Source organism: Dryobates pubescens, chromosome 19 (genome assembly GCF_014839835.1).
Source record: "Dryobates pubescens isolate bDryPub1 chromosome 19, bDryPub1.pri, whole genome shotgun sequence".
NCBI classification, from domain to species: domain Eukaryota; kingdom Metazoa; phylum Chordata; class Aves; order Piciformes; family Picidae; genus Dryobates; species Dryobates pubescens.
Genome location: NC_071630.1, coordinates 337,298 through 402,687, shown reverse-complemented (window position 1 = coordinate 402,687; position 65,390 = coordinate 337,298). Strand labels below are relative to the sequence as shown.

At 50.8% G+C, this 65,390-nt stretch overlaps 2 protein-coding genes across 2 annotated transcripts; both read right to left on the bottom strand.

The window, feature by feature from the left end:
• Positions 1–12,636: 12,636 nt before the first annotated feature.
• LOC128898177 (olfactory receptor 14J1-like) lies at positions 12,637–47,873 on the bottom strand (the record flags this gene model as incomplete). Its single annotated transcript, XM_054170269.1, has 2 exons — positions 12,637–12,882; positions 47,412–47,873. Coding segments are annotated over 2 exons (708 nt in total), but the record flags the coding sequence as incomplete, so codon positions are not given.
• Positions 47,874–61,437: 13,564 nt separating this feature from the next.
• LOC128898176 (olfactory receptor 14A16-like) lies at positions 61,438–62,418 on the bottom strand. Its single transcript, XM_054170268.1, has one exon. It carries the CDS (start codon positions 62,368–62,370, stop codon positions 61,438–61,440), a length of 933 nt encoding a protein of 310 aa, XP_054026243.1. The 5' UTR covers positions 62,371–62,418.
• Between the last annotated feature and the right edge of the window lie 2,972 nt (positions 62,419–65,390).

Below are 65,390 nucleotides of genomic sequence, written 5' to 3'. Positions count from 1 at the left end.
TTGGTGCCAGGTAAACCTCAGGGAATGAGAGGAAGCTGATGAAACCTCTCCAGAAGTCAAAGTTACAGTCAAACTATGAAGTTTATTGTAGTGCTAATTGGTTCAAAGTCAGATTCAAACTCTGAAGTTTCTTCTACTGTTAATGGGTCCCAGTGAAGCATACTGGGAAAGGGTCCCCAGGGTCTGGTTAGAACAGGAGGGCACAGAGGGTTCAAGGGAAGCACTAGTGGAGGCACTGAAGCATCTCCAGGCTGTGGTGAGAGCAGAGAACTAAGGCAGTGCTACCAGGTCAGGACAAGCAGCTCAAGGTGTCTCTGCTGCTGAATAAAGCTGGAGGGGTTTCATTGATCAAAATGGTCAAGGCCTGACCCCCATGCCCTGGCATGGCAGATCCTGTCCCTCACCTGGGGCTCAGGGCTGTGATTCACCCAGTGAAATAATTTTTATCTGATGCTTTGTACAATAAAAACCTCTCCAATTAACTGCAGGAATTAGAGGAAAAGTTGTGTCTCAGCAGTATTTAATGAGCCCTATGGAGTATTTGGGGCTGATTACATCATCCTTAGGGACTGCCAGGAGACTCTGCCAAGGTAGTGCCAAGATGCCTCTCAAGAAGTCCAAGGTAGAAGCAAACTCCAGAGTACCTTGAAGCACACTGATTGGCCTCACTGAGGCTTGTTACTGACAAAGGCTCCCCAGGGACTCGTTAGAGCAGCTTGTTAGAGGCCAGGATTGCAGGGAGACAAAGGCAAAGTACAGGGCAGAAAAACTTGCCTTTGGTCTAGGAAGCAGAAAGGCCAAGCCCTGACCACTGCCCTTGCAATAGAAGAACCTCAAAGCCTCAATGCGAAGTTTCTCCTCCCAGGCCTTGGTGGCAGAGGCAACTGCCAGAACCAAGGGGACAGAGACCTTGGTCCTGTTGGGCCTATCAGCCTTGCCAGAGCCCTTGACCATCCCTACTGCAGCCTCTCCTACACTGTCCCATGCCTGCAGCTCTTTCCCTTCAGGCTGCTGACACCAATCTTGCTTCCTCACCCAGCTCTCCCCCTGTCATTTCCATCCCTTCCCTGAGCTGTCTCAGCTCTCCCTGCCATTTCCTGACACCTCTGGATGGCCTCATGCATAGCAGCTCTGCCCTTTCAGGGACATTTCTTTGGCCTCATCTCCACTCTGAACCTTCCAAGCTGCACTTTGTGGAGTTTTTGGTCTATCCCTGCTCCCCAGGAGAGCTCCATCCTCTCTGAAATCACCCTTCAGCCATGTGCACAGTGCTGTGGCAGTGCCCTGAGCCTTCATTCAGCAGGCTGAAGCAGCCCAGGTCCCTCAGCCTCTCCACAGAGATGTCAACTCCCATCCTGGCAGATCTCTTCTGCAGTCTCTGCAGTTCCTCTCCATTCCTTCAGACTGTACATTCCCAAAGCCAGACACCAAGCATCCAGATGTGGCCACAGCAGTGCAGAGCCCGGGGGAGGACAAGTCCTGTGTCTGGGTGGCCACACTCCTCCTGCCACAGCCCAGCTGCAGTTGGCCTTCTTCACTGTATGGAGGGATTGCTGCATCCCAGGGTATTTGGAATGGCTCCTCCCAGACCCTGTGCTTCCTTTCTGCCTGGGGCTGGGACACACCAGAACCTCCAGTTCCAAACCAACAGGGAAACAGTTTGCACTGGGATGGGGCCCAGTATGTCAGGGAGTCGGTAAGGAGATATAGGTTGTACTGGGAGGAGTCCTAGATGAGTGGTTGGAGGGATTCAGGTGGTGTAGCCTTTCCTGGGAGTAGGCACAATCTCTGCTGGGAAGGAGTCCTGTCCTCTGGTTCACACTTGGAGGGCTGCATTTGGAACTGGGAGGGGCCAAAGCTCTGACTTTGCTCTAGGACAAAACCATTTCTGTGCTGGGAGGATATCAGGGGATGCAGCTTGCACTGGGATAATCTCTTGTCTATCCTTGGTGATGCCATTGAAACCAGTTTATTCTGGGACAGGTCTCAAATTGTACTGGAATGGGATCAGGAGAAGCAGTTTATACTGGGACAAGGTCAAGTTTTACTTGGAGGTGTTTAAGGCACCCTGCTTGGAGTGGAATGGGACCCAGTCTATACTGGGATGGGATCAGGGACCCCAGTGAGTATTTGGATGGGGCCTGGTTTGTACCGGGAGGGACTCAGGGTATACAGTTTGTACTGGGATGTGGCCCAGTCTGTGCTGAGATGGCATCAGAGTGTCCAGTTCACAGGTGGAGGGAGGCAGTAGGTACTGGGAGGGGACCAGGGAATGCACTTTGTGCTGGAAAGAGACCCATCCCCTGGGGTGGAGCAAGATGGTCCAGTTTGTGCTGGAATGAGGCTGTTTCTATTCTGGGAGGGCACCACGGGGTGCTCTTTTTGCTGGGACAAAGCCCAGAATGTACTGGGAGGGCTCAAAGAGATTCAGTTTGTGTAGAGAGGACAGCCCAGTGTGAACTGGGATGGCATCAGGGAGTCCTGTGTGCACTGGAATGGGGCCTAGGCTCTACTGGAATGGAATCAGAGATTCTGGGGGATGCACTTGGCACAGGGATGAGAACCAGACTGCACTGGGGGATGCTGAGATGACGTTGCTGGTACTGGGTCGAGACCACATCTTTGCTGGGAAGTTCAGGAGATCCAGGTCGTACTGACAGGTGGCTCAGGCTGTGGTGAGAGGAGTCACAAAGTTCAAGTGTGTGCTGGGTGGGGCCCAGGTTGTATTGGAATGGTACCAGGGAATTCAACTTGTACTGGAACAGGGTCCAGTGTGTACTGGGAGGGGCCCAGGGATTGAGTTTATCATCAGCCAGGCCCAGTTTGACCGGGAGGGGTAAGGAGCTGCTGCAATCGAATCACTCCTTGGGCACCACTGAGCACAAGCAGCAGCATCTCTGTGTTCTTAGCACTGGGCACACTGGGGATGGCTCCAGAACACAGGAGCCCCAGGGAAGGGTTCTTGTGGCTGTTTGGAGCTGAGCTGTGACCAACTCACCCCTCCTTCATGCAATTATTCCTCCTCCCTATTACATCTTCATGGGGCATGGTTCAGTGACAGATTTGTGTGTCTCTGCCTGAACAAATATTCTGGGGTCTCCCATGCCTAGCATGCAGCAAAACCTTCCCTGGGTAATCTATCAGTGCCATTTGCAACTCAGGGCTGTGTGCCATACACCAGTCCAGATATTCTGACATTATAGGGGCAATGTCAGAGTGGCAGGGTCTGGACCTAAGAGTTGAACACACCGTTGCCTGGCTTTGTGTGGTAGGTTGAGAGAGGGCTTAGCTCTCCCTCCTCCACAGAGTAAGAAACCACAGCTAACTCAGTCGAAGAGCAAAAGCAATATATTTACAAGCATATATGGAAAGCAGGTTATATATAACACAATATATACAGGTATTTACAATATATACACAGAAATACACAGCAAAGACAAATAACACAACAAAAATCCCTCCCTCAGGGAGGGATCCCCTCTTTGGAACCCCCTCTCTCCCCCCCTTACCTCCCTTTTTCCCCAAAAAGGGGTTAGAGAGAGAGAAAGGCAAGTTACTGAGGAAAAGAGTTGTTAGCAAGCTTCAAAAGCCCATGCAGGATTAGTGTTTGCTTATCTGAAGGCCAAGTCCAGCAGTTCGCAGAAGAAGCAGGCAGGGAGAACAGGCTGAAACACCAAACTCCCCCAACTCCCAAACCGAACTGAACTGAGGAAAAAAAAAAAATTTCCAACCGCTTCACAATCTAAAGCTGCATTTTTGTTTATCAACCAATGAAATTCGTTTAGAATATCAGAATGTTTTGGTTCTAGTACCAAAAACATTAGCCAGTGTGTTCCAGCAGTGTTTGTTCTTAAAGGCACAGCCTCAAACGACCACACTTTGCACACAACCCCAGCAACCATTTGAGTGCTCACTGTTTGAAAATGCCCATTCCAGAAAATGCAAAGGATGTGGCCAGTGCTCATCCCATTGTGCTGTGAGAGCTAGAGGGTGACCTTGGGAGATAAGCACATAAATGCTGACAGGTGCTGCTTCTGCTACCTGATGGGCTTGTTCCCATGGCAATGGTGAGCTCCACTTGCTTCAGTGCAGGTTGTGCTTTTGCAGTCAAGCATCGAGGAGATAAAAGGTCAGGGTCTCCCTTCAGTAAGTCAAATAAGGGAACTAGCAGGGTTGTGCTAAGACCTAGCAAAGGTCTTACCCAGTTTATGGTTCCCAGTAATTTCTGCAAATCATGAAGGGTGGTCACAGATTGCTGAATTTGTATCACTTGTGGCTGCATTGCTTGATCTAAGATTTTTAGTCCCAAATATTTCCAAGGTGCTTGGTGCTGCACCTTCTCTGGGGCTACTTCTAATCCATATTTCCTCAATGCTTCTGTCACATCAGGCACAACTGCACTCAGAAAGTCCCCTGTCCATGTAGCAATTAGCACATCATCCATATAGTGGTAGCAATAACTAGTGGGATATTTTTCCTGTCCTTACTTGAGATACCGCCTGTGCCACATACCATTGACAAACAGCAGGGCTGTTTTTCATGCCCTAGGGCAACACAGTCCACTGATACCTTGTCCTGAAGGGACAAAAATCCTCAAAAATGCTCTGAAGCAGACAATAGGCCAGGAGCCAGTAGGTCTGGTTTTGCAGGAAATTGCCCACGTTGCCCAGGCTTGTCTGAACATGTCCTGGGGTCCAAGTGGACCAGGTGTGTGTGCCTGTGGCCATGTTTGGAGAGAACTCATTGTACAGGTTAAAGTGTCAGGTTTTTATCTCCCAATCATTGTCTTGGAAAATCTATGAACAGCAGCCCCAAAGAGCCAGTGCCTTGCCTTGCAATTGTCCAAGCTCTGGGAGAAGTCACAAGCCTTGCTTGGAATCCGAGCTGTGCTTCAGGTTACCCAGACAAGACAGCAAGCTCCCTGGCTGTATAGCATTGTAAAGCCCAGGAGCAGGGCAGATGTGTCTCGCTGGGCCGAGAGACAAACCCTGGAGGAGCCGAGAGTCCCCAAGACGGTTTTGTTCTATTGGCACAAGCAAGGAGCACTGCTGCAGAGATTGCAGCTGAAGAACTTCTCCAAAGAGGCAAAGCTACCAAGCTGACAGCCCTGCAAGCCTCGGCAGGCAACCTCTTTGCTACAAAGCTGCAACACATCCAAGTGCCGGATTCTGCACATTGGCCACAACAACCCCAGGCAGTGCTACAGGCTGGGGTCAGAGTGGCTGGAGAGCGGCCAGGCAGAGAGGGACCTAGCGGTACTGGTTGACAGTAGGCTGAACATGAGCCTGCAGTGTGACCAGGCATCCAAGAAGGCCAATGGCATCCTGGCCTTCATGTCTTTGTGAGGCCCTGGAGGTGATGAGATGTGCAAGCAAACCATGTGAGAAAGGATGGGAGTGAAAAAGAACCAAGTGCTGCATCCCTGAAGCAGATGGGAAAGGCAAGGGGGGAGAAGAGCCCCTGTTCAAATCAAGATGCAACAGTGAGCTGAGTGGGGATAGGCTGTGGGAAAGGGGAGTTGTAACATTCACCTACGCCTGAAGAAGGAGCCACAGGCTCTGCAGGTCTGGGCCCCTTGGCTCCCCTTGCAGCCCTGGTGCTGCTCTCAACTGCTCTGTTAGTTTCTATCTCAGCTCATGGTGCTGGAACCAGCTGGGCCTGCACCACAGTATTTGTCACAGTTCTGGAACACCACTGACGAGAATGGAGACAGGGATGACAGCACTCAGTGTGAGTGATAATAATCATCCAACTTTATTGTTCCACACTTCATTAGTTATAGTCTTATACATAGTTAATTCTAATTTAACACATGCTATTGGTTACTTTCTAAAAGGTTACATCATTGTTTTCACTACTCTGTGGAATTTCCTAATTGCTCTTTTTCCCAGATCTTCACTTACTTCTTATCTTGTTTGCCTTCCTTCTCAAGGGCAGCTTGACTTCAGCATGCCAAGCATCAGAACTTTTCCACAACTCCTACTCCATTGCTATATTAATAACAGAAAATTCTTCAAGGCTTAATTTGCTCAGGTGTTCCTGGGACTCATGTCCCCTCCTGCTCAAACCAGTCTCCAACAATTCCCCTGTTTTCCTTTTGTGCAAGTAACACCTTGGAGGTTATTCTTTGAACACTCTGCATAATACAATTATAAACAAGCTTAACAATAATCAAAATTAGTACAATAATACCTAAAACCCTTAAAATTTCTTTTATCAATTGTATAACCCACTGTGACACATTCCCAAGTATTGATCTTAACCAATCATCTAAGGGACTTTTTACAACTGTAACAGCACGCATATGATTTTTCAGCCACCTAATCTCAGCATGCATCGACACTCCATGATCAGACAAGTTAAAACAACACATTCCTTCAAAATCTTCGCATCCATGCCCTTGGGCCAGCAACAAAAAAATCTATTGCAGCACGATTCTGCAGTAATGCGTGCTTCAATGATTTTTGATCTAACAATAACTCCTCCAACACCTGAGTGGTAATATTTGTGTTTTTTACTGACCAACATGCTAATTTTTCTACTGTACTCAAGGCTTTTCCTGCAGCGGCACCTGGCACAACTATACTTACGAAGGCTCTTATTGCATATCCCCACAATTCCACTTGGTCATTACAATTTGATGGTAAATGTACAATTGTGTGCTTCTTCTGCGACTGTTGTATTTGCTTTAAAAGTTTTAGCCACTGAGTCTGAGATGGTGCTATTATGGATAAGGGCCCTAAATAACAGGGACCCCCAACTGGGTTAGCTGGAATTCCCTGCCAGGCATGACCTCCACAAATTAAAAATATACCTGGTGGCAATGCTTTTGCTATATAATTATTCCATAAAAGGGGTATATTTCCATCCCGAATTGTCGAAGGTCCTGCACTGAGATCTTGAGCCCCATATGCACCCCACAGTTTTGGCACGGTTAGACCTTTTATTGTTGCTTTGTCATTCCATCCACAATAGTCACCATACACATTATATGGTCTCTTGGGGCAAACATCAGTCCATCCTTGTGAGCTGCTTTGTATCTCAACCGGCACTTTTCCCCAACTCTTTAACACTTGCTCAAAACCTTGCTGCCCTTTAAACATACCTCCAAACACAATACAGGTTCGAGTCCAGTTTTTTGATGCATTGCCAACCTGCTGAGAGACCAATAATCGCAGTTCTTCAGGATCATACGGCAACCGCTGAGTCAGTCCCTTAATCAATAATGCACTACAATTTGCCACTTCACTCTCATTATTACAATTATTACTACTATAATTAGCAAACATATTTACATCAAATCTGGGTATCCCTATTAAACACGTCTGAAAAGGTTCACCCACAGTCTGCAAGCTCAAGAAAAATTCGTTATTGCCTGTCATATTGGCCCATGTTACCTATAAATTTTCCCTGGGATTAATCTTCGTGATGATTGAGAGGCTGGTCATGATCCCCATTAGGAACATCAGCAGCATTATTTGTGGCTGGTTTAGTCCACCTCGCAGGGATCCACAATGGACCTGAGGGAGTAATGACAGACATATAACCTCTCCCCATATATTGTACCTCAGCAGGTCCCATCCACATCCCAGTTTTTGGATCTCTGTACATCACCCACATTTGCGGCGAATTGTGTACCTGTGGATTCCAATGACGGACTGCTGCTGGTTGATCTTTGTCCCCAAAAATACACAAATGATTTAGCACAAACAAAGCTTTACTGGTACATTCTTTAGGATCTTTTTCTTCCTTAAACTTTTTTTGATATTGTTTTAATGTCTGATGGGCCCTTTCAATTATTGCTTGTCCAGTTGGGACATTAGCAATTCCCGTACTGTGTTTAATACCCCATGTCAACATGAATTGTCTTATGGTTTGACTCGTATAGGCTGGTCCATTATCTGTCTTTATTGCCTGAGGCACCCCCATAACTGCAAAACTCGCTAACAAATGTTTCCTTACATTGATTGCTTTTTCTCCTGTCTGTGGTGTTGCCCAGATGAATCCACTAAAAGTATCAATTGACACATGCACATATTTCAGTCTTGCAAACTCTCCTACATGAGTCACATCCATCTGCCAAAGTTCTAGTGGTCCTGCCCCCCTGGGATTAACCCCTACACCTAGTCCTGGTCTATAATGACTACATACAGGACAGGAAGCAACTATACCTTTGGCATCAGACAATGATATTCCAAGTCGATATAAACCTTTAGCATTTTGGTGAAACATAGAGTGTGACTCTCTTGCCATTACAAACTGATTCTGAGGTACTATCAATGATACCAGTTTATCTGCTCTTTGGTTTCCTTCCCCCAAACCTTTGTTCCACTTATGACTATGAATGTGCATGACACAATAGGGCTCCCGTCACAGTCTGATGGCTCCTTTTAATTGCCTAAAAAGATCATTCAGCCTTTCATTTTTAATCTCCTTTATGATGGCCTCCTCAATCCTATGCACTACACCCACTACATATAATGAATCTGATACCAAATTTAATGGTTGGTTCCACCAATTCAAAAATGACCATACCACTGCCAGCAATTCTAACACTTGTAATGAATCTCCACTCATTCCCTCCAGCAGCTGTTTTTTCCAAGTACCCTTTTCCTGCCATGTAGCAACTGCCTTCTTAGACTTTCTTCCAGCATCTGTATATACTGTAACAGCTTCTTGTATAGGCTTGCTTTGACCCTTTGGTATTGTCACCCAATGCTGATTAGTTGCCCACTGCAATGTCTTTGATTGTGTGGGTGCAGTTTGAATGAGAGTGGTATCATTAAGCAATGCCATTTGTAATGCTACACTATTATTCATAGCCCAGTCCAAGGCATCCTTTTTCATTGGCACCATAATACAATGAGGATGCTCACCAGAGATTTCCAACAACCGTTTTCGACCTTTGCAGATGATATTTGCTATAGCCTCCATTCGTGTTAAAATGGATGTTTTTGGCTGCATTGCTTGAAAGATCCACTCCAGCACCCAAGGCTCCCCTATTTTGTCTTTGCACTGAACAAATGCACCAAAGACAGTTACATCTAGGCCTAATACTGCAATTGAAATAGGCAACTCAGGATCTCTACGATGGACTTCACGTTCCATAACTTGCATTGCAATTTCTTGAATTACTGCTTTTTGCTTGGATGTAAGTGTTACAGGCAAGGATGGATTAGTACCTTTTAGCAATGGTCTCAATTTCTCTAAAGCATCTGGTGAGATGCCAACTACAGGACGTAACCACTGCATCTCTCCCATAAATGTCTGCATATCATGCAGTGTTTTGATCTCGGTACGCAGATTCAGCTTTTGTGGCATAATATGACTCTCAGTGATGTTCCACCCTAAATATTTAATAGGAGATATACGTTGTACCTTTTCTGGAGCCACGACCAGGCCACGGTGTTTTAATGTTACCTCTAATTGATGTTCTTGTTTTTGTGTAATAGGCTCTGATTGTGCAATTAAGATGTCATCCATATAGTGATAAATAAGTGTCCCTGGCCATGCTATTCTAAGTGATGAGAGTGCATCATCAACATAAAGCTGACACAAAGTAGGGCTGTTTTTCATTCCTTGAGGCAACACTACCCATTCGAATCGCATAGCAGGTGCTTGCCTATTAATAGAGGGTACAGTAAAAGCAAATCTCTTACAGTCATCAGGGTGCAACCTAATGGTAAAGAAACAATCCTTTAAATCTACAACCAACTGATGCCAATCCTTTGGAATCATGGCAGGCGAGGGTAAGCCCGGTTGTAAGGCTCCCATATCTTCCATCTGAGCATTGACTTCCCTTAAATCATGTAAGAAATGATATTTGCCTGACTTCTTTGGAATCACAAAAATGGGTGTATTCCAGGGACTTGTTGACGGTCTTATATGTCCTGCAGCCAACTGCTCATTTACCAGGATGTGAGCTTGTTGCAGTCTTTCTGTTGAAAGCAGTCATTGCTCGACCCATCTAGGTTGATTATCATGCCACTGTAACTTTATGGGGAAAGACTGCCTCCCAATGGCCGCAATTAAAACTGTTTTTCTGAAGTTAAGACCACACCCAATTGCATAACTGTAACTGTGATTAAAGCTTGTTTCCCTTCAATTTTCACTACAAGTTTGTGACTACTTTGCATTACTGCTTGCGCTCCTCCAACACCCTCTACCTCTTCTACTGCTGGTGTTAAAGGCCAATGTTCTGGTCAGTGTGTATTACTCATGATTGTGATGTCAGCACCAGTATCTAGCAGACAGGTTCATTTCACATGCTGAGACCCATACCAAAATTCTACACTAGGGACTGGTCGTCTTCCCATAGGTATAGTCAAGAGAGCAAGTCCCCCTGTGGATCCAAAGCCCTTGTCACCTCGTACAGGCTGATCGTACGCCATTTCTGCAACTAAATTTGGAATGGGTACCAATTGAGCTACACGGCTGCCTTGCTGTACAAAAATTGGAGGATACATAGTCCACATCACAACACAAATAACACCACTGTAATCCGCATCAATTACCCCTGGCAATATCATTACCCCTTTAACACCCATAGATGATCGACCCATCAACAATGCTCCTACAGGCTGACCAGTGATGTATATAGGCCCCTTTACATTTGTTTCCACTTTAATAGGCCGATTGTCTATTAAGGTGACATCTACTGCTGTTGCCACGTCCAAGCCGATGCTCCCTCTGGTTGCTGGTTGCAAGGCTGAGGTGCTGTTATTGTTCCTGCGTCCTGTTGGTAATACACTGGAGCTGCCACTTGTGTCCCGGCGTGGTGGCTCTTCGCGCTGCTCCGGCCGTTTCCCGAGTTTTGACATGCATTGGTGGAATGAAAATTATTCTTACAATTATCACACCATACAAATTTCACTCTACATTGTGATCGAATATGACGCTCTTTACCACACTTAAAACATCTTATTTTCCTTCGAGAAACATCCCCTTGTTGTCCCCTTGTATTAGCCTTTAAAGGAGCTAAGGCTGCCAATATTTGGGTTTGTGACTCCGCAGCCTCTTCCAATTTCAGTGATCGTTCAGCCAATTTATGCATACTATCTATGAGAAAAGCCTGCGGACCAGCAGGTATGTTAGCTGCCCTTTCCAGCATCTCCTCAATTGTGGCCCCCTGTGGTAAATTCGCCAATACTGACTTTGTTTTTGCATTAGCTCCTTCAAAAGCTACATTTTTTAACATATAACCCTTTAAATAGTCAGGAACATCCGAATTACTCATTGCCTCACATACACGATCTACAAACTCAGCAAACGGCTCTTCTGGCTTTTGTCTTAAGGACATATAATGTGGCATTTTAGGGTCTGCTTGTACTTTTTTTAATGCCTTTTGAGCACACTCCATCGACTCCTGAAAGACCGCAGGATCACTTCGAACTTGCCGTTCAGCACCAAACCATTGTCCTGTTCCCATTAATTGTTGCGCTGTGACTCCAGCCAAAGGATCACCCTGCTGCTGTTGTGTATTCTCTGAGAGTTGACAAAATTGACACCAAAAACTTATCAAACATAATCATTTGAGAAGGAGTCAAGATCATTCTCATCAGTGTCTTAATATCCTCTGGAATCAGCAAATCATTACCCCAAATATACTGTAACATTTGCCGGGTAGGCTCGCTATGTAGCCCACTCTCAGCTACCGTTGCTCTCAATTGCTGCAAAATCTTCCAGTCCAAAACCTGGTAGTGGCCTTGATTATTATCATAATCATACATTACAGGAAAACACAGTACATCAGACAACTCAGCAGCCACATCATAACGTCCAGTTTTTACAGCCTCCTGCGCAATTGCTTTCCAGTTAATTCGCACAGCTGCTTTCGAGCTCGTTTTTTCCTCCATTTTACCCCCTTTATCTTCTGATGGCATTTCTCTTCCCTGGGAACTTTCTAAAATCAGTTTTAGACACATACGCTCCACTAACTTTTCTAGCTGATCCGGAGAAATAGATAACGGTGCCTCCCTCTGATTCACTGTCTCAGTTTGCAATTCTGCGTTGTTGCTCAGTTCAGCCAAAGCTCCCGCTCCCTTAGCCAAGCAGGCTGCACCTGGGGCTAGGTCATTAGGCGCCTCACTGAATTCCGTTGGTGGGGGTGGAGGTGGAAACTCAGGTTTTGCAGGGCACGTAGTGGTATTGTGTGCTGTGCCGGAGGTGGCCCTGGGCAATATTTTCAAACACGTCATCCGGCTGTAATTCAGATACAACTGGCGCTGCATCTCGCTCTGACAAATTCGCTGTAACTGCAGCAGCCATTCGCTGTTCTAACTTATATTTTTTAATACAGTTTATGCATTCTCTCCACGGCTTTTGTAATGTTAATAGCAGTTTTATCACCATCTATCACCAAGTCCCACAAGTTGTTTCCATATTCTCTCCAACAAGTTTCATCAAAATAACTATCTCCGCTAGGGAATACCCTAAAGCGGATTCATGGGCCACAAGCCCAGGAATTACTTTGGGCGATATCTGCGCCTTGCGCTTTTCTAATAAGCATTGCAATAAGGAGAGTGCTGCCTCTGGTTCCATATTCACCGACGGTTGCGAACTTCACTGCCACGATCCGTTACCCACTGGTGTCCGCTGCTCCTTTCCTCAGGCCCGCCACTGACGGCCCGCCCAAGTTTACCACCGGCCCGCCAAGTCTAGCCCGCCAATCCTTTTCCTCAGGTCCGCCGATACTGGCCCACCCAAGCTGCCATCGGCCCGCCGATTCTGCCTGCCGACGCTTTTCCCAGGTCTGCTAATATCGGCCCGCAAAGGCTGGCCCACCCGAGCCTTCCTCCGCGGTCGGCTCACCCGTAATTCCCGGGTGCGGTCTCCACTGTCGTCCCCGTCGACACGGCTCAGAGTACCCGCAGAATCGGGTCCCTGTTCAAGGCACCATTTGACAAGAATGGAGACAGGGACGACAGCACTCAGTGTGAGTGATAATAATCATCCAACTTTATTGTTCCACACTTCATTAGTTATAGTCTTACCTTATACAGAGTTAATTCTATTCTAATTTAACACATGCTATTGGTTACTTTCTAAAAGGTTACATCATTGTTTCCACTACTCTGTGAAATTTCCTAATTGCTCTTTTTCCCAGATCTTCACCTACTTCTTATCTTGTTTGCCTTCCTTCTCAAGGGCAGCTTGACTTCAGCATGCCAAGCATCAGAACTTTTCCACGACTCCTACTCCATTGCTATATTAATAACAGAAAATTCTTCAAGGCTTAATTTGCACAGGTGTTTCCTGGGACCCATGTCCCCTTCCTGCTCAAACCACTCTCCAACACACCACCACAGCAATCAGTTCAGTTTCTGTCCTGTGTAATGTCTCTGTAATCCACTGGCTGTAATTGGAAATTCTCTGTACCAATAACTCCTCCGCAGGATGTGTCTTTGCTCTCGTGTTGTATGGTTAGCTACAACCTACACCCATTGGACAGAATTTCACTGCAAACCCAACATCTCCTCCAGCACCCTGATTTCATCAGCTTGCTACAACAACCAGGAGGAGCAGACAAAAGACTTCTCACAGTCCACCATGACACTGAAGAAATCCGTTTGAATCCTCAAAAGTGATCAAGAGGGATGGAGAACACTGCTGGTGGGAATCCTGTTTGGATGGTGTCCAGCAGCAGCTGGGACGCTGCCCCTGGTGTCAAAGGTTTCTGTCTTGCACTGAACCCAGCCAGCTCTGTCCCTGTGTCTGTGTGCTTGGTGCTTCTCTCCAGGCACAGCCACAGAAATAGATTTGAATTCAGGATCCCTTGCAGTCACTCGTCCACTCTGTCCTTATCCACTCTGTCATTCAGAGGCTCTTGGATTAGAACACATTCTGCTGAATCACCTTGTAAGCCCAAGGTGGGCAGTGACAGCAATGGGGAGGTTGGGGAGGGTAAGGAGCAAAGTTGTCCATTCAATGTCAGACCTGAAGGGACAGATGTTCCTGCAAGTGCAGATTCCTGCTGAGACAGCTTGGGTCAGTGTCACTTGGGGAATTATCATCTCTGCTCTGAACTGAAATGGAGTAAAATATTTTATCTTTGACTTACAAAATTGAGCTTTGTGAGGTGCACTTTGAAATCCTGAAGAAGAGTGCAGAGACACAAACATCTCCTTAGGACACTTGGGACTCATTGCAGGAACCTCAGGTACTGAGAGAAGACTGAAGAAACTTCTTCAGAAGTCAGAAGGACAACACAAAGTACCTTAAAGCACTGATTGGCCCCACTGAGGCTCATTGCCAACAAAGCCTCCCAAGGGCTCCTTAGAGTAGCTCAGTGGAGGCCATGATTTGCAGGCAGACAAAGGCAAAGTGCAGGAGAGCAAACTCTGGGTTTGGTTTATGGAGCAGAAAGGCCAAACCCTGAGCACAGTGCCTGGGCAGGCAGATCCTGTCCCTCAATGTATGGGTCAGGGCTCCTCAGGTGCTGTGGGCTGTGGGGTTTGTGATGTGAGGGAAGGACAAGGGGATGACAGTCCCCAGCCTTCCTGGGGGGTGTTTTAAGGAAGCACTGAGGACCCCCTGGTGCCTTAGGAAGACTTCTCACAGCCCTTGGTGGAGGATGATTGCCATAGCCAAGAAGGCAAAGCCTTGGGTTCTCCTGATGACTTCCAGCCTTGCCAGTGCCCATTGCCATCCCCACCACAGGTTGTCCTCCACTGTCCCCCACACTGGATTTGGTTTCTGCAGCAGAAAGGCCAAATCCTGACCACAGAGCCTGGGCAGGTCAGATCCAGAGAGGCTCAAGCTAAAGTTTCCTCTCCCTGGCCTTGGTGCAGAGGCAACTGCCTTAGACAGGAGGAGAAAGTCCTCAGTGCTGTTGAGCTTTCACCCTTGCAGGTGGTGCTACACTGCCCCATGCCTGCAGCTCTTTCCCTTCATGCTTTTGACACCCATCTTGCTTTCCTAGCAGCTCTCACCATGACATTTCTGTACCCTCCCTGCTCTGTCTCTACTCTCCATGGCCATTTTTTGAAACACATAGCCAGGACCTCTTGGACCACAAGGATCACCTTTGAGTGACTTTTCTTTGTCCTCACCTCCTGTACACTCTCAGGAGCAAGAGAGGATCTGCCTGGCCTCAAACCAGGACACCTCCACTCTGAACCCTAAAATTTGCACTGTATGGAAGTTGTCTTCCTGTCCCACAACCACCAGAAGCTGTAGCATCCCCAGATTTCAACCAGGTGCACACTACATCTGTAGTGCCCTGGGCTTGGACTTCCCCAGGTTAGAGAAGCCCCAGCCCCTCAGGGTCTCCACCCCAGTCCTTGTAGATATCCTCTGAAGCTTCTCAGGCTCTTCAAAACTCCCTCAGAGCAGAAGTCTCAAAGCCAGAGACTAAGAATCCAGATGCGGCCACAGCAGTGCTGAGTGCAGGGGAGGACAACCTCTGTGTCTGGGTGGCCACATTACTCCTCCCACAGCCCAGCTGCACTTGGCCTTCTTCACTCTGCTCAGGCTCTGCTCCAGCCCAGGCCATTGGGAATGGTCCCTGACAGAGGCCTTTCTGCCTGGGGACAGAGCAGAATCTTCAACTCCAAAGCAACAACCAAGGCACCTCCCTGCTGCTGCCTCTCAGCTTGGCAGGCACAGGAGAACCTGAAGCACAGCTAAGCTGCCCATGGCATTGCCACCTCCCTGTGTCCACCAGCTGCTCAGACACAGCTCACCTCCTGCTCCTCATCAAAGCCATGAGGCTCCTCTGGGAGCATCCAGCCCCTGCCCTATGCCAGGGGCCAAGCAGAGTCACTCATGGGTAGGAGGGGATATAAAAGAGGGGTCAGAACACAGGAAGGAGGTTTGGGGCTGAAGTGTCCAGGGGAAGCCTGCAGGCTCAGAGATGCCTTTGAGGGCTGGGGATCAGGCCAGGGCTGAGCAGTGGTTCTGGTGTCCTGATGAGCCCACTCTGAACTGGGAGGGCTTAAATCACAGAGTCATAGAATATGAGGGGTTGGAAAGGACCTCCAGAGATCCTCCAGTCAAACCCCACTGCCAGAGCAGGATCACCCAGGGCAGGTCACACAGCAACGCACCCAGGCAGGTTTGAAAGTCTCCAGAGAAGGAGACTCCACAACCTCTCTGGCAGCCCGCACCAGGGCTCCAGCACCCTCACAGCACAGGAGAGTCCCTTCATGGTGAGGTGGAACCTCCTGTGTTCCATCTTGCACCCCTGGCTCCTTGTCCTATCAATGGGCACCACTGCCAAGAGCCTGGCACCTTCATCTGACACCCCCTTCTGATACTGATAGCCATTGATCAGATCCCCTCTCAGGTTTCTCCTCTCTAGATTAAACAGCCCCAGGGCTCTCAGTCTTTCACAGAAAGATGACCTGTGACAAGAGACCAGCAGCAGCCTCTCCACAGCCTCCTTTCAGATACTTGTAGAGAGCTATGACATCTCCCCTCAGTCTCCTCTTTTTCACACTAACCATCCCCAGCTCCTTCAGTTGTTCTTCATCAGATTTATTCTCCAGGCCCTTCCCCAGCTCCTTGGATGGAGGTGCCCCAAACTGGACACAGCACTCAAAGTGTGGCCTCACCAAAGCTGAGTCCCCAGGGACAGTCACCTCCCTGCTCCTGCTGGACACAACATTTCTGATCCCAGCCAGGATGCCTTTGGCTTTCTCGGCCACCTTGGCACACTGCTGCCTCCTATTCTGCTGCTTCTTCATCAGCACCCCCAGGTCCCTTTCTGCCAGACAGCTCTCCAGCCACACTGCCTCTGTAGCATTGCTTGGAGTTGTTGTGCCCCAAGTGCAGGACCTGGCACTTGGCCTTCTTGAAGCTCCTCTTGGTAACGTTGGCCACGGACGGATCCAATCTATCCAAGTACCTCTGCAGAGCCTCCCTGCCCTCATGCAGATCAACTCTGCCACCCAACTTGGTGTCATCTGCTGCCTCACTGATGACATACTCTGTGTCTTCATCAAGGTCATCAATAAAGATGTTAAACAGAAGTGGTCCCAACACTGAGTCCTGAGGAACACCACTTGTGACTGTCTGCCACCAGCTGGATTGAACTCCACTGAGCACCACTCTTTGGGCCCTGTCACCCAGCCAGGGCTGTATCCAGCAGAACATTGCTTATCCAAGCCAGGGATGAGTCCTGGTCTGTCCTGGGATGGAATCAGGGTTTCAGGAGATGCAATTTATCCTGGGATGATACTCAGAGTGCACTGGGAGATGGCAATGGGATCCCATTTGGACCAGGATCAGGCCACAGCTGCACCAGGATCAGGATATCCACTTTGTGCTGTGCTGGGTGCAGCTGGATCTGGGAAGGGGTCCAAGGGATACACTTTGTACTGGCACAGGAAACTGTATGGGAGATGGAAAGTGATGCTGGTTCTCCTGGGATAAGACCACATCTGAGCTGGGAGGGGTTCAGGAGATGCAGTTTGTACTGAGATGTGACAAGGTCTGTACTGGGAGGGGTTAAAAGGATCATAAATTGTGCTGTGTAAGGACCAGAATGTCCTAGAATGTGGTCAGGGAATGCAGCTTGTATTAGAACAGGGTCCAGAGTGCATTGGTAGGGCATGAGGTTGTGCAGTTTGTACTGGGTTGGATGTATTCAGTAGTGGGAAGGGAGCCAGGACATAGATTCAGTGCAGGGATGGGACCCAGGCTGCAGTGCTAGGGGACAGTAGGATCCACTTTGTACTGGGATGAGGCCACATCTGTACTGGGAGGGGTTACAGGAACCATGTTTGGACTGAGTCTATACTGGAGGGGGGTCAGGGTATCCAGTTTGGAATCTCAGTAACTGCAGTCAGTAATGGGAGGGGGTTGATGTATGAAGGCATTAGGGGTTGGGTTATAAAGGAATGAGGAGACCTCCTGTTCTGATGGCAGTGCTGCTCTGGAGCACAGCTCTGTCCCACGAGCAGCCCTGGACTCTCCCTGCTTGCAGTCCCAGCACTGCCACACAGCAGCACATTGCCCAAGCTGCCAGAGCACTCAGGCCTTGCCCCAGCACAGAGGCTCAGCAGGAGAGGGTGGAAGGGAAAAGACAGCAGCTGAGGACAGCCCAAGCTGTGGGGCTCCCTGGCACTGCTGCTGTACTGGGACTCTGCCCCTCCATCTCTGCACACAGGCACTGCCCTGCAGCTCCACAAAAGCCTTGGAGGAAGGAACTCAGGGAAGCAACTCCTGCAGGGTCCTTTATCGTGTTGAACACCCAGGGAGCACAGCTCCTCATGTCTGAAGCCTCTGGGTCACAGCAGACAGGACAAGACTGACCCAGAAATGGTCTGAAGAAAGACATTTGTGTGGCAACAACTTTCTCCCAAGGGCAACAGCCCCAGCAGCTGCCAGAACTCCAGCAGCCAAGCTGGGCCTGCACTGAGTGACATCAGAAGTGCTGTGCAGGAGAAGACAAAGAGTTTATTGCTTCTGAAGGCATCCAGGGATCAGTTGGCTCAAGGCAGCCTTGAGCTCCTGGTTCCTCAGGCTGTAGATGAGAGGGTTCATTGCTGGAGGCACCACTGAGTATGGAACTGACACCACCAGGTCCAGGGATGGGGAGGAGATGGAGGAGGGCTTCAGGTAGGAAAAGAAGCCAGTGCTGACAAACAGAGAGGCCACAGCCAGGTGAGGGTGGCAGGTGGCAAAGGCTTTGTGGCGTCCCTGCTGAGAGGGGATCCTCAGCACTGCCCTGAAGATCTGCACATAGGACACCACCATGAACATAAAACCAGACAAATGTTAAGGAGACACCAATGACAGTAAACCAAATGTCCCTGAAGTAGGATGTGGAGCAGGAGAGCTTGAGGATCTGGGGGACTTCGCAGAAGAACTGGTCCAGAGCATTGCCCTGGCAGAGGGGCAGGGAAAATGTATTGGCTGTGTGCAGCAGAGCATAGAGAAAGCCACAGCCCCAGGCAGCTGCTGCCAGGTAGACACAAACTCTGCTGCCCAGGAGGGTCTCATAGTGCAGGGGCTGCAGATGGCAACGTAGCGATCGTATGACATGGTGGTGAGGAGAGAAAACTCTGCTGTGATTAGGAATGTGAAAAATAAAAACTGGAGAACACATCCTGCATAGATGTCCCTGGTATCCCACAGGGAATTGACCACTGATTTTGACACAGTGGTGGAGATGGTACCCAGGTCAAGGAGGGCAAGGTTGAGGAGGAAGAAATACATGGGGGTGTGGAGGTGGTGGTCCCAGGCTATGGTGGTGATGATGAGGCCATTGCCCAGCAGGGCAGCCAGGTAGATGGCCAGGAAGAGGCAGAAGTGCAGGAGCTGCAGCTGCCTTGTCTCTGTTGGTCCTGGATCGCCTGCAATGTATTATGTGAAAGGCAAGAGGGAACTTCAAATCCTGCCTCTTATGGCTGCCCACTACGGAGGGCTCATCCGACAGCTCAGGCATGGTGGACAGCTGTTCTTTGCCTGCAGTCTCTACAGCTGCCACCACAAATGCCCACTTGTGCCCCCCAGGCTCCTTGAAGCATCCCTCCTACAGAAAGTCACTGCCAAGAATGCAAGGTGCATCTGGACCAGTCACTAGGTTGTGCTTTCCCCATTCATTCCCGGTCAGGCTTCTCTCAGCCTGCAGTACAGTCAGGTCTTGTGAGCCCCCTGTGACTCCCTGAATGCTTATGGGCTCAGCCCCTTTGTAGCTCGATAGTATCAGGGTGCATTGGGCCCCTGTGTCCACCAGAGCTGGGTACTTCAGGGCTTCTGAAGTGCCAGGCCATTTCACAGAGACATCCCAGGACACTCTGTTGTCCCTGGCCTCTACCTGGTTGGAGGTAGGGCACCTCTAATGCTGGATGTGATGTCCACACTTGTCACAGGGTCCTGTGTTCCTAGGGGAAGGGTCTCTTGAGCGAGATGGACCCTCCCAGGTGTAATGGGTTGGGGCAGACCCCCTCCCCACCACAGGCAGAAATAACGACTCAGACAAACGGTTTGCAAAAGTGATGAAAGTTTAAATAGAAAGCAGTGAATGTTACAGAAAACCCAAAGCGCAGTGACAAAGAAAGATCCCATCCCCACCTGAGGGTGCATCCAAAACCCCCAGGGCTCCTTCTTCCCCCTCCCTCTGCTGGGCTAGTCTCAGCTGGCCAGGCCTGAGACTGCCCATCCCCCTGTGGCCTTGGGCCTAATCAGGCCCATGGCCGGGAGATCTCTCCCCCAGTTACCAAGTCTCGGAGAGGGAAGGAAAGAGGAAGTGCCAGACCCCACCGCAAAATTTATAGTGGTGCAAGGGATTATGGTAGAAATACCTAATTTCCTGAGTCCACCCACTGGGATGGACTTCTGGACACAGGAAACACCCCTGTAGCAGAGGGCACCCAGCCCAAACTACGACACCAGGAAACTGGGGCAGCCCTTCTCCTGGATGAGTTATCCCCAGTGTGACCACCTTGCAGTTCCCGCACTCTGTTCCAGAGGGCAGAGGCTGGTTGGCCATGCCAGGTGTCCATGTCCTCTCCATGGTCCCAGAGGATCCTCCACAGAGACCCCCTTGACATGCTCCGATTGGCTTGGGGTGATCTCCTGGGGGAAGGTCGCCTGTTCCTGATTGCTGAAACCTGGCCCCATTCTGAAGGAGAAGAGGCAAAGGAGGCATCGCTCCCCTTTTTCAGTTCAGACACGGAGGTCTTGATCTCTTTGACAATGTCTTTAGCCATAGTTTCTATGGCTGAGATCAGGGGTTTCTGATTGATACTGTCCTCATATTCCCTTACATCATTGGCAAACTCACAGACAGCTTTAGCACTTCCATCCTGTCCAGTCAGGAGTATCCCTCCTAATGTGGGAGCATGTTTGTGAGGGGCACCCTGGGTGAGTTTCTTTACCAAGGGCCGTCTCCTGGGCACCTCATCTGGGTCTGAGGGGAGCTGGCCACCCTCATAAATTATTTCCAGCACAGCCAACTGTCTCAGCTACCCAATGCCCTGTTCCATAGCTGTCCATCTAACTGGGGCCCAGGGCAGGTCATCCCTTGAGCGGTACCGGCTCTCGATGGCATTGAGGATCCGGGCCCAGAGAGTGTGTATACCATCAGGTTTGGCTAACTCTTTGTCCAGACCAGCATCATGAGTCAGGGAGCCTAAAAGCTTCTCCTCCCTCTTATCCAGGTCCATTGTGTCCACCCCCTTGTCCCAGCATGTCTGGGCCCAGCTTAGTATTGGCTCACCCTCTTTCCTTGTATAATCCAGACAAGTTTGCCTTAATTCCTTTCTGGGCAGAGATGTTACAGTTGTTTCTTGTTCTTAGTTCTCCTCATCCACTGCTGGGTTCTGTGAGGTGCTAGGCCCTGTTGATGTGCCTTTCTCACCATCCCTTCTTGGAGATGATTTTTGCCTCCTTTTTCTGCATGTGGTGACAGGTGCTAGAGGAACTGCATTGGGAGGAGCATCAAGGTTTAAGTGTGGAACTGCTGGTGGTGAGGCAAACCCTTGTGCCTGGGGCTCAGGCTGAGAGCTGGCACACTCACCACAACCCGACCCCTCCCTCTTTGTGTTTACAAAGTGCTCACAATGCCCACAGCAGACATGCCCCCAGTCATTAAAGAGTGCAAAGGAGTGTGTTATCACCCTCCAAACAGCTCTTAAATGGGTTAGCTTGTCCCCCACCCAACACGGTCACAGCAAATGCCCCTATAAGGATTACATTTAAGCATATGGAGCATATTGCAATGTAAGGCAATTTTCCACCACAGACATTTTTATCTACACCATTGGTTTTGTAGCTTGCTTCAGAAAAATTTCCTGTGCTAGGGAAGTTACCACTGCCAGTGAAATTCAAAACATTCAGGAGGTCCATGCCCAACTTCATTGGCAAAGTTTTTATCCAGTTGAGCAGCATCTCTGTCATTAACCACACCATGTGGTAAGTTATTAATTTGTAGATATTGGTCCAAAAGCTCCAGCCAAACACCCATGCAAAAGCTTGGACCATCAGATTCCTCAAAATTGACATCCTTACTTCCAATCCTTTTCTTTCAGACAAAGTATTGGTTTCCAAAGAGAATTTTAATTTCCAAGCTCCACGTTGGACCACTAAAACTACTGTGGTGGTTTGAGCCTTAACTGGAATTGAAGAGCTCAGATGGGGGCAAGGCTGGGAATCCCTCCCCTGTTCCCCCTTCCTCTTTCCTGATCATGAGAAAAAGGGAAGGGGAAAGAATAGGTAGGGATAAGGGAAGGGGAAAAACAAAGAAAGAAAGGGGGATAAGCAAAAAGGGAGGAGGTAAATCTATAGAGAAATAATTTGGAGTTGGTTTGGAAGTAGAGAAGTAAAATTTTATTTAAACAATATATATATATGTAAACAACAACAGGAAGGGCTCACAAGGGTAAGGAACAAGGATGGATAGGGAAATATACAAAACCAACAGTCCTTTGGAGAAATGTGGATGCAGCAGGGAGAAAGACCAGGCCTGACCACATGGCAGGGAAGCAGGAAGCCAACAGCAGTTCTCTCATCCTGGCAAGGCAGAAGCAAAAGAGAGCAAATGGCTGCAGTGTCTTCCTTTTCATAGGCTTGCTGGACAGGGAGGGGGAGTGGAACAAACTCAGTTTGCCCGGGGGGAACCTCCCCTCTGAGACAAGCAAGACTGTCACAAGCCCTCCCCCTTCCCTGCTATCAGGATGGGCATAACCCATCACAGATGGTGTCCAGTCTGTGCTGAGATTAAATCAGAGTACTTTAAACATGGAGGGATGCAGTAGGTAGTGGGAGGGAACCAGAAAATGTAGTTTGTACTGCAGCAGGACCCAATGTGTCCTGGGCTGGAATAAGATGATCCAGTGTGTGCTGGGATGAGGCTATGTCTGTTCTGGGAAGGGACCAGGGGTTTCAATTTATCCTAGGTCTTACCCAGTCTTTACTGGGAAGGGGAGACATTAAAGAGATTCAGTTTGTACAGGGAGGGCAACCACAGAATCACAGAATGTTAGGGGCTGGAAGGGACCTCAAAAGGTCATCCAGTCCAACCCCCCTGCCAGAGCAGGGTCACCTAGAGCAGATCACAGAGGAACACATCCAGGTGGGCCTTGAATATCTCCAGAGAAGGAGACTCCACAGCCGCCCTGGGCAGCCTGTTCCAGATGGGGCCCAGCCTGCACTGGGACGGAGTCAGGGATGTGATTTGTACTGGGATGGGCCTCAGACTGTACTGGGAGATATTCAAATGATCCTGTTACTGATGGGACAAGACCACATCTCTGCAGGGGTGGGGGCAGTTCAGGAGATCCCATTTGCACTGAGACTGGGCTAGGTCTGTACTGGCAGGGGGTTAAAGGCATCAAGATTGTAATGGGATAAGGGCCAGACTGCACTGGAATGGAGCCAGGGGATCCCAATTGTACTGGACTGGGGTCTGGTCTGTAGTTAGAGAGGGAACCAAGGGAGTGAATTTACAATAAACATTGCCAGACCTATACTGGGAGGGGACAAAGGAATCCAGCCTATTTTGGGACAAGGCCTAATGTGCACTTGGGAGTGTTAAAGGGTCTCTGTTTGGATAGGCACAGGGCTCAGACAGTACTGGGAGGGCAATAAGGTGTGCAGCTTGTACTGCAATGGATGCAGTCAGTCCCAGCAGGAGGTCTGGAGATGCATTTTGCACTAGGATGGGACAGAGGCAGTAGTGGGAGAGGGCAAGGTGATCCAGTTTGTTCTGGGAGGAGGCCACAGCTGTACGGGGAGCAGTTCAGATTATGTAGTTTTTACTGGGAAGGGACACAGCCTGTACTGGGAGTGGGTTCAAAATATCCTCTTGGCACTGGGTGAGATTCAGTTGATACTGGGACAGAAACAGGGTTACCAGTTTGTTGTGGGCTGTCTCTCAAGCTGTGCTGGGATGACATCAGGAGGATCAGTTTATTTTGGGACAAGGCCAGGTTTGTATGTGGAGGGCTTAAAGGGACCATGCCAGGACTGAGATGGGGCCCAGCCTCTAGTGGGATGGGATCAGGGTCTCCAGTTTGCACTGTGAGGTGGCCACACTGCAGTGGGAGGAGGTAGGGTATGAAATTTGTCCTGTGATGGACAGAGTTGGTATGGGAGAGAGGCAGAAGATCAGTTTGTAGTGGAATGAGGAGCAGTTTGGACAAGGACCAGGGGTCCAGCAAGTACTGCTGCTCCCTGGCAGTGCAGCTGTGTTGGGACTCATTTCCTCTCCACCTCAGCACAGAGGAGATGTCCCTGAAGCTCCAGAAAATTCTTGGAGGAAGGACCTCAGGAAAAAAAATGTTACTGAAAGGTTCTTTATTTTGATTCACCACACAAGGAGCACAGTTCCCCCAACATAAATCCTCAGTCAGAAAAGCAAAGCAGAGAGTGAAATAGAAAGCTGATGACAACATTGCCAAAAGTAAAAATCCACCACACACAGGAAAAATTGAGCAGCCAGGCTGGGCCTGCACTGAGTGACATCGGAACTGCTCTGCAGGAGAAGACAAAGAGTTTATTGCTTCTGAAGGCATCCAGGGATCAGTTGGCTCAAGGCAGCCTTGAGCTCCTGGTTCCTCAGGCTGTAGATGAGAGGGTTCACTGCTGGAGGCACCACTGAGTACAGAACTGACACCACCAGGTTCAGGAATGGAGAGGAGATGGAGGAGGGCTTCAGGTAGGCAAAGAAGGCGGTGCTGATGAACAGGGAGACCACAGCCAGGTGAGGGAGGCAGGTGGCAAAGGCTTTGTGGCATCCCTGCCGAGAGGGGATCCTCAGCACTGCCCTGAAGATCTGCACATAGGACACCACAATCAACACAAAACAGACAAATACTAAACAGACACTGGCCACAAGAAGCCAAAGTTCCCTGAGGTAGGATGTGGAGCAGGAGAGCTTGAGGATCTGGGGGACTTCACAGAAGAAATGGTCCAGAGCATTGCCCTGGCAGAGGGGCAGGGAAAATGTATTGGCTGTGTGCAGCAGAGCATAGAGAAAGCCACAGCCCCAGGCAGCTGCTGCCAGGTAGACACAAACTCTGCTGCCCAGGAGGGTCTCATAGTGCAGGGGCTGCAGATGGCAACGTAGCGATCGTATGACATGGTGGTGAGGAGAGAAAACTCTGCTGTGATTAGGAATGTGAAAAATAAAAACTGGAGAACACATCCTGCATAGATGTCCCTGGTATCCCACAGGGAATTGACCACTGATTTTGACACAGTGGTGGAGATGGTACCCAGGTCAAGGAGGGCAAGGTTGAGGAGGAAGAAATACATGGGGGTGTGGAGGTGGTGGTCCCAGGCTATGGTGGTGATGATGAGGCCGTTGCCCAGCAGGGCAACCAGGTAGATGGCCAGGAAGAGGCAGAAGTGCAGGAGCTGCAGCTGCCTTGTGCCTGGGAATGGCAGGAGAAGGAAGTGGGTGATGGAGCTGCTGTTGGACATCTTCTGCCTCTGGCCATGGAGACCTGTCCAAGGAGGGAAAGGCAGTGACAAGTTAGGGAACACTTCTCTCTGAGAACAAAGATTGCAGTGCTCATAGAACACCTTCCGCCTGAGCTGCAGGAGGAATGGATCAGCTCATTCCCCACCACACCCAACCTGTGTGATGTTCAGCACAGCTTCCAGTGCAGCTTGGACAAAGAATTGCCATGAAGCAACCTCTGGGGCAGTAGTACTAGTGTCAGTGTCAGAACACAAAGTGACCACATCCCAACAGCAATGCCACAGAGCAAGAGTCCTGTGGATCCATGGAGAACCAGGGAACAGCTCTGCAGTGCTCCAAAGACAGTGAAGGGAATAGAGAAAGGCAGAGGGGCTGGGGGTGAAGCCTTCTCCTTCCCCAGCTCTGCTCTCTGTGGCTCACAGCATGGAACTGAAGAGCTTTGGTCTTCCTTTTGTGTGCACACTCCAGGAGCCTTAGGATGAATGTCAGCCACCAAGGTTGTGACTCCTGACCTGGAGCCCATAGCTTTGAGGGCACTGCCTCTGCTGGATAGAAGAGGAGAGCAAAAGGTTGCATTGGGAAATGTGTCTGCAGTGCAGAGAACGGCACAGATGTCCCTGATCCCCTTTGCCAGGGCATCTCTGATACCAGATCCCACTCTCCCTCTGTCCAAGTCTCTGCTACTTGCAACTGTCCCTGCCAGGACTTGCTTTGTCTGTGCCCAGCTCTCCTCCTTGTCCCTTCCAAACGTCCCACCTGCTGTGTGCTCAGCTCTGCCCTGCAGACCTCTCCCAGTGGCAGGACACTGCCCAGGGCAGCTCTGGGTGTGCAGGGGCTCAGGAGCAGCCTAGACAAAGGCTAATGAGAACTTTGGTCTCAGAGTCTTCTGCAGAGTAGGGAAATAAACTCTAGTCTCACACTGCCCAACCAGTGTAAAAGGGAGACCAACATTCAAAGCCAAGACTCCTTCCCTTCCAGCAAAATGCTGCCTTGATGCTCTTCTTGCAAAGCCTCCTCAGAAATGCTTAGGCATGAGCTAGAACTGTGAGCAGCTCTGGCCAGTGCAGCTCCCTCCCCACAGCAGAAGGACCCTGCCCTGCCCTGCTATGCCAGGGCTGTCTCCTGCCACTCACAGCTTCTCCCCGCAGCACTGTGTGGAGCTCCCTGGGCAGGCTGAGAGCTCAGTCTGGCAGGCAGCAGAGTCCCTGCCCCAGCACACAGCCCCTGGGCTGCAGGGACCCTGCTTGGAAGGACAGCCCTGACCACCCCTGCCTGCACCCCAGGCCTCCACAGCTCTCCAGAAAAGCCTGAAAAGAGCCTCTGGACAGGAAGATTTCCTTCCAGCCCCCACCAGCTGTGGCTCTGACAGCTTTAGGAGATGCCTCCAGGAGCTGCACCTGCACTGCCCTGCCCCCACAGACTCACCATGTCAGTGACTGCAGTGACTTCTCCTCCTGTCAGCTCTCAGTCACCCTCCTGGACACCCTGAAGCTCTCTAAGCCTTCCTCATCTTGCTGAGATCCTCTGGCAGTGCCCTCAGCCCTGCTGTGCAGAGCAGAGGAGCTGCTCCTGGGCACAGCTATCACTTTTCATTGCTGCCTGCTTGCCAGCAGCTCCCCCCAGCCACGGAGCACAGCCTAGCTGAGCAGCAGAGGACCAACCCAAGGACATTTTAATGACCCTCCGGTGGCTTTGGTGCCAGGTAAACATCAGAGACTGAGAGGAAGATGATGAAACCTCTCCAGAAGTTGAAGTCACTTTCAAACTCTGAAGTTTCTTCTCTTGTTGATGGGTCCCAGTGAGGACACTGCTGGGAAAGTGTCTGCAGGCTGTGGTTGGAGCAGAGAACTGGAGGCAGTGCTGAGAGGTCAGGACAAGCAGAGGAAGATGTCTCTGATGCTGAGCAAACCTGGAGGTGTATCATCAATGCAAAGGGTCAAGCCCTGACCCCTGGCTCCTGGACAGGCAGATCCTGTCCCTCACTCACCCCTCAGGGCTCTTTCTGGAGCAGTGAGATGTGGAGAGGACCAATGCCAAGGGCAGGACTATAGCAAAACCCCTCCCAGGCTCCTGAGGATGGACAAGGAGGCAATGAGGCCCCAGGGCTGCAATGAGGAGTTGTCTCCTCAGAGACATCAGTGGCACAGACCACAGCCAGAACCAAAGGCAGGAAGAGCTTGGCTCTGCCAGGAGCCTTTCAGCTCTTGCACAGCCCTCTGTCATCTGCCCCTCAGGCTGTCCTCTGCTGCTGCATCAGCTGAGCCTCTTTCCCTGCAGGCTGTAGTCACCCACCCAGCTGCCCCACCTTGCTGGCACCTTTCTTTGTTGCTCTCTCTTCATCCCCCCTGGGTGTTCCTTGAAACTCCAAGCCTTGGAGTGCTCCAGGCTGCTGCTGGGGGATGTCTTGCAGTGACATTTCTTTCTCCTCATTTCCAGTCTGGACCTCCCCAGCTGCACTTTGTGGCTTTGTTTCTTTCTCTTGCACTTTGTCACTGTGCAGCAAAGCTTCTCCATGTCTCAAAGCACTCCCCAAACACTCTCAGGCTACTCTGCTCCTGTCCTCATTCTTCACACCATAGAGCCCATGGCCTTCAGCTTCTATCTACTGGTCATGTGCCTGAGGCCTCCCAAGCACATCTTGGGAGATCTCTGGGCACTCTCCAAGGTCTTTACAGATGGAGATGTGGTGGTCATAGGACAACAAAGAGACCAAGTGCCCCATGTGCCTTCAGGAGAACTGGAGCCCCGAGGGTGAGATCTGCCCAGTTGCCAGGGAAGGGACATAGCTGAGTCCAACAGTGCAAATGTCTGCCCCAGCCTGAAGCTGCAGACTGAGGAGCTGCACAGGGCAGGAGCAGCATTTAGCTGCATGCCTGTGTGACCCTGCTGCTGCGGGAGAGAAGAGGAGTCGCCACTTCCACTGCTCTGTGCCCTGTGAACCCCAGGGGAATCCAGAGCACCGTTCATGCCCTGTGCTCCAAAGCCAGGACTCCTCTGAGACTGCTCTGCCCACACTTATTTTTCCAGGGCTGTTGTGGTGGGTTAATGCCCATTCTGGGAACAAAAAAAACAAAGCAGGGTGGAGGGCTTGCAGGTACTTCACCCCCCCTGGGAAGCTGAGTCTGTTCCACTCCCCTCTCCCCGCCCAGCTAGGGCATAAAAAGCAGGACATTGCAGCTGTTAGCTCTCCGTTTTGGCTCCTGCCTCTGCTGGATGAGAGCTACTGCAGCTGCCCTCCTGCTCCTCTGCCGTGTGGTCGGATCTGATCCTTCTCCCTGCTGCCTCCATGCCTCTTCAGAGAGAGACTGGGTTTGTATTATTCTCTTTTTTTGGTCCCACTCCCACCCATCTTTGTTCCTTGCCCTTGTGAACCTTTCCTGTTATTGTTATCTATCTATCTATCTATCTTGTGTTATATATATATATATATATATATGTTGTTTAAAGACAACTCTTTATCTCTGTACTTCCAAGCGAACACCAAATTATTGTTTGGTGGATTTGCTCCTTCCTTTTCTCCCCTCTCTGTTGGGAGGGAGGAGGGAGGAGTGGGGGAGAGATTCTCAGCCTTGCCCCCAGCTGAGCTCTTAATTCCCAGTTAAGGCTCGAACCACCACAGCTGTTCGCTTTCTACTTCCACACTCTCCTGCTGAGCCCCTGTGTTGGGGCAAGGCCTGAGTGGTCTGGCAGCTTGGACACCATCCTGCTGTGTGGCAGTTCCATGACCACAGGCAGGCACAGTCCATGGGAACTTCTTTGGCTCAGATGGCCTCCAAAAGAGCAGTTCCACACAGACAGGTGATCTGCTTGGGGCAGCGTCTGAAGCCTTAGGTCTTCCAAAGTTTCCTTCAAGAGCATGCCCAACAGATGCAAACAGCAGGGAACAGCTAAAGTGAGTGTGCAGGGCTGGGGCACACAGCAGTGTCCTCACAGAGCCAGGCCTCCTGCAAGTGACCTGAAGGATCAGCAGAGAAGGGTCTGGACTGTGTCTGTGTTCACTGGACACCCTGGGGAAGCTGTCCCAGGGCGGTCATCCCAGACTAGCCTTCACAACCACTGCTTCCAGCAGCAGCCTCACACCTCAGCTAGGATAGACTCTTTGTCCCTCCAGAGGAGGACATGGTCTCAGGAGGTCAGCAGGGCCTGTTTGCATTGTGTAGATGAGATGGCAGCAGATGAGGTGAGGTGAACCTGAGTGAGCAAACACCATCAGCTATTGCTGGGGGTGCCAAGGCACTGGAGGTATGAGGAGCCTCCCAGCCTCTGGCAGGGGCAGCAGGAGGCCAGGGAGACTCTCTGACTGCTGCAGGGCAGGGCCTGTGAGTGATGGGAAAAGACTGTCTCTGAACATCCCACAGTCCATTAGGGTCTGTGAGGCCAGCTCAGATGTGGACACCTGACAGAGCTGGGACATTGCTGTGTGTCACTCCAGAACAAACCCTACTGGCCCAGGGAGATTCATCTCAGATGGCTTGGGCAGGCTCCTGTCTGCTCACATCACCCTTGCTGGACTGTGCCCTGAGATGTGCACAGAGCCATCCCAGAGGTTCTGGGCTCCTTGGAAAAGGCCTCTTCAAGAACACCAAAAGGGAGGGTGGGGAACATTGCAGGCTGGTCACCCTCAGCACAGTCCCTGGGAAGGTGAAGGCTCAAACACCTCTGCAGCCATTTTCAGGCCCTTGCAGGACAAGAGAGGTATTGCTGAACCCATATGGGTAGGGGCAAGAAGGGGATGTTTTGTGCCTGGACCTTAGCCAGGGCTTTGCCATGGTCCTTCATAGTCTCTTCAGAGCCAGAGTGCTGAGAGCTGGAGTGCAGAAATGGGTGAGGTGGTGGCTGGGTGGTGAATGAAGCCCAAATGTCACCAGGGTAAAGTCCTCCTGGCAGACACTTCCCAGTGGCATCTCTCAGGGCAAGCCCTTGGGCCAGCAGTGTGGAATGTCTTCATGAACTCCCTGTGCCATCTGAGCCAGGGCCTTTGCAGCTCCTCTGGAGATGAAGCCAAACTGGGCAGAGCCCTTGAGGGACCTCACCTGCTTAACCCTGCCCTGAGCAGGATCATTGGACAAGAGGATGTGCAGGAGTCTCCTCCACAAATGCAGCAGGACAGAGCCATCAGCTTCTCCACTCAAACCCTGGGTAGGCAATCTCCCAGATGGATCTGGTGAAACTTTGATCTGCTCAGGCTCTGGCCACAAGGAGGCTGATGGCTGAGTGTACAATCCTGTGCTCATTTGTGTCTCAGGAACTCACCATTCAGTAGGAATCCAAGGACTGGGAGGGGGAGGTGAGGCCACTTCTGCCTCCTGAGAGGATTGGCCAACAGCAGGAACACAGCTGGCAAAGGGACTGTGAGGTCAGTTGTGTCTGCAGGAGCTGATAGGGCAGCCCTGGGCTCATGGCTGGCAGATGGGCACAGTGATCTGTCAGATGCCCTCTGCCAAAGGGCCTGGGCTGACTGCAGAAAGAGGCTGATGGTTTGGCTGCTGTGTCTCTGCTGCCTGAGTACCTGATGGGACAGCAGCAGCCACAGGGCTTGGTGCTGCCTAGCCAAGAAACTGCAAGGCCAGCAGCCTTGGGAGCTCCTTGTGAGGTAGGAGACATCAGGAGAGAGGAACGCTGCCAGATGGTGCAGCCTGGCAGGTGCAGACTGGCCATGAGGAGCAAGAAACCTCTCTCAAAGGGCAGTGCTGTGGCCTGAGAAGTTCTCCAGAAGGAGTCTGGGATCAGCCCTTCTCTTTGTGTCCCAAGGAGCAGAGTGTGAGTGTGGGCAGGTGTCAGTGAAGGCATGGAAAGGCCAAGGTGGGGAAGTGAGATGAGTGTCTGCAGCCTGCAGAGCAGGAGAAGCAGCTGTGAGACAGTGCAGGACAAAGCTGTGGTAGAGCTGGCAAAGGGCAATGGCAGTGGTGGGAGTGATGAAGAGAAGCCAAGGCTGTGTCCTCTTGACTCTGGCAATTCTCTGCCCCCAAGGCCTGTGAGGAGATGTTATCCTAAGGCACTGGGAGGGCCTCACTGTCTCTTTCCACAGCCCCAGGAAGGCTGGGGACTGTCAGGCCCTTGTCCTCCACTCAGCATCACAAACCCTACAGGGATCCTAAAGGAAGGCTGGAGAGGGACTTTTCATGAGGGTGTCTGGTGACAGGACAGCAGGGAAAGGTTTGAAGGTGAGGAGAAGGAGGTTTAGACTGGGCCTTAGGAAGAAGTTCTGCAGTATGAGGGTTGTGGGACTCTGGAATAGGTTGCCCAGGTAGGATGCCCTCTCCTGAGGGTGTTCAGCCAGTCTGGATGAGGCCTTGAGCAGCTGAGTCTATAGGAGAGGCATCCTTGCCTATGGCAGGGAGGTTGGAGCAGAGGAGCTCTGAGGTCCCTTCCAACCTAGGCCATGCTATGCTGCTATGAAACCCACAGCCCACCCCCACTGCACCTGCAGAGCCTTGACCCACACATGAGGTACAGGATCTGCCTGCCCAGGGGCTGTGCTCAGGCCTTGGCCTTTGTGCTCCAGATACCAGAGCCAGAGTTTGCTCTCCTGCACTTTGCTTTTGTCTGCTGCAATCACAGCCTCTCCTGAGCTGCTCTAATGAGTCCCTGGGGAGGCTTTGGCAGTACTAAGCCTCAGTGGGGCCAATCAGTGCTTCAAGGTACTTTGTGTTTTGCTTCTTACTTCTTGCAGTTTCTTCACTCTTCTCTCAGTACCTGAGGCTCATGGAATGATCCCCAAGTGCCCTGAGGAGCTGTTTGTGTCTTTGTGGTTTACTTCCAGATTTCAAAGTGCACTTCACAAAGCTCAGATTTAGATGGTGTAATGGGTTGAGGCAGATCCCCTCCCCACCACAGGCAGAAATAACGACTCAGAGAAACGGATTGCAAAAGTGATGAAAGTTTAAATAGAAAGCAGTGAACGTTACAGAAAACCCAAAGCGCAGTGACAAAGATCCCATCCCCACCTGAGGGTGCATGCAAAACCCCCAGGGCTCCTTCTTCTCCCTCCCTCTGCTGGGCTAGTCTCAGCTGGCCTGCACACAGTCACAGAAGAATTGTTGCTCTTTGGAAGCAAAGCAAAGCCAAGGCTGAGAAAGTTCCCTCAGCAATCCAAGGCCTCTGGAACCATCTGCTCAGCACACAATGTTGCACACTGTCCTTACTGTTCAGTCACTTGGTCCCCAAGTATTTGCCCAAGAGCACAGGGTGATAAGGAGAGCAAGGATGAAGTATATGAGAATTAGGAGGAGAAGGATGAAAGTAATTATGAGGAGGACAAAGGGGATGATGTGGCAGAAGTGGAGGATGATATAGAATAGGAGAAAAATGATGAGAAGGAGGAGGAGGATGAAGAGGAGAAAGAGGGCAAACCCATATCAGCCCCTCTGTGCCACCCAAACAGCCACATCAGTGCCCTGAGTGGGGGAAAATATTCCCACCCAGCTTGGAGCTGGTAAAGCCCCACTGCCCCCAGCCCAGTGCCCAGCCTTCTGTTAGTGGTGACTGGCAAGAGCTTCACCCTCAGCTCCAACCTCATCTGGCACTGCTGAGTCCACAGCCAGAAGCAGCTGCACCTCTGAGCTGCCTGAGGCAAGAGCTCCACCCAGATGGCCACCTTCAGCCAGCACCGCAGCACCCACACCGGTGCCAGACCTTCACCTGCACAGGCTGCAGCAAAGGCTTCATCTGCAGCTCCACCCTCACCTGGCATATTCACCCCCACGCCAGTGACCAGCGTGCCCCAGGGGACACAGCAATACACCGACCCCTGCACTGCCAGGCCAAACGTGGCCCCCCCGGGGGGCCTTTTGTAGCAGCTGGAACTGCAGTCTCCTTCTTTCCTCAGAAGCAAATGTGCCCCTGCCCTTCTAAGCACCAGCCAGTGCTGAGGACAGTAATGACAGTGCTAAGCCAGCACAGCTAGCAGCAAGACTACAGCTGGGCTGGGATTTGGCTGTTTGTTCCTCAACACTTTGGGTTTCCTAGAGGTAAAAGAAAAACCTCACCCCAAGGATAATGCCTAATTAGAATGGAGACCCCAACCCTAATAAAGTATTGTCTTTGGTTGGTTTTCCTTGGACATTTCTTTCCCATGCTGATGCAGCAGCTCTGTCTGGGTAGATGCTGTTTTTCTACCCTTGTTCCAAGTGACGACCATGGTGCAATGTTGGAGTGAAAACAAAACAAGAAATATTTTTTAATGCCAGCAGCCACAAGGCTCTGGAACCAAAGTGGCTCCGCGCACAGCCCGGCCGGGACTGAAACCTCCCGCGGCTGACAGCAGGCTCCCGGTCCTGCGCACGCTTGCCAGAGCACGATCCTGCCGGAGCCCCCTGCCTACCAGGAGTCCTCCTGCCCCGCAAAAACCCAAAAGGAAGACGAAAAGCCGAGCAGAAAGCTCACAATCCAAGCGGAGCTGTCCCGAGCACCGGCTCTGATTGGCTCCCGAACCAAAATGGCCAAATGATAACAACAAAGAATTCATAGAAAAGAAGGTGGTTAAAAAATAAAAAAAAAAAACACACAAAAATCAAAATTAAAATAGAAAATAGATTAAATAAAATAAACATGTGAATAAAAAGTTAATTAAAATAAAGAATATAAGATCAAAAAATAAAATATTAAAAACTAGATAAAAAATAAGAGAAAATTAAAACTAATAATTGATTAGAATAACAAAGTAAAATAAGAATTTAAAAATTGCAATAACAAAATACAAATAAAAAAGGTTAAATACACAAATAAATTTTAAAATGTCAAAAAAGTAAATTTAAAATAACAATAATACAAATTCAAAGAACAAAACAAATTAATTAAGATAAAATATGAAAATAGCAAGAATCATTTAGTAACAACCACACTACCATGGGTAGGGACTCCTCACACTGGATCAGGTTGGCCAGAGCCTCATCCAGCTTGGTCTTGAACACCTCCAGGCATGGGGCCTTGGCTGCCACCCTGGACAACCCATTCCAGGGCTTCACCACTCTCATGGTGAAGAATTTCTTCCTCACATCCAGCCTGACTCTTCCCATCCCCAGCTTTGTTCCATTCTCCCTAGTCCTGCCATTCCCTGAGATGCTAGGAAGTCCCTCTCCAGCATTCTTGTAGGCTCCCTTCAGATACTGGATGGCCACAATAAGGTCACCTCGGAGCCTTCTTTCCTGCTAACTGCAATCATCGCAATAAACAACAGCAGAAGAATCAAGACCATGAGGACTGCCCATGCAGTCAAACATCGATCACAATAACTGTTATGATAATCTGGGATCAAAAGCATCACTCAGAAGAATGTACCTCAGCACCATGTGAATTAGGACTGAATATGATGGTTGTTTCATTGTTGTGTGATTAGAGAAAATGTTCCTATGGACTTCTATGTTATCTCACCAGTTTGCTAGAATTTTACACACTTAGAGGGAAAATCAAAATCCATTATAACACAATATGCATTTGCACTTTAGGTTGGAAACAAAACAAACAACTAAATACCTAAAAAAACAAAGGGGGGGGAAAGAGAGAATGCCCCATAACAAAAGAAGTCTTTTAATGGTACCAACAAGAGATAGTTAGCTCATGTCAACACCTAGAAACATCAACTTTGCAAAGTGCTGCAACCCTCTCACCACAAGACAGCACAAACACAGCACAACTGTCATGAAAATGACAATCAGCAAACCTGCCTAGCACTGACCTCAACGACTGTCACAGTGTGACTGTTTGAGGCTGTGCCTTTAAGGAAGGGGCACTCTGGCTAAATGTTTATAAATATTTTGTATTCTAAATGAATTTCATTGGCGAATTAAGGGGGAGGTGAGGTCTTAGACCCAGAGCATCTGGAACTTTTCTTCAGTTTTCCTCCCTTCACTCTGATTGTGTTTTATTTGCTGTATATTTCTATATATATTGTAAATACCTGTATATATTGTGTTATATATAATCTGCTTCCTATATATGCTTGTAAATATAGTCTGCTTTCTCCAACTGAATTTAGCTGTGGTTTCTTACTCTGTGGGGGAGGGAGAGCTAGGCCCTCTCTCAACCCACCACACACGATAATCCGAGATGTCAACAGAAAGCATCTAACTTATAGCAGAGTGTTGTGCCTGCTTAACTGTTGTGTGAACATTAAGGGATCAGTATTACTAGGATGAGCAAAAACACATTATTATGTGTAATTTTATATTGGGCAAAGCAATCAAGCTTCTTTGCTCTTGCTGTTTGCCTGCAAGTTTTCTATCTGTGAAGCTAGAGCCTGGCCAGATCTACCTTTACAGATTAAAGAAATCTTGCTACCATTAAACAATTCATGATTTTTGACCATCCTAGAGAAAATAAAGACGCAACATACCCCTAAAGCAGATTGTAAAAGACAGTGCTGAGGATTGGATTTGTGCCTTAATCTCTGTGTGCAATGTGTTCAGGCATAATCAAGTCTTCTCTGTCAATAAGAGGAGTGAAATGTAAAGATCGGAACTAGTAAGATCTAAGTTCTTCTTTACAATGTCTGTTATCTTTGACCATGTATGGTAGGCCATGCTCAGCATAAGTGCAGAAGTGGCTAGCAGTGTAGCAAAACAGTGCTGTGCCTGCAGCATGTAACTAAAGCAGGGCACTGGTAGCTATAAACACAGAGAGTTATCTGGGAATAACAGGACACACACCTGCATCAACAGCCTTGCGTGGCATTAGTAGTGTGACCAATAATCTATAACAGTAGGATGTGTGGTCACTCGTGGGGAGCCAATGAAGCTATACCAATGATGCCCTCCGAGTCTATATAAGCTCTAAAGGTTCCATTAATACACACTATTATTATTATTAGCTCTCCATATTAGCTCTAAATTAGCACTACACAATGCTATACTCGCGCTATAGCCATACAACACTGGAACAATAAAGGAACAATAGTAGATCATATTGGTCATTCATATTGACTTCAGTCTCCATCGCAGACACCTATACATCCCTGTTCCTTGCCCTTGTGAAAACTTGCCTCTGCCATGCATGGCCTGTGAGGAGAAACTGTTTTGAGGCTTTGAGGTTCTTCTAGTCCAAGGGCAGTGGTCAGGGCTTGGCCTTTCTGCTTCAGAGACCAAAGGCAAGTTTTTCAGCCCTGCACTTTGCCTTTGTCTCCCTGCAATCCTGGCCTCTAACAAGCTGCTCTAACAAGTCCCTGGGGAGCCTTTGTCAGTAACAAGCCTCAGTGAGGCCAATCAGTGCTTCAAGGTACTTTGGAGTTTGCTTCCGCCTTGGACTTGTTGAGAGGCTTCTTGGCAGTACCTTGGTAGAGTCTCCTGGCAGTACCTGAGGATGATGTAATCAGCCCCAAATATTCCATGGGGCTCATTAAATACTGCTGAACCTCTAATAATTGCCAAGGTTTCTGCAGCTAATTGGAGAGGTTTTTATTGCACAAAGCATCTGATAAAAAGTATTTTTAAAGGTACATTTCATTCCTTTTCAGCAGCAAACCACAGCAAAACCTGACAAGGTCCTACCCTGGTCACTGCTCATCCTCACTCCCCACTGCCCCCAGCAGAGCCCTGAGCCACAGGTGAGGGACAGGATCTGCCTTGCCAGGGGCTGGGGGTCAGGGCTTGGCCCTTTGGATCAATGAAACCCCTCCAGGCTTCCTCAGCAGCAGAGCCACCTTTAGCTGCTTGTCCTGACCTGTCAGCACTGCTCTCACCACAGCCTGAGGACACTTTCCCTGTAGTGTCCCCAGGTGGAACCTATTAACACTACAAGAAACTTCAGAGTTTGACTCTAACTTTGACTTCTGCAGAGGTTTCATCAGCTTCCTCTCAGTCCCTGAGGTTTACCTGGCGCCAAAGCCACCAGAGGGCTCCTTTAAATGCCCTGGGTGATCACCGGCTGCTGAGCTGGGCTAGGCTCCTGGGCTGCATGGAGCTCTGGCCAGGAGCAGCTCCACTGCACAGCACAGCAGGGCTGAGGGCACTGCCAGGGCATCTCAGGGAGATGAGGAAAGCAGAATGAGCTTCAAGATGGCCAGGACTGGGAGGATGCTGAGAGCTTACTGGAGGAGAAGTCACTGCATCTGCTGACAGGGTGAGTCTGAGGTGCTCTTGAGCCTTTCCTGGCAGGGACAGCTCCAGGCATGAGAGAGATGGGCTGGGGCTGAGGGAAAGCTGCCAAGAAGCCCTGGGGGAGGCTGTGTTCAGGCTGCTCTCTCTGTACTTCTCTGCAGACGTCTCTGGGTGCTGTCTGCTGGGCACTGCTGAGCCTTTCCTTGGGGGGTCAGCACTCTGCTCCCAGAGTCCTTTGATTCTCTTCAGGAGAGAATGTGTCCTGCTCTGTCTCTCAAAGCTGCACCTCTGGTCTGGGACAGGGAAGAGTTAACAGAACTGCCATTTGAAGAAGTGCTGCCCTGCTCTTCTCAGAGCACAGAGAGCTGGGGTGGTCCTAAGGGTTAATTTGGGCATAACATCTGCAAGGCAGCACAGGGGAAAGTGCAGGGCAGAGGGAACAGCCTGATGGGCACAGTAGCTGCACTGTAGCAGAGCCTAGATGAGGCCTTGGCAGCACATGGCCTGAGCTCACCCAGAACAAAGCAGACAGCAAATGCATTTCAGCTGGAGGATTGCTGTGACCCCTGGAGTGCTGCTTCTCAGAGCAGTCTGTCATCAAGTTTTGCTTTCTTTTCTTTCTTAGACATTCCCAGAGGCAGCAGATGGCCAACAGCAGCTCCATCACCCACTTCCTCCTCCTGCCATTCCCAGGCACAAGGCAGCTGCAGCTCCTGCACTTCTGGCTCTTCCTGGCTATCTACCTGGCTGCCCTGCTGGGCAATGGCCTCATCATCACCACCATAGCCTGGGACCACCACCTCCACACCCCCATGTACTTCTTCCTCTTCAACCTTGCCCTCCTTGACCTGGGTGCCATCTCCACCACTGTGCCCAAATCCATGGACAATTCCCTAAGGGACACCAGGGACATCTCCTATGCGGGATGTGCTGCTCAGGTCTTTCTCTTTGTATTTTTGCTTTCAGCAGAGTATTTACTCCTCACCACCATGTCCTATGATCGCTATGTTGCCATCTGCAGACCCCTGCACTATGAGTCCCTCCTGGGCAGCAGAGTTTGTGTCCACATCGCAGCAGCTGCCTGGGCCTTTGGGTACTTCCATGCTCTGCTGCACACAACCAATACATTTTCCCTGCCCCTCTGCCAGGGCAATGCTCTGGAGCAGTTCTTCTGTGAAGTGCCCCAGATCCTCAAGCTCTCCTGCTCCATATCCTACCTCAGGCAACTTTGCCTTACTGTAGCCAGTGTCTGTTTATTCTTTATCTGTTTTGTGTTGATTGTGGTGTCCTATGTGCAGATCTTCAGGGCAGTGCTGAGGATCCCCTCTCAGCAGGGACGTCACAAAGCCTTTGCCACCTGCCTCCCTCACCTGGCTGTGGTGTCCCTTGTTACAAGCACCGGCATGTTTGCCAACCTGAAGCCCTCCTCCATCTCCTTCCCATTCCAGAACTTTGTGGTGTCAGTTCTGTACTCAGTGATGCCTCCAGCAGTGAACCCTCTCATCTACAGCCTGAGGAACCAGGAGCTCAAGGCTGCCCTGAGCAAACTGATCCCTGGATGGTTTCAGAAGCAATAAACTCTTTGTCTTCTCCTGCAGAGCACTTCTGATGTCACTCAGTGCAGGCCCAGCCTGGCTGCTCAAGTTCTGGCTAGTCCTGGTGCTGTTCCCCTTGTGAGAATTTTGTTCCCTCACAAATGTCTTTCTTCAGACCATTTCTGCTTCAGTGTTGTCCTGTCTGGTGTGACCCAGAGACTGCAGACATGAGAAGCTGTGCTCCCTGGGTGTGCTCAGCAGAATAAAGGAACTTGCAGGGAGTAGTTTCTCTGAGTTCCATCCTCCAAGGCTTCTGTGGAGCTGCAGGGCAGTGCCTGTGTGCAGAGGTGGAGGGGCAGAGTCCTAGCACAGCAGCAGTGCCAGGGAGCCCCACAGCTTGGGCTGTCCTCAGCTGCTCTTTCTTCCCTTCTACTCTCTCCTGCTGAGCCTCTGTGCTGGGGCAAGGCCTGAGTGCTCTGGCAGCTTGGGCGTTGTGCTGCTGTGTGGCAGTGCTGGGACTGCAGGCAGGGAGAGGCCAGGGCTGCTTGTGGGACAGAGCTGAGCTCCAGAGCAGCACTGCCATCAGAACAGGAGGTCTCCTCATGCCTTCATATCCCAGCCATTGCAGACTGCACCTATGCAGAGTCCAATGTTTTCCTCTGGTCCATTTCTGATTCAGCACTGCTCTGTCTGCTGTGACCCAGAAATTGCAGACATGAGGAGCACTCTTCCCTGTGTTTTCAACACAATCAAGGACCCTTCAAGGTTTGTTTCTCTGAGCTCCTTCCTGACAGCTTTCTCTGAAGCTGCAGGGCAGTTTCTGTGTGCAGAGTTTAAGAGGTAGACTCCCAATAGAGGTTGCTGGGATCTGATCCTGGGAAGAATGTGTCAGGCTCTTGTCTGTTGTTCAGGACACTTGGTCAATAGACAACGGTCTGAAATTGATGAGGTTCAGGCTACACAGAGAGAGAAACATGAGGATAATCAAACCCTGGAAGCTGTTTTCCAGAGAGTATGCAGGAGCTCTGCCCCAGGAAGTGACCACTACCTATTTGGCTCAAACCCTGAGGAATCTGCTGTGATCCTAGTCAGAGCTGGAGGTTGGTTGAGATACCTCCTGAAGTCCCTTCCAGCCTGACTGCTGCTGTCCTCCCTTGCACTTCATAGCTTCCAATTAGGGAAAGCCCTTGGACTCTCACTGATCACAGCGCTCATTCACATCAAGTGCAGAGCTTTCTCACTGGGTATCCCAGCCAGCACTAACCACATGCTTTGCTTCACTCAAGATCTTCTCTGTTACTGTTGTAATACACTCCCCAAAGAACCTCTGAGCCTCCTGGCCTTGCACTTCTGGGGTTGTACCTTCTGATGGTATTGCTGAGGTTCCTGTGGTATTTACCCTCTTGGGTGGCAACTCCATGGAACAGTTTTCATTCTATGCCTGTAGTGTCCTGCAATCCCCCACACTGTTAACTACTTTGAGGCACTGGCCCTCTAACCTTAAATGCTGTCATGCTGGGATGCCAGTCCACAGGGACCTCCACACATGGGTGGATTTGGCCATCTAAGGCCTCCTGAAGTTTGACAAGGCCAAGGCAGGCAAGGTCTGCACTGGGGCAGAACAACCTCATGCCTCTGGACAGGCTGTGATATGACCAGATGGGCAGTGTTCCTGGAGGGGGGCATGGGAGTCACAATGGAAGCTACATCAGGTGGTGAGGTTCTATGGTGGGTTGAAAGGAAAGGCTCCGCTTTCCCTCCCTCACTGAGAAAGAAACCGCAGCTAAAACTCAGTCGGAGAAAAAGCAGACATATATATTTACAAGCACATATAGGAAGTATATTATATGTAACACCACAAATACAGGGATTTTACAATATATACAGGAATATACAGCAAATGAACTCAACCAGACACCAGACCCCCAACAGAGGGGCTTCCCCTTGTGCCCCCTTCACCCCCCTACCTCCCTTCTCCCCCCAAAGACATAGGAAAAAAAGAGACAAGGGGAGTTAGCAAGGAAGACAAAGGAGGGCCTGGTACAGCAGTTAGTTCTTATCTCTTGGCAAGAAGCCCAGAAGCAGTCCAGCTGAAAGGGACAGTTAAGGAAGAGAAAACTGACAGAAAGTCCCAGCTCCCCTGGGTCCATCACCTCCCCCCTTAATTAGCCAATGAAATTAGTTTAGACTACCAAAATATTTTTATAAACATTTAGCCAGTGTGCCCCTTCCTTAAAGGCACAGCCTCAAATGGTCACAGTCCACCCCTTCTAAACAATTTCATTGGTTGTTTGCACTGTCCATCCAATCGGAAACAATATTTACAGTTCGTGAGTAAAGTTCATAGTCCGTTTCGGCTATACTCAGATGTAGATGATTCAGAAGTCAAAAAAATCAGGAAATAAGAAAATGGAAAACAGTTTGTCTCTCCGCAGACAAAGCGACGAAAAGGGAAACAGGAACACAGGGACTCTCATTTGACTCAGGGCTCTCAGGGTTCTCAGGGTTCGTGCACCGTAGATTCCTCAGGGATTCTTCCTTTGGGTGTGATGTAGCTGTACAACAGTCTGAAATTAAACTCTTTCAGCTGAAGTTAAATTTCTTCGTGGGATACACTGAATTTCACCATTCTCTTGCATTACCCAATAAGTGTGACCCGGACCTTCTGCTGAAACCACCCCTCGGACAGGTTTAGCCTCTCCTGAGGGCGAAAATACCCAAACAGTTTTACCTAACAGATTCTTTTCTCTAACAACAGGAACTCTATCACCTTCTACTTTCTGTAGCAGATCTGAATGTGCCTGTCCAGCTCGGTTCACTGAACCTCTACTATTCACCAGCCAGGTTGCTTGTGCTAAATGTTTTTCCCAGATTTTCAAAGATCCACCTCCCATGGCTTTGAGAGTGGTCTTCAACAAACTGTTGCAGCATTCAATCTTCCCTGCAGCTGGTGCATAGTAAGGAATATGGAATATCCACTCAATACCGTGCTCTTTTGCCCAGCTCTTTACAAGGTTGTTCTTGAAATGAGTTCCGTTGTCTGACTCAATCCTCTCTGGAGTTCCGTGTCTCCACAGGATCTGTCTCTCCAGACCGAGAATGGTGTTGCGTGCAGTTGCATGTGAAACTGCATAAGTTTCCAGGCATCCAGTGTTTGCCTCTACCATAGTAAGCACGTAAGCATAGTAAGCCATTTTGGCTCGATAGCCGGTCAGAACTGCTGCCTCGGGACAGCACCGCTTGCTTTGTGAGTTTCTGCTTGGCTTTTCGCCTTGCTTTCGGGGTTTAGCGGGTCGGGAGGACTCCTGGGGGGCAGGGATTGAGGGGGCTCGTGCTTTTGAGAGCATGCGCGGGAGCGAGAGGCTGCTGTCAGCAGAGGGAGCTCTAAATTCCAGCCGGGCTGTGCGCGCAGCGCCAGTTTGGCTCCAGAGTCTTGCGGCTGCTTGCAAAAAAAATTTTAAAAATGTTTTTGTTTTCACTCATATGCTGCACCATGGTCGTTACTCGGACCAAGGGTAGAAAAACAGCATCTCCCCAGACAGAGTTGTTTCACCAGCATGCTGGAGTCCAGGCTGCCAGCTGCAGAGAGTGCTTCAGCCTGGCAGTTGGAATAGAGGGAGAGGGAGAGGGAGAGGACACCTGTGTCAGGTGTGAGCAGGTGAACTTTCTCCTCAGCCTGGTGGCTGAGCTGAAGGATGAAGTGGCCGAGCTGAAGGAGGAGGTGTCTAGGCTCAGGTCAATAAGGGAAAGCGAAAGGGAGCTAGATTTGTAGGAGAAGGCTCTGTAGATCTTCCCTGCTGAGGGAAGGGCCCCTGGAAATGGAGAGGGATGGACACAGGTCCCTGCCAAGGGTGCCAAGAGAAATCCACCCCGGCCCTCTCCACCTCCTCCGCTGCCCTTGCATAATAAGTATGAGGCCCTGCAGGCTGAAGGCGGTGGGGATGAGAGGGTTGAGGAGCAGCCATCCAGAGGGGAGATCAAGGCCAAGCGGTCCCCGCCGGCTGTAACGACCAGCTCCGGAGAGCAGCCTAAGGCCAAGCAGTCCCCATCAGCTATAACAACCAGCTCCACAAAGAAAAGGAGAAGGGTTATAGTTGTTGGGGACTCTCTCCTGGGGGGTACTGAGGGACCCATATGTCATCCCGACCCATCCCACAGGGAGGTCTGCTCCCTACCCAGGGTGCGGGTAAGGGACATTGCAAGGGGAATCCCCAAGCTCATCAGTCCCTCTGACTATTACCCTCTGCTGGTAATACAGGCTGGGAGTGATGAGATCGACAGGAAGGGCACCAGGGCAATTAAGAAGGAGTTCAGGGCCCTTGGACAATTGATTGATGGGACAGGAGCTCAAGTGGTGTTCTGCTCTGTTCCCTCAGTGGCAGGGAAGTACACTGAGAGGAACGGGAGAACACACACCATCAACAAGTGGCTCAGGGGATGGTGCCAGTGGAGGAACTTTGGTTTCTTTGATCATGGGGCAACTTTTACTGCACCTGACCTGCTGGGTCCTGATGGGTGCATTTATTTAGAAGGAACAAGAGAGTCTAGCACTGGAGTTGGCAGGGCTCATTAGGAGGGCTTTAAACTAGGTCTGAAGGGGGTGGGTGAGGATATCGGTCCCTCTGCAGAGGAAAGAGTAGGGCACAAGGTAGGGTCAATTGAGAGGTCGGGAGCCCAGCTGCAGTGCATGTACACCAATGCAGGCAGCATGGGCAATAAGCAAGAGGAGCTGGAGGTCCTAATCCACCAAGGCAACTATGATATAGTCGCCATCTCAGAAACATGGTGGGACAACAGGCACGATTGGAGTGCTACACTGGGAGGTTACAGGCTCTTTAGGAGGGATAGGCAAGGGAGAAGAGGAGGAGGGGTGGCTTTGTATATTAGGGAGACACTTTCTGCCTCAGAACTTGAGGTGGAAGTTGAGGGAATTGAGAGCCTGTGGGTTAAAATCAGAGGGCAGCCTAACAAATCTGACATCCTGGTTGGAGTCTGTTATAGACCACCCAACCAGGATGAGGAGGCTGATGAATTATTCTACAAACAACTGGAGGCTGTTTCAAGATCATCAGATCTTGTCCTTGTGGGTGACTTCAACCTGCCGGATATCTGCTGGGAACTTAATTCAGCAGAGAGAAGGCTGTCCAGAAGATTCCTGGAGCAAATAGAGGACTGCTTCCTGACGCAGCTGTTAAGCGAGCCTACCAGGGGGCAGGCTCTGCTTGACCTGCTCCTCTCCAATAGGGAAGGGCAGTTGGGAGATGTGACCGTGGGAGGCTGCCTAGGGTGCAGTGACCACGAGATAGTGAAGTTTTCAATCTGCAGGGAGATAGGGAGGAGTACCAACAGAACCTTCACCTTGGACTGCAGGAGGGCAAACTTCAGCCTCTTTAAGAAACTTATTGTAAAGTTCCCTGGGTACCAACCCTCATGAACCTGAGGGGTCCAGGAGGGTTGGACCTACTTCAGAAAGGAGCTTCTTGAAGGCACAGGAACTGGCGGTTCCCATGTGCCGAAAGATGAGCCGGCGGGGAAGGCGACCGGCCTGGATGGACAAGCAGCTCTGGAGGAATTAAGGGAAAAAAGAGGCTGTATCACCTTTGGAAGGAGGGGAAGGCTTCTCGAGGTATGTTCAAGGAAGTGGTTAGATTATGTAGGAATAAAATTAGAGAGGCAAAGGCCCAGTTGGAACTGAAACTGTCCACCTCTGTGAAAGACAATAAAAAGCATTTTTACAAATATATCAACGCTAAAAAGAAGGGCAAGAAGAACCTCCACTCCTTACTGGACCTGGAGGGGAACACGGTGACCGAAGATGAGGAAAAGGCTGAGGTCCTGAACGCCTTCTTTGCCTCGATGTTTAACAGCAAGGTAGGAGTCCAGGATGAGTGGCCTCCTGAGCTGGGTAATTGGGGTCGGGGAGCAGTGTGATGCCCTGGAAATCCATGAGGAATTAGTTGGGGACCTGCTGAGCCACTTGGACACCCACAAGTCCATGGGACCGGATGGGATCCATCCTAGGGTGCTGAGAGAGCTGGCAGATGAGCTGGCCAAGCCGCTCTCCATCATTTTCCTCCAGTCCTGGCTCACTGGAGAGGTCCCAGATGACTGGAAACTGGCCAAGTGTGGTGCCCCATCCACAAGAAGGGACGGATGGAGGAACCCGGAAACTCCAGGCCAGTCAGCCTGACCTCAGTGCCAGGGAAAGTGATGGAACAGATTATCCTGGCGGCAATAACTACGCACCTGAAGGATGGCCAAGGGCTCAGGTCCAGCCAACATGGATTTAGGAAGGGCAGGTCCTGCCTCTCCAACCTGATCTCCTTCTATGATCAGGTGACCCGTCTGGTGGATGTGGGGAGGCCTGTGGATGTAGTCTACCTGGACTTCAGCAAGGCCTTTGACACCGTCCCCCACAGTAAACTGCTGGCTAAGCTGTCAGCTCGTGGTTTGGACAGCAACACTCTGTGCTGGGTTAGGAACTGGCTGGAGGGCCGAGCCCAGAGAGTGGTGGTGAATGGTGCCACATCCGGCTGGCGGCCAGTCACCAGTGGTGTGCCCCAGGGATCAGTGCTGGGTCCCATCCTCTTTAACATCTTCATTGATGATCTGGATGAGGGGGTTGAGTCAGTCATCAGCAAGTTTGCAGATGACACCAAGTTGGGAACAGTTGTTGGTCAGTTAGAGGGTGGAAAGGCTCTGCAGAGGGACCTTGACCGACTGGGCAGATGGGCAGAGTCCAAGGGATGGCATTTAACAAGTCCAAGTGCCGGGTGCTGCACTTTGGCCACTGGCAACCCCATGCAGAGCCTACAGGCTGGGGTCAGAGTGGCTGGAGAGCTGCCAAACAGAGAGGGACCTGGGGGTGCTGATTGACAGCCGCCTAAACATGAGCCAGCAGTGTGCCCAGGTGGCCAAGAGGGCCAATGGCATCCTGGCCTGTATTAGGAATAGTGTGGCCAGCAGGAGCAGGGAGGTCATTGTGCCCCTGTACTCTGCATTGGTTAGGCCACACCTTGAGTCCTGTGTCCAGTTCTGGGCCCCTCAGTTTAAGAAGGACATCGAGACACTTGAACGTGTCCAGAGAAGGGCAACAAGGCTGGGGAGAGGCCTTGAGCATAGCCCTGTGAGGAGAGGCTGAGGGAGCTGGGATTGTTTAGCCTGGAGAAGAGAAGGATCGGGGTGACCTCATTGCCCTCTACAACTACCTGAAAGGTGGTTGTAGCCATGGAAGGGGTTGGTCTCTTCTCCCAGGCAACCAGCACCAGGAACAAGAGGACACAGTCTCAAGCTGTGCCAGGGGAGGTTTAGACTTGAAGTGAGGAGGAAGTTCTTCACTGAGTGAGTCGTTCGTCATTGGAATGGGCTGCCCAGGGAGGTGGTGGAGATCCCCGTCCCTGGAGGTGTTCAGGAGGGAGATTGGACGTGGCACTTGGTGCCATGGTCTAGTCATGAGGTCTGCGGAGACAGGTTGGTCTCGATGATCCTCGGGTCTCTTCAACCTTAATTATACTGTGATATTGTGATACTGAGCAGGATGATGACCCTGGGACAGACTGCCCAGGCTGTGCAGTCAACAGAGACACAGATCAGAGCCTGCTCTGCTGCTCCTTCAGGCCTCTTGCAGGAGGCCTGTCTGTGTCAGGACACTGCTGTGTGCCCCAGCCCTGCACACTCACACTTTGTCTGTTCCCTGCTGTTGGCATCCCTGGGACACTTTCTTGGGCCTGCTCTGGAGAGAAACTTTGGATGAAGCCCTAAGCCTTCAGACTCTGCCCTGAGCAGATCATCTGTCTTTGTGGAACTGCTCTTGGGGCCAGCTCAGTCAGAGTAGTTCCCATGGCCTGTCCCTGCCTGTGGTCACAAGGCTGGCATGCAGCAGAACAATGACCAAGCTGCCACAACACTCAGGCCTTGCACTGACACAGGAGAGGCTGGAATTGGAAAGAGAACAGCCCTGGAAGTCCAGGTGCTGGTGCTCCCTGGAGTGCTGTTGTGCTGGGACTCTGCCCCTCTGCCTCTGCACACAGGACCTTTCCCTGAAGCTCCAGAGGCTTGGAGGAAGGTACTCAGGAAAAAAACCTGTTACTGAAAGGGTCTTTATTTATATCTATCCCCCAAATAAGCACAGGACCTGACCTGAATGCTCTGGAGAAGTCCTGGAGGAAGGATCTCAGGAAGGAAAATGTTAATGAAAGGTTCTTTATTTTAGTAAGCAAAGAAAGAGCAGAGGTCCTGCTGCACAAACTCTTGGTCAGCAAAGCAGAGAATGTGTTAGAAAAGGGATGACAGTTTGATAAAGAGTGAAACACCACCACAACAAAGTGCAGAAGCCAGGCTGGGCCTGCACTGAGTGACATCGGAACTACTCTGCAGAAGAGTTTATTCCTTCTGAAAGCATTCAGGGATCAGTTTGCTGAGGGTAGCCTTCAGCTCCTGGTTCCTCAGGCTGTAGATGAGAGGGTTCACTGCTGGAGGCACCACTGAGTACAGAACTGACACCACCAGATCCAGCGATGGGGAGGAGATGGAGGGAGGCTTCAGGTAGGCAAAGAAGACAGTGCTGACAAACAGGGAGACCACAGCCAGGTGAGGCAGGCAGGTGGCAAAGGCTTTGTGGCGTCCCTGCTGAGAGGGGATCCTCAGCACTGCCCTGAAGATCTGCACATAGGACACCACAATGAACACAAAACAGACAAATGCTAAGGACCCACCAATGACAATTACCCAAAGTTCCCTGAGGTAGGATGTGGAGCAGGAGAGCTTGAGAATCTGGGGGATTTCACAGAAGAACTGCTCCACAGCTTTGCCCTGGCAGAGGGGCAGGGAAATTGTATTGGCTGTGTACAGCGGACCATGGAGAACCCCACAGGCCCAGGCAGCTGCTGCGATGTGGACACAAACTCTGCTACCCAGGAGGGTCTCATAGTGCAGGGGTCTGCAGATGGCAACATAGCGATCATAGGACATGGTGGTGAGGAGAGAAAACTCTGCTGACATGAAAAATGGGAAGAGAAAGACCTGAGCAACACATCCTGTGTAGGAGATGTCCCTGGTGTCCCTTAGGGAATTGGCCATGGATTTGGGCACAGTGGTGGAGATGGCACCCAGGTCAGTGAGGGCAAGGTTGAGGAGGAAGAAGTACATGGGGGTGTGGAGGTGATGGTCCTAGGCTATGGTGGTGCTGATGAGGCCATTGCCCAGCAGGGCAGCCAGGTAGATGGCCAGGAAGAGCCAGAAGTGCAGGAGCTGCAGCTGCCTTGTGCCTGGGAATGGCAGGAGGAGGAAGTAGGTGATGGAGCTGCTGTTGGCCATCTGCTGCCTCTGGCCATGGAGACCTGTGCAAGGAGGGAAAGGCAGTAACATGTTAGGGCACACTTCTCTCAGCCTCATATTGACTTCTGTTCCTGAGCTGCATGAGGAATGGATCAGATCAGTCCCATCACTACCAACCAGTGCTTGATCTCATCACAGCTTCAAAAGCAGCAGGGACACAGAATTGCCATGAAGTTTCGTCTGGTGTCAGAACAGAAAGTGACCAACAGCCCAATCCCAGGGAATAAGAGTCCCATTGTGGTAGGTTGAAATTTGTCCCTAGCATAAGCTTTGCCAGAGCAGCTGACTTAGAAGCAAATGAAGCTGTATTGACAAGCAAGATCTACACTCTGCAATGGAATGCAATGAACAGGTACAAAACATCCAGGACTGACAATATTAGACAGGTATTTACAATTAGCAAACAACAGGAAACCCCCCTGGTCAGAAACCAGGGAAGCTGCTCCACTGCCTCTACCCCCTACACATCCTGTTCCAAGAGAGAAAGGAGTAGTGGAGAGAGAAAAAAAGCGGTGGGTTAGACTTAGCCAAGGGCAGCCAAAGCAGGTGATCTCTCCAGAGAGAAGCAAAACAGCTGAGATCAGAAGAGGAGAGAATTGTTATGGTACAGCTCCTCTGATTTCAGATATTTATCCAATGAATTTGTTTAGAATAATCTTTTCTTTTCCTTTTCACACCCAAGAGTCATCTATTTATTTTGTTTCTACTTTTCTGATCAAAATCTGTAACTAAATTTCAAAGGCATAGCCTAAAACCACCACAGCCATGGAGAGGTGGAGAAACAGGGAGCAGGCCTGCAGTGCTGCAGAGACAGTGAAGGGAAGAGAGAAAGGCAGAGGGAACCTCCACTCCTTGGTTGACAGGGAAGGAAATGTTGTAACACAGGATGAGGAAAAGGCAGAGGTACTTAACACCTTCTTTACCTCAGTTTTTACTAGCTGGAAAGAACGTCTACCAGACAGCTGGCCTGCAGAGGTGGCAGAGGGAGCCAGGGAGCTGCATGGTTTCCCTGTGTTCCATGAGCAAGTGATAGGAGCTCTCCTCAGCACCTTAGACCCCCACAAGTCCATGGGACCAGATGGGATCCATCCTAGGGTGCTGAGAGAGCTGGCAGATGAGCTGGCCAAGCCACTCTCCATTATTTTTCATCAGTCCTGGCTCACTGGAGAGATCCCAGATGACTGGAAGCTGGCCAACGTGGTACCCATCTACAAGAAGGGCCGGTTGGATGAGCCAGGGAATTACAGGCCTGTCAGCCTGACCTCAGTGCCAGGAAAGATTATGGAGCAGGTCATCCTGAGTGCAATCACACAACACTTAGAGGATGGCCAAGGGATCAGGCCCAGCCAGCATGGGTTTAGGAAGGGCAGGTCCTGCCTGACCAACCTGATCTCCTTCTATGATCAGGTGACCCGCCTGGTGGATGTGGGGAGGCCTGTGGATGTAGTCTACCTGGACCTCAGCAAGGCCTTTGACACCGTTCCCCATAGCAAACTCCTGGCCAAGCTGTCAGCCCATGGCTTGGATGGGAGCACACTGCGATGGGTTAGGAACTGGCTGGAGGGCCGAGCCCAGAGAGTGGTAGTGAATGGTGCCACATCCAGCTGGCAGCCAGTCACCAGTGGTGTGCCCCAGGGATCAGGACTGGGCCCCATGCTCTTTAACATCTTTATTGATGATCTGGACGAGGGCATCGAGTCCATCATCAGTAAATTTGCTGACGACACCAAGCTGGGGGCAGGAGTTGATCTGCTGGAGGGTAGAGAGGCTCTGCAGAGGGACCTCGACAGGCTGGGCAGATGGGCAGAGTCCAACGGCATGAGATTTAACACATCCAAGTGCCGGGTTCTGCACATTGGCCACAGCAACCCCATGCAGAGCTACAGGCTGGGGTCAGAGTGGCTGGAGAGCAGTCAGGCTGAGAGGGACCTGGGGGTGCTGGTCGACGGTAGACTGAACATGAGCCTGCAGTGTGCCCAGGCAGCTAAGAGGGCCAATGGCATCCTGGCCTGCATCAGGAACAGTGTGTCCAGCAGGAGCAGGGAGGTCATTCTGCCCCTGTACACTGCACTGGTTAGGCCGCACCTCAAGTACTGTGTCCAGTTCTGGGCCCCTCAGTTTAGGAAGGAGGTTGACTTGCTGGAACGAGTCCAGAGAAGAGCAACAAAGTTGGTGAGGGGTTTGGAACATAAGCCCTACGAGGAGAGGCTGAGGGAGCTGGGGTTGCTTAGCCTGGAGAAGAGGAGACTCAGGGGTGACCTTATTACTCTCTACAACTACCTGAAGGGAGGTTGTAGACAGACGGATGTTGGTCTCTTCTCCCAGGCAAGCAGTACCAGAACAAGAGGACACAGTCTCAGGCTGCGCCAGGGGAGGTTCAGGCTGTATGTTAGAAAAAAGTTCTATACAGAAAGAGTGATTGCACATTGGAATGGGCTGCCTGGGGAGGTGGTGGAGTCGCCATCACTGGAGGTTTTTAGGAGAAGACTTGACAGGGTGCTTGGTGCCGTGGGTTAGTTGCTTGGGTGGTGTTGGATTGGTTGATGGGTTGGACGCGATGATCTTGAAGGTCTCTTCCAACCTGGTTTATTCTATGTATTCTATGTATTCTATGTATGTAGGGGCTGGGGGTGAAGCCTTCTCCTTCCCCAGCTCTGCTCACTGCTGCTCTCAGGATGGAACTGAAAGGCTTTCTTCCTCCTTCTGTGTGCACACTCCAGGATCCTTCAGCTGAGCATCAGCTGCCAAGATGGAGATGCCTCCAGGAGCTACAGCTGCAGTGTCCTGCCCCCACAGCCTCACCATGTCTGTGACTGCAGTGACTTCTCCTCTAGTGAACTCTTGGCATCCTCCCAGTCCTGGGCACCTTGAAGCTCGCTCTGCATTCCTCATGTCCCTGAGATCCTCTGGCAGTGTCCTCATCCCTGCTGTGCTGTGCAGAGGAGCTGCTCCTGGCCAGAGCTGTCTCCTGCAGTGCTGCCTGCTTGCCAGCAGTTCCATCCAGCCCAGGAGCCTGGCCCAGCTCAGCAGCAGCAGACTAGCCCAAGGCATTTAAAGGAGCCCTCTAGTGGTTTTGTTGCCAAGTCCATGAACCTCAGAGACTGAGAAGCTGATGAAACCTCTCCAGAAGTCTAAGTCAGATTCAAACTCTGAAGTTTCTTCTACTCTTAATGGGTCCCAGTGAAGCATACTGGGAAAGGGTCCCCAGAGTCTGCTTAGGGCAGAAGGAGACAGTGGATGCAAGGGAAGCATCACTGGAGGCACTGAAGCATCGCCAGGCTGTGGTGAGAGCAGAGAACTGAGGCAGTGCTGACAGGTCAGGACAAGCAGCTAAAATTAGCTCTGCTGTTGAGGAAACCTGGAGGGGTTTCATTGCTCCACAGGGCCAAGCCCTGAGCCCCAGCCCCTGGCAAGGCAGATCCTGTCCCTCACCTGTGGCTCAGGGCTCTGCTGGGGGCAGTGGGGAGTGAGGATGAGCAGTGACCAGGGTGGGACTTTGTCAGGTTTTGCTGTGGTTTGCTGCTGAAAAGGAATGAAATGTACCTTTAAAAATACTTTTTATCAGATGCTTTGTGCAACAAAAACCTCTCCAATTAGCTGCAGAAACCTTGGCAAGAATTAGATGTTCAGCAGTATTTAAGAGCCCCATGGAGTATTTGGGGCTGATTGCATCATCCTTAGATACTGCCAGGAGACTCTGCCAAAGTACTGCCAAGAAGCCTCTCAACAAGTCCAAGGCAGAAGAAAACTCCAAAGTACCTTGAAGCACTGATTGGCCTCACTGAGGCTTGTTACTGACAAAGGCTCCCCAGGGACTCGTTAGAGCAGCTTGTTAGAGGCCAGGATTGCAGGGAGACAAAGGCAAAGTACAGGGCAGAAAAACTGGCCTTTGGTCTACGAAGCAGAAAGGCCAAGCCCTGACCACTGCCCTTGAATAGAAGAACCTCAAAGCCTCAAAGCAAAGTTTCTCCTCACAGGCCTTTCTGGCAGAGGCAAGTGCCAGAGCCAAGGGGACACAGGCCTTGGTCCTCTCAGCCTTGCCACAGCCCTTGGCCATCCCTACTGCAGCCTCTCTTCCACTGTCCCATGCCTGCAGCTCTTTCTCTTCAGGCTGCTGACACCAATCTTGCTTCCCCATCCATCTCTCCCCCTGCCATTTCCTTCCCTTCCCTGAGCTGTCTCAGCTCTCCCTGCCATTTCCTGACACCTCTGGATGGCCTCATGCATAGCAGCTCTGCCCTTTCAGGGACATTTCTTTGGCCTCACCTCCAGTCTGAACCTACCAGGATGCACTTTGTGCAGGTTTTGGTCTCTTCCTATTCTTGAGAAGAGCTGCATCCTCTCTGAAACCACCTTTCAGCCTTCTACACACTGATATGCTAATGCCCTGAGCCTCCATGCACCAGGCTGAAGCAGCCCAGGTCCCTCAGCCTCTCCACAGAGATGTCAACTGCCATCCTGGCACATCTCCTCTGCAGTCCCTGAAGTTCCTCTCCATTCTTTCACACTGGACATTCCCAAAGCCAGACGTGGCCACAGTAGTGCTGAGTCTGGTGGAGGACAATCTCTGTGTCTCGGTGGCCACACTGCTCCTACCACAGCCCAGCGGCAGTTTGCCTTCTTCACTGTGTTCAGGCTTTGCTCCATCCCAGGGCATTGGGAATGGCTCCTGTCAGAGCCTGTGGTGCCTTTCTGCCTTTGGATGGGTCACAACAGAACGTCCTGTTCCAAACCAACAGGGAAACAGTTTGTACTGAGATAGGGCCCAGTCTGTGCTGAGCTGACATCAGAGTATCCAGTTCATAGGTGGAGGGAGGCAGTAGGTACTGGAAGGGGACCATGGAATGCACTTTGTACTGGAAAGGTATGGAGCAAGATGATCCAGTTTGTGTGGAATGAGGCTGTTCCTATTCTGGGAGGGGACCAGGGGATTCAATTTGTGCTGGCACAAAGTCCAGTGTGTACTGGGAGGGCTCAAGGAGATTCAGTTGATGAGACCCAGACTGGACTGGGAGATGCTGAAATGATGGTGCTTGTACTGGGCTGAGACCACATCTGTGCTGGGAAGTTCAGGAGATCCAGGTCACACTTACAGGTGGCTCAGGCTGTGCTGGGAGGAGTTACAAAGATCAAGTGTGTGCTGGGTGGGGCCCAGGTTGTATTGGAATGGGGCCAGGGAATCCAGCCTGTACTGGGGCATGGTTCAGTGACAGATTTGTGTCTGTGCCTGAGCAAACAGTCTGGGGTCTCCCAAACCCCCTCTTCAAATTACCTTTGATAGCCACCAAGGACACCCTTGATGTTTTTCTCACCCACCTTTAGTTTCTGACAAACAAACTGTACCAGAACCTTTCTTTCTCACCTATGCTCAGTTTGCACAATTGAACTCTCTCTGTTTATTAGAAGGTGAAGGGAAAACTCTGAACACCTCTGGTGACCAAACCAATGTCCTGTGACAAACTCAAGAGATTCCAGAACAGGCAGTGAAAGGTGAGGAGAAGATCTCCTGCCCAGCTGATAGAATGAGGAACTCAAGGTGCTCAAAAAAACGAGCAGGAAGAAGTGATTCAGAGAACTGGAAACACTCAGCAGCTAAGGCTGTGCAGGAGGTATTCTTTAATCCTTTCTGTACAGAGCTAGGCACAGTGCTGGGCACAGAAGGGGCTTCCTCTCCTAACCTCTGCATCTGAATGCAAGTTTTACACAGTCCCTGTGCAGTTAGCTACTCCACATCCATACTAGTTCCTACTCATCTCCACCTGGCTCCTCCCAGCCATACCTGGCAGTGTCCCCTGGCACTGGGCTTGGGAGGCTCTTCCTCTCAGTTGCCTTTTACCTGCTCTCTTGGTTGTTTTTCCCGTTCTGCTCACACCTGCAGGAACAACCTGGGCTGTCCCTGGCCTGCTTTCTGCTTTCGCTACACATTCTTAGAGAAGCATTCCACAGATTTCTCTTCATTTGAACAGGACATTGGTGTCTGGCAGCTTTCTTCCTGCATGGGAAGTGTGCTGGTTTTGCACCAGTGTGGTGGTTTGAGCCTTAACTGGGATTTAAGAGCTCAGATGGGGTGCAAGGCTGAGATTTCCTCCCCCCCTCCTCCCCTCCACTTTCCCAATAGAGAGAAACAAAAAGGGAAGGAGCAAATCCAGTGAGAAATAATTTGGAGTCAGTTTGATGTAGAGAGGTAAAAATTTTCTTGAAACTATATATATGTGTGTATATATATATATATAAAACAATAACAGGAAGGGTTCACAAGGGTAAGGAACAAGGATGGATGGGGAAAAATTACATATACAAAACCAGTCCTTTGAAGTCCTTTGGAGAAGCATGGATGTGGCAGGGAGGAGGAGGACCAGGCCTGACCACATGGAACCAGGAAGCCAGCAGCAACTCTCTTTCATCCCTGTGAGGCAGAAGTAAAAGAGAGCAAATGGCTGCAGTGTCTTCCTGTTTGTAGGCTTGCTGGACAGGGAGGGGGAGTAGAAAGACTAACTCAGTTTCCCAGAGGGAAAACACCTTCCCTGGGGGAGCAAGGCTCTCACAAGACCTCCCCCCCTCTGCTTCCAGGATGGGCATAACCCATCACAGTCCACCCCTCTGTTCCACTCCCACTCTCCTGTCACAGCCCCTTCATCCAATCGTGACATGTGGTACTCGAATCCTCAATGCTAGTCCCTTGTTATCCTGGCTCTCTCCCTCAGGGCAGTCTCTCCCTCTCTGGTGCTGGTCAGTGTAGGTGGTGCTTGAATTGGGCAGAGATATGGAGAAGAATCAGGAATCAGTCTGTCTTTGAAAGGGAAATTAAACTCGGGAACAGTCCATTGCTGTAAGGAAACAGGAACAGTCTTTTGCTGTGGGGCATCAGGAACAGGTGCAGGTGAAATGATGCAGGAGCTCTCTGGGTTGGTGTGCAGTGTGTTCATGTTGAGTCCTGGACACTAGGCTGGTATTAAACTAGGAGAGAAAAAATTTAGAACAACTTATAACTATTCATACAGTGACTATGTTACATTGGTTTGTGCTGCCCCCTCCAAGTTCATCCCCTCTCAGCCAGAGTCACGTTCCGCTGTGGGATACACTGAATGTCCCGTTTCTAACATGACCCAGGAGGTTGGATTGCCCCACCAGCACAGGGGAAACCCACACCCACTTCCCCAGCAGGTTTCTCTCACAAGATCACGGGAACTCCATCTCCATCCACTGTTTGCAGCAGGTAGGACTGGGCAGGACCAGCTTGGTTCACAGATCTTCTGGTGTTCACAAACCCACTGGCTTGAGCTAGGTGTCTCTCCCAGTTCCTAAGGCAATAGGTAACTTCAACACCTGCCTCATGTGGCTTGCCCACTACGGAGGGCTCATCCGACAGCTCGGGCATAGTAGACAGATGTTCTTTGCGTGAAGTCTCTACAGCTGCCACCACAAATGCCCACTTGTGCCCCCCAGGCTCCTTGAAGCATCCTTCCCACAGAAAATCAATGCCAAGAATGCAAGGTGCATCTGGACCAGTCACTAGGTTGTGCTTTCTCCATTCATTCCTGGTCAGGCTTCTCTCAGCCTGCAGTAAAGTCAGGTCTTGTGAGCCCCCTGTGACTCCCTGAATGCTTATGGGCTCAGCCCCTTTGTAGCTCGATGGTATCAGGGTGCATTGGGCCCCTGTGTCCACCAGAGCTGGGTACTTCAGGGCTTCTGAAGTGCCAGGCCATTTCACTGAGACATCCCAGGACACTCTGTTGTCCCTGCCTCGGGGCTGGACCAAGAATGTGCTGGGTTGAGGCAGCCCCCTCTCCCCACCACGGACAGGAATAAAACACTCAGACAAACGGATTGCAAAAGTGATGAAAGTTTAAATAGAAAGCAGTGAATGTTACAGAAACTCTAGCGCAGTGACAAAGATCCCAAAGCAACCCAGAGGCATCCCATTCCCACCTGAGGGTACACCCGAGACCCTCAGGGCTCCTTCTTCCCCCTCCCTCTGCTGGGCTAGTCTCAGCTGGCCAGGCCTGAGACTGCCCATCCCCCTGTGGCCTTGGGCCTAACCAGGCCCAAAGCCAGCAGACATCTCCCCCAGTTACTGGCTGGCGGAGGAGGAAGAAAAGAGACAGTGCTAGACCCCGCACTGGATCTTATAGTGGTGCAAAGAATTATGGTAGGAAATACACACAATTTCCTGCGTCCATCCCTCTGGGCTGGACTTCTGGACACAGGAAGTGAACACACCAGGGGGGCACCCAGCTCAAACTGTAACAACTTGTCACAGGGTCCTGAGGAAACTGGGGCAGCCCTTCTCCTGGATGAGTTATCCCTAGTGTGGCCACCTTGCAGTTCCTGCACTCTGTTCCAGAGGGCAGGGGTGGGTTGGCCATGCCAGGTGTCCATGTCCTCTCCATGGTCACAGAGGATACTCCACAGAGACCCCCTTGACATGCCCCGATTGGCTTGGGGTGATCTCACAGTATCACAGTATAACTAAGTTTGGAAGAGACTCCAAAGATCATCAAGTCCAACCTGTCTCAGTAGACCTCACAACTAGACCATGGCACCAAGTGCCACATCCAATCCCCTCTTGAACACCTCCAGGGATGGTGACTCCACCACCTCCCTGGGCAGCACATTCCAATGACAAACGACTCACTCAGTGAAGAACTTTCTCCTCACTTCAAGTCTAAACCTTTCAGGTAGTTGTTGAGGGCAATGAGGTCACCCCTGAGCCTTCTCTTCTCCTGGCTAAACAATCCCAGCTCCCTCAGCCTCTCCTCATAGGGCTTGTGCTCAAGGCCTCTCCCCAGCCTTATTGCCCTTCTCTGGACACCTTCAAGTGTCTCGATGTCCTTCTTAAACTGAGGGGCCCAGAACTGGACACAGGACTCCAGGTGCGGCCTAACCAATGTAGAGTCCAGGGGCACAATGACCTCCCTGCTCCTGCTGGCCACACTATTCCTAATACAGGCCAGGATGCCATTGGCCCTCTTGGCCACCTGGGCACACTGCTGGCTCATGTTCAGGCGGCTGTCAATCAGCACCCCCAGGTCCCTCTCTGTTTGGGAGCTCTCAGCCACTGTGACCCCAGCCTGTAGCTCTGCATGGGGTTGCCGTGGCCAAAGTGCTAGGGGAAGGTCGCCTGTTCCTGATTGCTGAAACCTGGACCCATTCTGAATGAGAAGGGGGAAATGAGGCATCGCTCCCCTTTTTCAGTTCAGACATGCAGGCCTTCACAGTATCACAGTATAACTAAGGCTGGAAGAGACTCCAAGGATCATCAAGTCCAACCTGTCTCAGTAGACCTCACAACTGGACCATGGCACCAAGTGCCACATCCAATCTCCTCTTGAACACCTCCAGTGATGGTGACTCCACCACCTCCCTGGGCAGCACATTCCAATGACGAACGACTCGCTCAGTGAAGAACTTTTTCTTCACTTTGAGTCCAAACCTCCCCTGGCACAGCTTGAGACTGTGTCCCCTTGTTCTGGTGCTGGTTGCCTTAAGCTCTTTGACAAGGTCTTTAGTCATAGTTTCTATGGCTGAGATCAGGGGTTTCTGATTGACACTGTCCTCATATTCCCTTACATCATTGGCAAACTCACAGACAGCTTTAGCACTTCCATCCTGTCCAGTCAGGAGTATCCCTCCTAATGTGGGAGCATGTTTGTGAGGGGCACCCTGGGTGAATTTCTTTACCAAGGGCCATCTCATGGTCACCTCATCTGGGTCCAAGGGGAGCTGGCCATCCCCATAAATTATTTCCAGCACAGCCATCTGTCTCAGCTACCCAATGCCCTATTCCATAGCTGTCCATCTGACTAGGGCCCAGGGCAGGTCATCTCTTGAGTGGTACTGGCTCTTGATGGTGTTGAGAATCCGGGCCCAGAGAGTGTGTGTTCCATCAAGTTTGGCTAACTCTTTGTCCAGGCCAGCATCACAATTCAGGGAGCCTAAAAGTTTCGCCTCCCTCTTATCCAGGTCCACTGTGTCCACCCCCTCATCCCAGCATCTCAGGGCCCAGCTTACTATTGGCTCACCCTCTTTCCATGCATAATCCAGACGAGTTTGCCTTAGTTCCTTTCTGGGTAGTGATGTAACAGTTATTTCCTGGTCTGACTCATCTTCATCCACTGCTTGGTTCTGTGAGGTGCTGGGACCTGCTGAGGTTCCTTCCTCACCATCTGTGCTTGGAGGTGATTTTTGACTTCTTTTCCTGCATGTGGTGACAGGTGCTAGGGAAACTGGTGGGGCAGGAGCATCAGGGGTTAAGTGTGGAACTGCTGGTGGTGGGGCAAACCGTTGTGCCTGGGGCTCAGGCTGAGATCTGGCACACTCACTACAACCCAACCCCTCCCTCTTTGTGTTTACACAGTGCTTGCAGTGCTCACAGCAGACATGCCCCCAGTCCTCAGAGGTTACATAAGACTGCCTTATCCCTCAGCAAAGAGTTCTTAACGGGTTAGCTGTTCCCCCACCCAACATGGTCACAGAAAATGCCCCTATAAGGATTATATTTAAGCACATAGAACATATTGCAATGTAAGGCAATTTTCCATCACAGACATTTTTATCTACACTGTTGGTTTCACAGCTTGCTTCAGGAGAATTTCCTGTCTTAGAAAAGTTGCCACTGCCAGTACAATTCAAATCATTCAGGAGGTCCATGCCCAGCTGCATTGGTAAAGTTTTTATCCAGTTGAGCAGCATCTCTGTCATTAACCACACCACATGGTAAGTTATTAATTTGTAGAAGTGGGTCCAAAAGCTCCAGCCAAACACCCATGCAAAAGCTTGGGACATCAGATTCTTCAAAATTGACATCTCTACTTCCAGTCCCTTTCTTTCAGACAAAGTATTACTTTCCAAAGAGAATATTGATTTCCAAGCCCCACGTTGGAGTGGCAAAGAATTGCTGTGGTGGTTTGAGCCTTAACTGGGATTGAAGAGCTCAGATGGGGGCAAGGCTGAGAATCTCTCCCCTTGTTCTCCCCCTCCTATTTCCCGATCGAGAGGAATACATATATATATATATGTAAACAATAACAGGAAGGGTTCGCAGGGGTAAGGGACAAGGATAGATAGGGAAAATATATATACAAAACCAACAGTCCTTTGAAGATGCAGCCAGGGAGAAAAGACCAGGCCTGACCATGTGGCAGGGAAGCAGGAAGCCAGCAGCAGTCCTCTTGTCCAGGCAAGGCAGAAGCAAAAGAGAGCAAATGGCTGCAGTGTCTTCCTTTTCATAGGCTTGCTGGACAGGAAGGGGGAGTGGAACAGACTAACTAAGTTTGCCAGGGGGGAACCTCCCCTCTGGGGCAGGCAAGACTGTCACAAGCCCTCCTCCTCCCCTGCCCTCAGGATAGACATAACCCATCACAGATGGTGTCCAGTCTGTGCTGAGATTAAATCAGAGTACTTTAAACATGGAGGGATGCAGTAGGTAGTGGGAGGGAACCAGAAAATGTAGTTTGTACTGCAGCAGGACCCAATGTGTCCTGGGCTGGAATAAGATGATCCAGTGTGTGCTGGGATGAGGCTATGTCTGTTCTGGGAAGGGACCAGGGGTTTCAATTTATCCTAGGTCTTACCCAGTCTTTACTGGGAAGGGGAGACATTAAAGAGATTCAGTTTGTACAGGGAGGGCAACCACAGAATCACAGAATGTTAGGGGCTGGAAGGGACCTCAAAAGGTCATCCAGTCCAACCCCCCTGCCAGAGCAGGGTCACCTAGAGCAGATCACAGAGGAACACATCCAGGTGGGCCTTGAATATCTCCAGAGAAGGAGACTCCACAGCCGCCCTGGGCAGCCTGTTCCAGATGGGGCCCAGCCTGCACTGGGACGGAGTCAGGGATGTGATTTGTACTGGGATGGGCCTCAGACTGTACTGGGAGATATTCAAATGATCCTGTTACTGATGGGACAAGACCACATCTCTGCAGGGGTGGGGGCAGTTCAGGAGATCCCATTTGCACTGAGACTGGGCTAGGTCTGTACTGGCAGGGGGTTAAAGGCATCAAGATTGTAATGGGATAAGGGCCAGACTGCACTGGAATGGAGCCAGGGGATCCCAATTGTACTGGACTGGGGTCTGGTCTGTAGTTAGAGAGGGAACCAAGGGAGTGAATTTACAATAAACATTGCCAGACCTATACTGGGAGGGGACAAAGGAATCCAGCCTATTTTGGGACAAGGCCTAATGTGCACTTGGGAGTGTTAAAGGGTCTCTGTTTGGATAAGCACAAGGCTCAGACAGTACTGAGAGGGCAATAAGGTGTGCAGCTTGTACTGCAATGGATGCAGTCAGTCCCAGCAGGGGGCCTGGAGATGTATTTTGCACTGGGATGGGACAGAGGCAGTAGTGGGAGAGGGCAAGGTGATCCAGTTTGTTCTGGGAGGAGGCCACAGCTGTACGGGGAGCAGTTCAGATTATGTAGTTTTTACTGGGAAGGGACACAGCCTGTACTGGAATGGGTTCAAAATGTCCTCTTGGCACTGGGTGAGATTCAGTTGATAGTGGTACAGGAACAGGGTTACCAGTTTGTTGTGGGCTGTCTCTCAAGCTGTGCTGGGATGACATCAGGAGGATCAGTTTATTTTGGGACAAGGCCAGGTTTGTATGTGGAGGGCTTAAGGGGACCATGCCAGGACTGAGATGGGGCCCAGTCACTAGTGAGTTGGGATCATGGTCTCCAGTTTGCACTGTGAGGTGGCCACACTGCAGTGGGAGGAGGTAGGGTATGAAATTTGTCCTGTGATGGACAGAGTTGGTATGGGAGACAGACAGAGGTTCAGTTTGTAGTGGAATGAGGAGCAGTTTGTACTAGGACCAGGGGTCCAGCAAGTACTGCTGCTCCCTGGCAGTGCAGCTGTGCTGGGACTCATTGCCTCTCCACCTCAGCACAGAGGAGATGTCCCTGAAGCTCCAGAAAATTCTTGGAGGAAGGACCTCGGGGAAAAAAATGTTACTGAAAGGTTCTTTATTTTGATTCACCACACAAGGAGCACAGCTCCCCCAACATAAATCCTCAGTCAGAAAAGCAAAGCAGAGAGTGATTAGAAAGGTGATGACAACATTGCCAAAAGTAAAAATCCACCACAAACAGCCAAACTTCAGCAGCCAGGCCGGGCCAGCACTGAGTGACATCAAAACTGCTCTGCAGGAGAAGACAAAGAGTTTATTGCTCCACACACCAGCGAGTAATCAGTTTGCTGAGGGCAGCCTTCAGCTCCCGGTTCCTCAGGCTGTAGATGAGAGGGTTCACTGCTGGAGGCACCACTGAGTACAGGACTGACACAATAAGGTTCCAGAAAGGGGAGGACATGGAAGGGGGTTTCAGGTAAGCAAAGATGCCAGTGGTGATAAACAGGAAGACCACAGCCAGGTGAGGCAGGCAGGTGGCATAGGCTTTGTGCTGTCCCTGCTGAGAGGGGATCCTCAGCACTGCCCTGAAGATCTGCACATAGGACACCACAATGAACACAAAACAGCCAAATGCTAGGCAGATAGTGACCATAATAAGCCCAATTTTCCTCAGGTAGGATGTGGAGCAGGAGAGCTTGAGGATCTGGGGGATTTCACAGAAGAACTGGTCCACAGCATTGCCCTGGCATAGGGGCAGGGAAAATGTATTGGCTGTGTGCAGCAGAGCATTGAGAGCCCCACAGGCCCAGGCAGCTGCTGCCATGTCGAGACAAACTCTGCTGCCCAGGAGGGTCTCATAGTGCAGGGGTCTGCAGATGGCAACATAGCGATCATAGGACATGGTGGTGAGGAGAAAATACTCTGTTGAAATCAAGAAGAGAAAGAAAAATACTTGTGCAGCACATCCTGCATAGGAGATGACTCTGGTGTCCCAAAGGGAATTTGTCATAGATTTGGGGACTGTGGTAGAGATGCAGCCCAAGTCGAGGATGGAGAGGTTGAGGAGGAAGAAGTACATGGGGGTGTGAAGGTGGTGGTCCCAGGCTATGGTGGTGATGATGAGGCCATTGCCCAGCAGGGCAGCCACGTAGATGGCCAGGAAGAGGCAGAAGTGCAGGAGCTGCAGCTGCCTTGTGCCTGGGAATGGCAGCAGGAGGAAGTGGGTGCTGGAGCTGCTGTTGGCCATCTGCTGCCTCTGGCCATGGAGACCTGTCCAAGGAGGGAAAGACAGTGACAAGTTAGGGCACACTTCTCTCAGCCTCATTGTAACCCCTGTCCCTCAGCTGCAGGAGGAATGGATCAGCTCACTCCCATCACTACCAACACAATGGCAGAGTTCATCACAGCTTCAAATGCAGCAGGGACCCAGAATTGCCATGAAGATTCCTCTGGAGTCAGAACAGAAAGTGACCAACAGCCCAATCCCAGGGAATGAGAGTCCCATGGAGAGGTGGAGAAACAGGGAACAGCTCTGCAGTGCTGCAGACACAGTGAAGGGAAGAGAGAAAGGCAGAGGGGCTGGGGGTGAAGCCTTCTCCTTCCCCAGCTCTGCTCTCTGCAGCTCGCAGGATGGAACTGAAGGGCTTTGGTCATCCAAGATTGAACTGGGAAATGTCTGCAGTGCACAGAATGGCACAGAGGTGCCTGATCCCCCTTGCCAGGGCATCTCTGACAGCAGATCCCTCTTCCCCTCTGCCCAAGTCCCTGCTGCTGGCAGCTGGCCCTGCCAGGAGCTGCTTCTCTGTGTCCAGCTCTCCTCCCTGTCCCTGCTGACAGAGCCCATCCCACCTGCTGTGTGCTCAGCTCTGCCCTTCAGACCCCTCCCAGCAGCAGGACACTTCCCAGGGGCAGCTCTGGGTGTGCAAGGCTCAGGAGCAGCTCAAAGGCTAATGAGAGTCTTATCCAGAATGGAGAAACAAACTCTAACCTCTAGTCTCACACAGCCCTTCCAGCACACCAAGGTGATCAACATTCAGAACCAAGACTCCTTCCCTTCCAGCAAAATGCTGCCTTGATGCTCTTCTGCAAAGCCTCCTTAGAAATGCCCAGGCAGGAACCAGGACTGTGAACAGATCTGGCCAACACAGCTCCCTCCCCACAGCAGAAGGACCCTGACCTGCCCTGCCCTTCCCTGCCCTGTCAGGGCTGTCTCCTGCCACTCACAGCTTCTCCCCACAGCACTGTGTGGAGCTCCCTGGGCAGGCTGAGAGCTGAGCCTGGCAGGCAGCAGAGTCCCTGCCCCAGCACACAGCCCCTGGGCTGCAGGGACCCTGCTTGGAAGGACAGCCCTGACCACCCCTGCCTGCACCCCAGGCCTCCACAGCTCTCCAGAAAAGCCTGAAAAGAGCCTCTGGACAGGAAGATTTCCTTCCAGCCCCCACCAGCTGTGGCTGTGCCAGCTTTAGGAGATGCCTCCAGGAGCTGCACCTGCACTGCCCTGCCCCCACAGACTCACCATGTCAGTGACTGCAGTGACTTCTCCTCCTGTCAGCTCTCAGTCACCCTCCTGGATTCCTTCAAGCTCTCTCTGCCTTCCTCATCTCGCTGGGATCCTCTGGCAGTGCCCTCAGCCCTGCTGTGCAGTGCAGAGGAGCTGCTCCTGGGCAGAGCTGTCTCTTTTCTCTGCTGCCTGCTTGCCAGCAGCTCCCCCCAGCCACGGAGCTCAGCCCAGCTGAGCAGCAGAGGACCAACCCAAGGGCATTTTAATGACCCTCTGGTGGCTTTGGTGCCTTGCAAACATCAGAGACTGGGAGGAAGATGATGAAACCTCTCCAGAAGTTGAAGTCACTTTCAAACTCTGAAGTTTCTTCTCTTGTTGATGGGTCCCAGTGAGGACACTGCTGGGAAAGTGTCTGCAGGCTGTGGTTGGAGCAGAGAACTGGAGGCAGTGCTGAGAGGTCAGGACAAGCAGAGGAAGATGTCTCTGATGCTGAGCAAACCTGGAGGTGTTTCATTAATGCAAAGGGTCAAGCCCTGAGCCCTAGCCCCTGGACAGGCAGATCCTGTCCCTCACTCACCCCTCAGGGCTCTTTCTGGAGCAGTGAGATGTGGAGAGGACCAATGCCAAGGGCAGGACTATGGCACAACCCCTCCCAGGCTCCTGAGGATGGACAAGGAGGCAATGAGGCCCCAGGGCTACAAGGAGGAGTTGTCTCCTCAGAGGCATCAGTGGCACAGACCACAGCCAGAACCAAAGGCAGGAAGAGCTTGGCTCTGCCAGGAGCCTTTCAGCTCTTGCACAACCCTCTGTCATCTGCCCCTCAGGCTGTCCTCTGCTGCTGCATCAGCTGAGCCTCTTTCCCTGCAGGCTGTAGTCAACCACCTAGCTGCCCCACCTTGCTGGCACCTTCCTTTGCTTCTCTCTCTTCATCCTCCCTGGCTCTTCCTTGAAATATCAAGACTTGAGCTGGTCCAGGGTGCTGCTGGGTGACATCTTGCAGCACAGCACTGCCCTGGTAGTGACATTTCTTTGTCCTCATGTCCAGTCTTGACCTCCCCAGCTCCACTTTGTGGCTTTATTTCTTTCTCCTGCTGCTCTTCACTAGTCAGGAAATCTTCTCATGTCTCCAAGCACTCTCAAGCTACTCCTCCATTCTTCTCCTTCTCCACACCACTGGGCTCAGGAGCTTCAGCCACTACTTAGTGGTCATATGTCAGATGCCTCTAAATCCCTGGTCAAAGGACAGTGGCTTTAAACTGAAAGAAGGGAGAGCTAGGTCAGATAGAAGGAGGAAATATTTTCTGGTGAGGGTGGCAGGACACTGGAAAAGATTACCCAGAGAAAGGGAGAAGTTTCGTAGGAGATCTTATTGTGGCCTTCAAGTATCTGAAGGAGACTACAAGAAAGCTGGGGAGGGACTTTTGAGGGTGTCAGGGAGTGGTAGGACTGGGGGAAATGGAACAGAACTACTAATGAGTAGATTCGGGTTGGGTGTTAGGAAGTTCTTCCCCATGAGGGTGGTGAGACACTGGCACAGGCTGCCCAGGGATGTGGTGGAAGCCTCATCCCTGGAGGTTTTTAAGGCCAGGCTGGATGTGGCTCTGAGCAGCCTGCTGTAGTGTGAGGTGTCCCTGCCCATGGCAGGGGGGTTGGAGCTAGATGACCCTTGAGGTACCTTCCAACCCTGACAATTCTGTGATTCCTCATCCCTTGAAGTGTCCAGGATCAGGAACTCTGAGCAGCCTGAACTGGTGGAAGATGTCCTT

Bases quoted from the DNA above. Each gene is read 5' to 3' on its own strand.
- LOC128898176 (XM_054170268.1), bottom strand. From the start codon at position 62,370: ATGGCCAACAGCAGCTCCAGCACCCACTTCCTCCTGCTGCCATTCCCA.